Below are 70,322 nucleotides of genomic sequence, written 5' to 3' on the forward strand. Positions count from 1 at the left end.
AAAAAAAAAATCAGAGTAAGAATGCCTGGGGCCCAGGTCTGGGAAGGGGCCCAGAAGCTCTCACTGGAGGGGAGGGGTGGGAGAGCCTTCAGTGTGGAAGTCTGCCTAGGACACTGGTGGGCCGAGGACTTAGTTATAGGTATATGCCTTGAAACAAGACACAAACGACTGAGTCAGAGCCACTCCAGCTATGGCCCCCAGCTGTCATCAGACGCATGGGGTGTGGCGGGTAACCCCCCTTCTCCAGCAGGCGCCCTGCTCCACCCCTTCACGACAGCTGCGGGACACCGGGAGGGTGGCTGCTCTCCAAGGCCTTGCAGGGGTGGGGATCGCAGGGCGCCGACACGAGGGGCGTTGGGTCCCTCTGGGTACCCCACCACTAAACCTTCCTCCCGCCTCGATTGGGCCCGGGAACTGCTCCCCTGACACTGCACGCCCCCTCCTCTCCTGGCCAAGCAACCCGGGGGCAGAATGAAAGGTGGAGAGAAGAAGGTTCCGGAAGCGCCTCTGGGCGGCCCCTCATCCCACCCCACCCCAACCCCCCATCCCCTCCCACCCTCTCCCCGCCCCCCAGGGCCGCAGGGCCCGCGCCCTCCTCCCGCGGGAGATGGTCCGGGCCAAGTGGGCGCGTCCGGCCCGGGTCGCCGGGATCTGGTGTCCGCTGCAGCTGACAGTGCGGCGGACGCGGGCACCGGCACAGCCGCCGGCGGGGCCGGCTATTAATAACGCTCCGGGCGAGCCCGGGGTCGGGCAGTCATGGCCAGTCCGGAACCCCTGCGCGGCGGGGACGACGCCCGGGCTGTGAGGTAGGATCCTCCAGGGCCCGTGTCGCCACCCAGGAGGAGAGGGGGTGTTAGGTGGGCTCCCGTCCCCAACCCGCGGCCCCCTCCTCCTCGCCCGGGTGTGGCCCGGGCGGAGCCACACGGGGAAGGGCGACCGGAGGCCTTGGCTTGGGGACCTGACACCTCCTGGTCTGTGGGATTTTGTGATACTCTTTCCACGCGCTGCGAGAGAATTAATCCTTTCAGGCTAGCAACCTGTCAAAATTTACTTGGTTCAACTGGCCAAGGGATAGTATAAGTTTTATTTTATTTTCCTTTATTTCTCATTCACTTTCTCTTGGGGCAAGGGAGAAACCATTTGAGATTTCACTGTATTTCAGCCACTTGGTGCAGGGCTGGGCAACTGCCAGCTTGAAGAGTCTGTTCCTCTTGTTCTTCCCGGTTTGGCTTGGGTGGAGGCCTATAGAGGAACTATTCTAGCCCAGCATTGGACCGTTGTTGGACCCAGCAGTTTTCCACACTGTGAGCCTTACCACTGGTGATTGTGGGGTCGTTCTGCCCCGAGTCACATTGTGGCCCGGGGACTTCCCAGTGTATCAAATTGTGGGAATATGTCCCGATACCCTCTGTTGTCACGTGAGAAGATAAAGCTGCCTGGCATCTTAATGCATACATTTTGCCTGAATTGCCTACACACATACTAATAAGCTTGAAGTCAGGCACAAGCTCTTGTTCACATGATGCCACACACACATCCAGCCACAGTCTGATGGACAGCGGTAAGGAGTTGTCCAAGTCCTCTGGGGACAGGGACAGAGTGGTGGTGGCACTGAGGTCAGGGGCCCCAGCTGAACACTCTCTCTGCTTGGCCTCCTGTCATCTGCTTCTTTGCCAGCTCTGTAGAGGAGCAGCTAGCTGAGAACAACATCTGGGACCCAGCGTGGTGTGCCAGCCCAGCCCGGAAGTCAGGAAGCCTGGATTCTATACCCTAGACCTGCCACTTGACCTTGGGCAAATTTCCCCTTGGAGTTCAGTTGGTTTTTGCTTGCCTTCCCAGGGCCCCGCACTAGGGTACAGACAGACGACTGGCCTTGTCTTCAGGATGTCCACTCTCATCCAGTGCACATGCTCACTTCCGTAAGAAAAAGCCACTGCCCCTAAAGATGAGCTACGTTCAGAATGTCGTGAGAACACAGTGGGTACACAGGAGATTGAGTTGGACAATGATTAGACATTTGCTAACTAAACCAATTGTTTTTTTCTGGGCTGGGAAATGAACCTAGTACTTCCGACATGCTAGGCAAGTGTTCCCTATCTCAGCCTCACTTCCTGACCCCACACCCCAACCCTAGCCTTATACCCGCCTCAACACTACACCCCACCACAACCCAACCCTGGAAAAACGTTCTGAGCCAGGTGCTGTGGTGACACACACCTTTAATCTCAGTGACCCAGAGGCAGAGGCAAACTCTATGAGTTTGAAGCCATCCGGGTCTACAGAGAAACCCTGCCTCAAACAAACAAACAAACAAAAACAAGCAAAAAAGAAAGAAAAAAAAATAAAAGAAAGGAATTCTGATGAGATGTTCTAAACCCTCTTTTAGGCCTATGCTTAGCTGTAGGCAGAGGGCTAGACTCTGCTCTTTTCTGATACCTCAGGTTCGCTTCCCAGGCTTTGCACTCCAGCTTGTTAGTCTCTGTACGGGGCATAACAGACAACAGTTTACAAGTGAGCATCCATGCAAGTGCTTAGAATAGTGCCTTGAGCACGGTTAAGTCATTCCTAGGAGGAACACAATGCAAAGGCCATCAGCCGGGAAAGCGGGGACTTTGGCAGAGCAGGACAGGTGGGCCTGCCTGCCTGAGCAGGTGCTTCTTCTTGGTGCCAGGGATTTTGCCTTCTCCGGTAGCTCCAGTTAGTGTTTTTAGGCAGATTGGTATTCAGGAAGTTGTATTTTTCAGCTAGGTCCTTCAGATATTGTGGGCCCAGAGTAGGAGGTGTGAAAAGTTACCACATGTTCTGGGTTGTCAGGTGCTGGGGGTGTTACAGGGGGGATGTGAGCTGAGGCTAAAAATGGTGAGTTAGGGCCACCTCTTTCAGACTTTGAAAGCTGGGTGGTAACACATGTCTGTAGTCTCAGCACCTTAGAGGCTGAGGCAGGAGGATTGCTAATACTTCCAGGCCTGGGACTGGAGAGATGGCTCAGCTGTTAAGGGCACTTGTTGCTCTTGCAGAGGACCTGAATTGAGTTCTCAGCTCCCACATGGTGGCTCACAGCCATTCATAACTTTCATAACTCCAGTTCCAGGGGATTCAATGTTCAATGCCTTCTCTCTCTCTCTCTCTCTCTCTCTCTCTCTCTCTCTCTCTCTTTTTTTTTTTTTTTTTTTTGGTATTTTGGTTTCTTTGTAGCTTTGGAGACTGTCCTGGAACTAGCTCTTGTAGATCAGGGTGGTCTTGAACTCAGAGATCCACCTGCCTCTGCCTCCTGAGTGCTGGTATTAAAGGTGTGTGCCACTACTGCCCAGAGGCAGTGGGGTTTTGTTTTTATTTATTTGGTGTTAGATTAAAATTTTAAAATTTATTTTTGGGTCAGGCGGTGGTGGTGTGTGCCTTTAATCCCATCACTCGGGAGACAGAGGCAGGTGGATCTGTGAGTTCGAGGCCAGCTTGGTCTACAAAGCTATGCAGAGAAACCCTGCCTCAAAAAATTAAAAAAAAATTGGTATACATGTTTTTAGTTTATGTGAATATTATTTTGCCTGCATGTGTAGATGTGGAGATTCTGGAACCCCTGCCTCCCCAGTGTAGAGCAGACTCCCAATTCTCCCATTGATTTTAGCCAAGTGTCTGTTCTCCCTGCATTCAGAAGAGGACACCAGATCTCATTATAGACGGCTGTGAGCCACATGTGGGTTCTGGGAATTGAACTCAGGATCTCTGGCAGAGCAGCCTGTGCTCTTAACCTCTGAGCCGTCTCTCCAGCCCCCTATTTTTGGTATGTATGTGGGGAGGACAGAAGTTGCTGGTGGGCATGAACCACCATGAGGCTTCTGGGAACCAAACTTTGTGTCCTCTGCAAGAGCAGCCAGTGTTCTTCACCACTGAGCCATCCATCCAGCAGCCCCTCTAGTTATTTACTTATTTATTTGGTGTGTGTGTAGGAGTGTGAGTGTGTTGTGTGTGTGTGTGTGTGTGTGTGCATTCAAGCTCAAGTGCGCATGCATTCCTGGGTAGAAATTGGTTCTCTGCATTTGGGCGCCAAGGATCGAACTCAGTTTATCAGACAAGGTGGCAAGTACCTTTATCTGCTGAGCCACTCCCTGACCCGTGTGTGTGTGTGTGTGTGTGTGTGTGTGTGTGTGTGTGTGTGTCGGGGCAGATTTTCATGAAACCGTATCGGCCTCAAACTCACTAAGTAGCTGAGGTTGGCCTTGAATTCCTGACCCCCTCCCTCCACCTCCCAGATTCTGGGTTTGCAGGCATGCATTTTCAGGTTTGTCTTTCCTTGTTTTTCCAAGACCCTTGGGTGTGCTGTGTAGAACACTCACTGTGTCTGAGAGTAAATTTCCTGTTCTTGAAGTGACTAGGCAGAGACTAGCTAGTGTTGCCATCAGGGAATGTGAACAGTGGGCTGTGTGTGGACGAGGGGGCAGATTGGTTGGTGAAGGGAGTAGATAACAGACTGAGGACCTATGGCAACTAGCCCTGGGGTGGAGGCCCAGTTAACACAACGGACAGGACTGCCCTTCCATCACTGTCCATCATCTCTCTTGCAGGGAAACAGGTACAGAGGCTGGTTTGTCTCTTCAGGACTCAGAATCCCCGAAGGAGACCATGACTTTGAGCCCCGAGGCCACTTTATCTTTGGAGGGGACTGTGAACCTAGATGACATTCTCTACCTGGGGGACTCAGGGGACTTTGAAGGGAGTCTTTACATGGAAGAGTTTGAGGAGCCAGAGAAAACACTATATATCGAAGAATCGAGGCAGCCAGAGGAGGCTCTGTGCCTGGAAGAGCCTTTGAGTCCAGAGGAGACCTGGCTTGTGGAGGAACCTGTGAAGCCAGATGAGGTTCAGTTTTCAGAGGAGCCTGTGGAGCCTGCTGAGAGCCCAAGCCCAGAGCAGACTGCTTGTGAGGCGGCCCTGGAGGAAAGCCTCCCAGCTCCACAGAGTCCCAGCACAGAGGAGGAGCTCAGCGTGGAGGATCTGGAACTGCTGGAAGGCCGATTCCAGCAGTGCGTACAAGCTGTATCCCAGCTGGAAGAGGAGAGGGATCAGCTTATCCACGAGCTTGTGCTGCTCCGGGAACCAGCCCTGCAGGAGGTACAGCAAGTCCACCAAGACATCCTGGCTGCCTACAAGCTGCACGCACAGGCCGAGCTGGAGCGTGATGGGCTCAGGGAAGAGATCCGGATGGTGAAGCAGAAACTGTTCAAGGTGACCAAGGAATGCGTGGCCTACCAATACCAGCTGGAGTGCCGCCAGCAGGACGTGGCTCAGTTTGCAGATTGCAGGGAAGCGCTGAGCACTCGGGCAGCCCAGCTCTCGGGAGAACTGACCCAGCTCCGAGATGCCTACCAGAAACAGAAGGAGCAGTTGCAGCAACAGCTAGAAGCACCCCCAACCCAGAGCGACGGGCACTTTCTCCAGGAGAGTCGGCGGCTGTCGACACAGTTTGAAAACCTCATGGCTGAGAGCCGCCAGGGCCTGGAAGCTGAGTATGAACCTCAGCTGCTGCGACTCCTGGAGAGGAAAGAAGCAGGGACCAAAGCTCTGCAGGACACTCAAGCAGAGATCCAAAAGATGAAGGAGGCTCTGAGACCCCTGCAAGCAGAGGCCCGGCAGCTCCATCTTCAGAACAGGAACCTGGAGGACCAGATCACGCTCGTGAAGCACAAACGCGACGAAGAGGTTCAACAGTACAGGGTAGGCCTGTCGGCTGTGTGAGAGAAAGTTTGACTATGGAGTCCAGGCTGGCTCGGAGACCTTGAGAAACTTGAGACCCTTCCTGCCTCAGCCTCCTGAGTGCTGGGATTATAGGTGTGTGCCACCACACTCAGCAGAAGTGACATCTTTTAGGTGAAGGGAAGGCTTTTTTCTTTTTTTCCTTCCAAGACAAAGTGTCTCTGTGTAGCCCTCGCTGTCTTGGAACTCACCCTGTAGACCAGGCTGGCCTCAGACTTAGAGATCCACCTGCCTCAGTCTCCTGAGTGCTGGGACTAAAGGTGTGGTGGCTACCACACCCAGATAGGCCTAATGTCTTTGGGACTGGGGTTACCATTCACCCTGTGAAAGAAGAAACTGTTCTTGGGTCCAGTAACTTATTCTTTCCTCCTGTCCTGCATTAATTTCATTTAGTTAAGGTCAGTGTTGGGATTTGACCAGTATTTGTATTCTTGGTTTACACAGCTCTTTGTGTTTTGGAAATTGAACCCACAGTGGCATGCTTGTTAGGCAAGTACTCTACCACTAATATCCCCTCCATCCCCCTTTTTTAAAAAAGATCTTACTAATGTCAGGCAGTGGTGGCGCATGCCTTGAATCCCACCATTCTGAAGGCTGAGGCAGGCTGTTCTCTGTGAGTTCAAGGCCAGTCTGATCTACAGAGTTACAGGTCAGCCATGTGCTTGTAGTGCCCAAGGAAGCCAGGAGAGGGCGATAGAGCCCCTGAAACAAACTGTGATTACCGACCATTGTGAGCTACCATGAGGGTGCTGGGAACTGAACTCAGGCCCACTGCAAGAACAGCAAGCCCTCTTATGCCTTGAGCCATCTCTCCAGCCAACATCCCAGTCTGACAGCTATTTTTACTCTTGGTTTATATAGCTCTGGGGAGGGGGGCAGGGCTTCACACGTGCTAGACAAGCTCTCTAATGGAGCTTTATCCACAATCCTCTTTTTTAAAATACATTTTTAAAGATTTATTTATTTTATGTACATGATGCACTATCTGCATGTTTGATGCAGGCCAGAAGAGGGCATCAGATCCCATTACAGATGGCTGTGAGCCTCCATGTGGTTGCTGGGAATTGAACTCAGGACCTCTGGAAGAGCAGCCAGTGCTCTTAACCCGAGGCATCTCTCCAGCACCACCACCCCTCCAGCCACAGTCCTTTTTTTCCCCCCATACTGAAAATTTTATTGAGGGGGAGGTAAGAAAAGAGACACAGAGACACAAAGAGAAGACAGAAGGGAAGAGGGGGACAGGAAGGGTCCTGTCTGGCCCAGGGGGATAGTAGGAGAGGGACCACAGTCTTCTTTTTACTTAAGACAGGGCCTAATTTGATTAGGTTAGTCTTGAACTCACTCAGTAGCTCAGGCAGGCCTTGAATATGAGATCTTCCTGCTTCAGCCTCCCATGTAGCTAGGGCTGCAAGCCTGTGCTACCAGGGTAAACGGGCTATCATACCTGGCTTGGATTCTTAGGTTTTATAGACAATGAAACTGAGGTTCAGTAAGGTAGTTTGAACCTGTGCCTGCCCAGCCTTCAGTATTTAAGTGTCCATTTCATGGAAGCCTTTTGTAATTGTAACTGAACAGTGAATCCTGCTTGGCTGTCGTCGGGAGAGCTAGAGTGCAGTGAGTTTATTCCCTCCCTCTACTGGCCACATTCACCCTCAGGAATCACCTATCCATCCTCCACCTTAAAGCTGTCCAGGGTTTGGGATGGAATCTCTGCATTTTCCTTTTTTGTACATGTCACCATATCCCTTGTATCCGAGTTATTTCTGATTAAGTGTGAGCCAGTTCTAATCCCTTTTTAGAAGAGTAGGATATAAATACTGAGTGAATAAACAATTACGTCTGCTGCCGCTGCACAGACTGGGCTATCTTTACTTATCTCCTTTTATTCTCTGCCTGGAGCTTAGGGGACACATTAGGCAAATGCTGAGTTAAGTGTTGCTAGGAACGCTGAGAAAACTTCCATGTGGGGCCTTTCACAGCAGGGATTTGTTTTATTTTCAGACAGTCTCAAGTAGCCCAGACTAGCCTCAAAGTAAACATGGCCCAAAGCTCCTGATATTCCTGTCTCCCTCTGGTGGATGGTCCTTTAGCTTGTCATTCCCCTGCCTCAGCCTCCCAAATTCTGGGAGTATAGTGATGCAACATCATATCTAACTTGCTACTTTTGCTTTTTGAAACCTATATTTCCTTGGATAAGCTTAAAATTGTGTGTCTTTCCCTCAAATCTTGAAAATGGCTGTATTTATGATTTTTCAAAAGTTTTTATTTTTACTTATTTATTTTTTGGTATTTCAAGACAGGGTTTATGTGTATCCATGGCTGTCCTGGAACTCACTCTGTAGACCAGGCTGACCTCAAACTCACAGAGATCTGCCTGCCTCTGCCTCCCGAGTACTGGGACTAAAGGTGTGCGCCACCTCTGCCCAGCAAGATTTTATTTTTAATTATGTGTGTTGTTTGGGTATGTGCACATGAATGCTGGGGCCCACAGAGGCTAGAAGCATGGGATTCCTTGGCAGCTTGACTTACAGGTGGTTGAAAGCTGCCTGATGTGGGTTCTTGGAATTCAGATCCTCTGCAAGAGCCATCTCTCTGGCCCTATGTTTGCTGTTTTTGAGACATTGTCTCACTATTGAGTCCATGCTGTCCTCAAACTTTATTCTCCTGTCTCAGCCTCCAGTGCTGAGTTTTCAAGGCCTAGACCACCATGCCTAGCTCCAAATTCTTTTATCCAAAAGGGTTCCTAAACAGTGTTTGCCAGACTCTCCTATTTCATTCCGGTTACTTTTCAAGGGTGCTCTGGAATTTCTCAGGCTGGGCCTGCACTCTTAGTCAGTTTGCCGATATTACCACCTCCATCAACCATCCATTCACAGTTTTTGAGTGTCTAGTATGAATCAGGCTAAGGTGCTGGCAAGAAAGACAGGAAGTAATCAGGGATGAGGTGTTGCTGCTCTTCCAGTTTGCAGTCTGGGAGGGATGCCAGACAAATGAACATTTTCTTAAAATGTAAGCATCATGTTAAAGAGGCTTCCTGAGTCAGGGATGGAGCTCAGTGGTAGAGTGCTTACTTGGTATGCACAAACCCTGGGTCTGACCTCTGGTACTGCACAGAAAAATGAGGACTGACATGGTAGCATGCACCTTTAATACCAACATGCAGATGCACAGGCAGGTGGATCGCTGAATTTGAAGCCAGCCTGGTCTATATAGTGAGTTCTAGCCACACACAGACCCCCCCACATACAAAAAATGCTTGATTTGAGACGGCTAAATATGAAAGTCTTAGACTCAGTGTAATATGAACTTTGAAATGAACATACTTAGATGTGCTGAGCAGTGTAACTGTAGTAGGAATGGCCTGTATGTATGGAGTAGGTATGCCCACTCCTGCCTGGGCAAGCAAATGATTAACAATGGCTATAATGTACTTGAAAGTTCTTCATAGAATTCACTCCTTCTTACACATCTGGGAGCTCTGAAATGTTTGGACACTGAGTAGAGAGGGGAGACTGAGAAGCCATCTGTCCTGTGTTCTGCAGTTCCAGAGTGATGGCATGATGATGTAACCAAGTGACATACGCATGTCCACTCTCTCCATGCAGCCTTGCAGTTAGGCCTTGAATGAGTTCACTGAATGATTAAGTGCAAATATTCCAGGCAGAGGGAACAGATCATCCGAGAGCTTGGGAAGTGAGGTCAGCGTGGCTGAGTGGCAAGCAATGAGTAGACAGACAGGGCGGAGTGGTACATGCAAATCATGCAAATCGTTTTACATCGGTGATTTCCCTTTTTTGGTGTGCATGCCTGTGTGTAAGTATGCTTGCCTGTACATGCTTCGAGAGCAGGTGTCCTGCTCTGTCACTCTCCCACCTTAGTGTGCCTGTCCCTTACTGAACACAGAGCTGTGTGCTAGTAGCCATCCCCTGCCCCACCACACACACACCCCAGTGTTAGGCCCACAGATGTATGTGGTCACATTTGAGCTTGTTGTAAAAGCTCTGGGGATTTGAACTCATGCCCTCATGCTTCTACACCAAGTACTCAGATGCTGAGCCATCTTCTTCACCCAAGTTTTCACCGAACTCAGACTCCTCCCCTCTGTACTTCAAATACACTATTTAAAAAGACAATTATTTGACCAGGGGCTGGAGAGATGGTTTATAGGTTAAGAACACTGCTCTTCCAGAGGTCCTGAGTTCAATTCCAGAAACTACGAGGTAGCTCACAACCATCTATAATGAGATTTGGTGCCCTCTTATGGCAGGCAGGCATACATGCAGACAGAACACTATATACATAACAAACAAATAAATAAATCTTTAAAAAATTATTTGACCTCCCTGGGGAGCAAAAAGGGGATGGGATGGGGGTTGTGAGAGGGACAGGGGAGGAGGGGAGGGTGAGAGAGCTGGGATTGACATGTAAAACGATTTTGTTGCAAATTAAAAAAAAGTATTTGGCAGGCATACAATGGTGGTACACACCTTTAATACCAACACTTGGTAGGCAGAGGCAGGTGGATTTCTGAGTTTGAGAACAGACTGCTCTACAAAGCGAGTTCCAGGACAGCCATGACTACACAGACAAACCCATGTCTCAAACCAACAAACAAACAAACAAAACCCCCAAAACTTCTTTGCTGATTTCATATCTGATATAATATATTCTGATCCCATTCACCCACTCTCTTTTTCCTCCCTGACCTATGCCAACCACCCTTCCCTTCCTGTTTTTGTTTTTGTAAAAGTCTATTTGGCATGGCAGTCTAGTAGTCTGGCCTTCTGGGGTTTCACAGAGAAATCAGAAGAGTCTGTGTCTAAAGAAAGTAGCAAAGTAACAGTGACTCGGGGTGAGCTTGGAGCCATCTGCTAATCCTGGCTTCCGTTCCCTCACAGGTAAAACAGGATCATACCTGATCGTAATCCAAAGGCCAAGACACAGTAAAATGAGATTTCTGAGGCTGGAGAAATGCCCAGTGGCTGAGAGAGTTTGCTGCTCTTTCAGAGGACATTCCCGGTATCTGCACAGGGCAGTTTACACCGTCCTGTAACTCCAGCTGCAAGGGATCTACACCCTTTTCTGACAGCCCTAGGTACCGCACGCACATAATTCATGTATACACATTGAGGTACAGATGGGCATGCATTATTATTTTTTAAGATTTTTTAAATGTAAACAATGTTCTGCCTGATTAGGAGGCAGAGGCAGGTGGATTAAAGGCATGAGCCATCACTGCCCAATCATTAATTTTAAAATTTTATGTATGGGTGTTTTGCCTGTATGTGTGTCTGTATACCACATGCATGCAGTGCCCAAGAGGCCAGAAAGCAGCATCAGATCCTTTGGAACTGGAGTTACAGATGCTTGTGAGCATGTGGGTGCTGGGAATCGAACCTGGGTCCTCCGAATGAGTATCAAGTGCTCTTAAACATTGAGCCATCTCTCCAGATGATGGTGGCACATGCCTTTAATCACAGCACTCAGGTGGCAGAAACAGGCAGATTTCTGAGTTTGAAGCAGGGTTTGGTCTACAGAGTGAGTTCCAAGATGGCCAGGACTATACAGAGAAAGCAAACACTGAGCTATTTCTCCAGTCACTTACTACCCCTACTCATTCCTTTAATAACAGGGTCTGCTTAGCCTTGGCTCGCCAGGAATTACTATGGGAATCAGGTGGCTTCCATCCACCTGCCCCTACTTGTCCTGCCCTGCTTCACCCAGCCTTCTGAGATGCTCTTCATTGGCGGTGGTGGTGGAGTCACTGGTTAGCTAGCCTGACTGCTGAGCCTCCAGGCACCTGCCTAGTTTCCCCAGCATTGGGATTGTAAACTCGTCTCCAGTGATTCTGGGGATTAACTGACATCTCTTATTGTGTGGCCAGCACTTTACTGACTAAGCAATGATATATATGTATGTATGTATATACATACATACATACATACGTACGTATATGTTTTTCTGGACAGGGTTTCTCTGTATTGCTTTGGAGCCTGTCCTGGAAATTACTCTGTAGACCAGGCTGGCTTTGAACTCAGAGATCTATCTGCCTCTGCCTCCCTAGTGCTGGGACTAAAGGCGTGTGCCACCAATGCTTGGCCTCCATATATGTATTTTTTTTCTCTTGCCTTTTTTTTTTTTTTTTTTTTTTTTTTTGAGACAGGTTCTGTACATAGTTCTATCTGGCCTGGAACTCAGTATGAGGAACAAGCTGGTATTTACCTCACAGAGCTCTGCTGGGATTAAAGGTGTGTGTCACCACACCTAGCCATTTTTTAAAAATTGTTTTGAGACAGTCTCATGGCCTCCTGACTCACTGTGATCAAGAATGACCTTGAGTCTGCATAGAGTGCTGGGATCCTAGGCAAGCATCATCATGTTGTCTTATGTCCCATGCAGCATCACCCCAATCCCACCCACCCATCCCCACCCATGCTTTCCCTTACTAAAACTGTGACAGGTGTCAGGGAAGTCTCCCTTCAGAATCCACATTCTTAGGTGGTAAGACCACATCCATGTGGTCCCCCAGGCAGGGCTGGGCACTAAAAAAAGATCTGGTAATGTTGGGTAAAGATGAGCTTTAGCAAGTGTCCAGCGTCACAGACAGATGTGCCTCAGTGAGTATCAAAGCTGACTCCAATCAGAAAGCCTTCTAATAATAGCAGTGCCCAAAACATATGCTTAATATTTCTCAACTGCCCTTCCCAGTCCACCTCCCCATAGCAACACTGTGTTCCCAGTGTCCCAACCCTTTTGAGACAAGGTCGCCTGCAGCCCAGGCTGGCCTAGAGCTTGTGATCCTACCTCTGCCTCCACAATGCATATGCCACCACAATTTATGCTGTGCTGGGGGGGGTGTGTGTGTGTCAAAGCCAGGGCTTTGTGAACAAAAGGCACTCCATCAAACAACAACGTGCAAGTGTTGTCTATAGCGGATGTCAGGTGTTTATTGTCTGGCTCACAAATGTTTGGCCATTCCGTGCAGGAGCAGCTGGAGGAGATGGAGGAGAGACAGAGGCAGTTACGAAGTGGGGTACAAGTCCAGCAGCAGAAGAACAAAGAGATGGAGCGGCTGAGGACCAGCCTTGCTGAAGAGCTTTCAGCATATAAGTCAGTCTTTTCTGCTTCCCAAGACTCACCTGCAATTGACTGAGGATGGTGGGGGGCTCAGGGAATGTTTCATTTAACGAAAGGGGAAAAAAAAATCATTTGGGGAAATGACTTTCAAATTGTGTCCACCAGTGAACAGTTAGAAAACAGCTCTCTCTTTTCCAAGGGCTACACTACCCAAGAGTCTGGAACAGGCTGAGGCAGCTACTTCTCCAGCAGGTGGAGCCAAGGCCCAACCCCAAGGTGATTTTTGTGGGTAGATGACAATGGTGTTTGCTGGTCATCACTGCATTGCTAACAGTACTAATGCCTTATTCTGGAGAGCCTGTACCCTTGCTTGGGATTCTCTTACCTCTATCTGCATAGTTACAGGCATGTGCCTCTGTACCTGGTTACTTAAACCCTTCTATTATTATTATTTTTGTTTGTTTTTTGTTTTTTGAGACAGAGTTTCTCTGTACTTTGGAGGCTGTCCTGGAACTAGCTCTTGTAGACTAGGCTGGCCTCAAACTAACTGAGATCTGCCTGCCTCTGCCTCCCGAATGCTGGGACTAAAGGTGTGAACCACAACTGTTAGTTTTTAATATAACCTCAGGATGTAGCTGAAGCTGGCTTTGAATTCATAGCAGAACTCCTGGTCTTAGCCTCCTAAGTACTACCTATAAATTTATCAAATGACAAATAATTTAAGGATGGTACATGTCTCAAATATACTTAAGGTCAGGTAAAATTGATTTGGAATTTTTTAAGTTCTCTGTGTAACAACCCTAGCTGTCCTGGAATTCTTTGTAGAGCAGGCTGGAACTCACAGAGATCTGCCTGCCTCTGCCTCCCAAGTGCTGGCATTAAAGGCATGAGAAAGCTTTAAGTTTTTAAAGTTTTAAAGATTTATTTATTTATTATGTATACAGTGTTCTGGCTGCATGACAGAAGAGGGCACCAGATCTCATTACAGATGGTTGTGAGCCACCATGTGGTTGCTGGGAACTGAATTCAGGATCTCTGGAAGAGCAGCCAGTGCTCTTAACCTCTGAGCCATCTTTTTTTTTCAAGACAGGGTTTTTCTGTGGCTTTGGAGGCTGTCCTGGAACTACCTCTTGTAGACCAGGCTGGTCTCAAACTCAGAGATCCACCTGCCTCTGCCTCCTGAGTGCTGTACGCCACCAACGTCTGGCCCCAAGCTTTAATTTTTAGTGGGACTCAAAATTACGTTTAGGATTTTGCTGGGCCTCACCAAAATTTTTCTTTGATACATGGCCTCATCATATGTAGCTTTGGTTGGCCTTGAACTCACAGATATCCACATTCCTCTGCCTCACAAGTGCTTGGATTAAGGGTATGCACTACCATTACTGCCAATAACTTTTTTTTTCCAAGATAAGGGGTTCTCTCCCTGGCTGTTCTGGAACTCACTTTGTAGATCAGGCTGGCCTCGAACTCTCTGAGATCCACCTACCTCTGCATCCCAAGTGCTGGGGTTAAAAGGTATGGACCACCACCACCTGGCAAGAACTTTTATATTATAGACAGATCATCTAGTGGCCAGAGAAGGCTCAACAGTTAAGAGACTCACTAAGGACACAGGTTTGGCTCCCAGAACTCACATGACAACTCACAATAGTCTACAGCTCCAGTTCCAAAGGATCTGATGCCCTCTTCTGGCCTTTGTACCAGGCACAGGCATACACGCAGGCATAACATTCATTCACATGTAGAATAAAAAAATATTTAAAGCAAGCAAAATCCAGACTATCGATACACCCTTCCTCTATCCCTAGCACTCAGTTTCCTTGGTACAGCACAAGAGACAGCCCTACTGTCAGACTAAGATTGACAAAGGAGGCCAATGTGAGTAAACTGTGTATTTAAAAATCATTGAGGATATTCATAGAGCCCAAACTACTTAGTCAATATATAAAATAATCAACAATCCTGTCCATTCATTTCTGTGTCAGAATGAGTTTGTATGAGTACGGAGACCGTGGAGTGCAGAAGTTAAAGGCAATTATAACTGCCCCATGTGGGTGTTGGGAACCAAACTGGAATCATCTGGAAGACCCTTATATGCTCTTAACTGCTAACCCATCTCTCTCTCTTGCCCCCTATTTTTTACATAATGAACACAAAGGCTGTGTATTTATTCAGTAGTTGGGAAGTTGTAGGGCCTGCCTAGTATCTTTCAACCAAACCACTCAAGATTAGCTGCTCAGAAAGTTGAGGCAGGAATATCACACATTGAAGTCTGTGTAGTTAAAACTTAGAACCTGCCTCAAAAGGCCTGGGAGAATATATAGCTCAGTGGTAGGTTGTTCACTTGGTTTCTATGGGGCCCTAGTTTAATCCCAAGTATTAAAAACAAAACACACACTTTAATGGATGTAACTCAGCAGTGAATTGCTTGTCCAGCATGCATGTGACAGCAAGTTCTATAACCAGGAAGGAAAAAACAAAAACACAAGCCTGCCAAAGTTGTATACAATACAGAAGATGTCCATACTTTTTATGTCCTTTCCTAGTTAAATTTGGATAGAAACTGGCAATTACTTCAACTGTAAGTTTTTGGGTTTTCTTTTATGGTTATGCTGATCACCTGGAAGTTAAAGCCCTGCAGTTAAGGACAAAGGGAATATGGAGCCTCTGGCCTCCAAAGACACACACAGGTACTCACATGCACAAAATCTTAAAAACAAAACTGAGGGTGTAAAGATGGCTCAATGGTTACCAGCACTTGCTGCTCTTGCAGGACTACGGCTCAATTCCCAACACCCACATGACAGCTCAAAACAAGAGTGTAAGGGATCCAATGCCCCTTTCTGGCCTCCATGGGTTCTCCATGTCCTGTGCACATCTCTCTCCTCTCCCCCTACCCATACTCCAACAAATAAACAACCTAAAATCTAAGGAATAGCAGGCATTATAATACCTGTGTAAAATTAGGCTGGATAAAGACATTTTCATCCAGTTACGCTGTCACAACATGTCCTGCCTCAGCCTCCTGAGCACTGAAACAGTGTCTGCTTACTCACTCCACTGTCACACAGGTTACTATTTATATTGTTGTCGTATTTTAGCCAGGTATGGTGGCACATGATTTTAATCTCAACAGGCAGAAGGCAGGTGGCCGACCTGGTCTTAAATAGTCAACTTCAGGCCAAGCAAGGCTACATGGTGAAATCAACTGAAATAAACCACAATGTAGAAATCTTTCCCCAGTCTACCCTAAGGAAATCTTGGAAGCTCATTGTTTTCTAGTATATTATTTCAGATTGTAGAAAGTGGAAACTTAACTGTTATTTCTTTCAATCTTACAGGGACTGTTTAGAAATGCATTGCCGGATCTGTGACCCAGAAACAAAGCATTTATACTAAAGCATTGCTAGATGGACTTTTCCTCCAAACAGGAAAGGGTGCCAGCAGAGGCCAAGCAATTCACCCTGTGAAAATCACACATTGGTTGCCTTGCTTAGAGATTTTAGGGTTGGCTGTAAGCAGAATACCAGCCAACTTTTATCAGGATTTTTTTCTGTGAGCTGCTGATCTCAGTGCACTGTGGAATGGGGAAATGAGCCTCTCATCTTTCAGCAGAACACTGGGTAATGACTTATCATGTTGCAACATGTGAAGATTATTTATTGCTTTGTGCTGACCCAAACCAAGAATATTTAAGGGGAAAAGGCAGCCAATATTTGCTATATGGATCCATAATTTGAATTCCTTTGCACTGTTGGTGTTAGATTTAAAATGACTCCCTTCACAAATCCATTTCCTTAATGTCTACACTCACATAATTTACTCTTAAAACAGTGTTAAGATAGCCATTTTTTAAAAACCTATATAGCTTCGAACTCATACATCTCCAACTTTATTTTTTTGGAGACATGATCTCAAGTAGTTTAGGCTGGTTTCTAACTTATGCAGGTCAGGATGACCTTGAACTTGTGATCATGTCTCTAACTGGTACCTATTGGGCCTACAGGTGTATGTCACCATCACCAAGCGTGACCCAAATACTCCCCCCCCCCATACCCAGGGTATCAATCACTATATAATGATCTGGTTGTCTTAGAATGCATTACAGACAAGGACTTCAAACTCACTGAAACCCACTTGCCTCTGCCTCCCAAGTTCTGGGATTAACGAAGTCTGCCATTATACCCAGCTTGATAATTTTTATCACAAACTAAAACAAAGAGAACAGGAATCACTTTGGATTTGGATCTAACACTTTATTATCCAGACTTTCCAGAAAATCATAAATGGTTTTGGAGTTAAGAGTCATCTAGTCAGTTCAAGCAAAATCAATCATTATATCTGGTTATCACATGTGGTGACAAAAGCACTCAGAGTCTCTTAATTTCTACCCTTTAGCTCTCTGTAACACTGCTCAAGCCTCTTTCAAATTTAAACTGCCTTAAGTAATCTATCACACTGCCTTTGACATCTTGGAAACTTGTATAACTCTCTAGGAAAGACTTCAAAACTATGTAATTTTACTAAGACTAGTTTGTGTACTGTTTGGTAATGCCTTTATTTTCCCTGGCAGGAGTAAAATTCTCTCTTTTTTTTTATGGTTCTGGGTCTATTATGTTTACTTTAATCTTGATGGTCAAGACCATGGAAAACAACTGTCATCTGAACAAACTCTTTGGGAAACCAGAGACTGGTGTTCGATGGCTATTAAATAAAACTCAGCAGCACAGGGTTTCATAGAAAAGCAATTTATTCCATTATAAGCACTTACACAGTTAGTCATGGAGAGTAACAGGCCTGATGGTGAGACAGGTCAACCAAACTGGAGATGGCATCAAACTATAGTGGTCAAGGACTAACTTCTAAAAAAGCAACTCTTATGAAGGATTAATTTAATTTTAAAAACAAATACAAACTAGCAATACACTTTCTCAACTTGACAGTTCACCAACAGTGTGACTGTCAGTTAAAAACATACACCTTACAACTTGGTGGTCCCAAGTTTAAAAAACAAAACAAAAACAAAAAAACCGCACACAACAAAACCATTTCACAGAAAGGAAAAGAATAATATGGCAATAGCTCAAGAAATACACTAATGAGCAAAAATATAAGGGGAAGGAGGAACGTGTGGTCTGAACTAAAGAAACCAAGAGTCTGGTTTACATAGGAAAATGTGCATCCTGGAAAGCCAGGTGAGAGGACCTTAAAATCTATGACTTGAATCTCCCCTAATTCCTGAATAAAAATGACATCTTGCAATATTTATACTCATGGCTCAGACACCTACTTCACTTGGCTCTAATTCCTTATCCACATTCTGGCCTCTTACTTGAGAATCTGAAAAACTTGGGAATATAGCTTAAGAAGAAAAATAATCAACACATAATATGCCCCATTTCTGAAGCTACTTTAGACCTGGGTTTGTTACTAGAAAATTCCTGAAGAAAAATTTAAATATAAGTCTGTGGCTTTGTTGAATTAAGTCCCCCAGTTAAGATTTAGAAAACACCCATGGTTTGGGCTAATAATATTGTTGGTGGCACCTATTGTAGTCAGATAGCTGAACAAAGTCTGTGTCTCAAACCAGTGTTAAATCCATCTCAGGGTTCAGAGGAAAACAAGGGGAGTCTGAATCACAAGTGCAGACATGTCTAGGATCCTTGTCCTTCTGGATCCACACTTCCTTCAGGGTCTTCATCATTATAAATATTCTCTGCCTGCCAGAGAGAAGGGTATTTAGTATGAAGACAGTTATTTCTTAGAGTTTCCATAAAATAATATGCAAAGGTGCCTGATAACAATGTCCCAGAGTCGGGTGTTGGTGGAACATGCTTGGTAGAGGCAGGTGGATCTCTGTGAGTTTGAGGCCAGCCTGGTCTACAGAGCAAGTTCCAGGACAGGCTCCAAAGCAATATAGAGACATACCCTGCCTCAAAAAACAAAGGACCATATAGTTTTTTTTTTTTTTTTTTTTTCTTTTCCGGTTTTTCAAGACAGGCCTAGGGCCATACAATTCTAACCATTCAATGCTACTGTTGAATTAAAACAGCAATAGACAACGCACAAACAGCATGAATCATAAATGGGTACATGTGGATTCCACGGAAAACGAGCAGGCCACAGCTCCCCAGCATAGGGCATTTTTCACAAAGATGATGCTTATCATTCCTGAACCCTTTAATCAGATATCACTGGTAATAGTTAAAAAATATAAATCAGGAGTCTCCAATGAGATACACAGTGACACTTACGAGCACAGAATTTTTTTTAGCAATGATAAAAACTGGAGTATGAAAAAACTCACTGAATAGTTAAGTTGAAATAAAACCATCAAGCCTTATGTCCAAATTTCAAATATAATCTCTTGTCTCAGTTTTCCCAAGAATGAAGTTTATAGAGCTACCATGCACCCTGTTTATTATTGGGTACATATACGCTTATGTTCACTTTCTCTCTCTCTCTCTCTCTAAATGGAAGAGATAAATACAGGAGGGAGCAGAGCATTCACACTACTTCTCTCCTAGCAACCAGAACCTGGATGCTCAAACTACCAATTTCAGTTGTGCTAAGATCACAGGGCAAGCCAAGAGCTTAATCTCCCTTCCCCACTGGGGAGGCTGAGATTTTTCAAGTAGCTAATTTTTAGCACTTATGCTGACTAGCTCAGCTATGAGGCTATCTAGGGGCCTCACCAAAACCTTAGTAACAGACTCAGGTGCGGCCCAAAAGGGATCATCATCATAAACAAAGGCAACTGAGCTGGAAATTTCAATGGTTTCTTAGCAGTTCTATGCCACAAAAGAAAGGACAAAGTCCAAGTATGTACTACTTATTATATGGACACAACCCACAACTGAGGCAGTGACCCTGGAGGGGATCTTATTCATCCCTCTAACCTTATCTTTTGGCCAACCCTCTTCCCCCTGGACCCGGGGCAACCCTAAGACAAGGTTTCTCCGTGTAGCCCTGGCTGCCCCCTAACTTGGAAAACTAGGCTATGTATTAGAAATTCTACACAATGAGATCCTTTCTCAAACAAATACAGCAACACAACCCTTTACTGGAAACGAGAGAGACAGACAGCTGAGGAAAATAGGGCAGAGATGGCAGTCGTATCCACGTATATGTGTAATGACGGCCTCATATAGCTAATGTCCCCTAAATAAATGGCGGAACACTTACCATCTGCCACACTTGCATGATGTTGTCTTCTGATACAGAACAAATCACCCAAGGTTCATTGGGATTCCAGGAGAAATCAGATATCTTGGCAGTGTGACCACCATGAATAAACTGGAAGAGGGACCAAAACAAAGATATTTAAACAGACAACATTAAATCACAGCCCACTATTTAAAACACAGAAGACTCCAAAGTACCCGAAGGCTTGTAACATACCAACAACTCTGGTGGGCCATCTTCTGCATCTTCTGGGGACTGTTCTTCTCCAATTTTACTTAACAAAAAAGAATTTTAAGTCAGAAAACATTACCCTGTGTGGTAGTAGTTTGAATGTAATTGGCCCCCATAAGCTCAGAGGCACTATTAGGAATTTTAAGCTACCCAATTAAATGTTTTCTTTTATAACACTTGCTGTGGTCATGGCTCTTTCTTCACAGAAAAAGAAACCCTAAGACAGCTGAGTACCTACCTTTGAAAAATGTAAAGACAACAACTTTGCCATGCTTGGTGCCACTAGGGAGGCAGAGAGAAGTGAATTTCTCAGAGTTTGAGGTCAGTCTAATCTACAGAGCGAGTTCTAGAACAGTGAGGGCTACATGGGGAAAACTGTCTTCTCAAACCAAAAACAAAAAACCCCAAACAAACCAGTAACTTCACCGATAGGTTAACTAACACAAAACTCACCTTAAATCCCAGAGGTTAACTAACACAAAACTCACCTTAAATCCCAGACATTCAGCCTACGATCAGTACCACTAGAAGCCAAAATAGTCTCGTTGTGAGGTGACCACTGAACCTATATCCAAGAGTGAATGCAACGAGTCAGAAATATAAGGGGAAGAATATCTCAAATTGTAACCTACAAAAACATTGTAAATAAAAGGCAGAGAATACTGTTAAAACCAACAGATATTTCTTATATAAGAATAACTCACCAGGCAGTGATGGCACATGCCTTTAATCCTACCACTCAGGAGGTAGAGGTAGGCGATCTCTCTGAGTTCAAGGCAAGCCTGGTCTACAAAGTGAGTTCCAGGGCAGGCAGGACTGTTACACAAAGAAACCCTGTCTTGAAAAATCAACCAACCAAAACCCACAAAACCCCCACCTCATTACTAGAGATAGGATACTAGCTTTTGTTGCCATTTTACACCTCACCCACCTTCTCTCCCAAAAGGGCTGGAGAACACATGGCTCAAGCTCTGTGATCCTCCTGCTTCAGCAACACCTCCCACACTCAAACTATAGGCATTAAGTCACCACACCTAACTTCAGCTTACACCTCTGAAAACCGTATCACCGTCATTATTCGTGTCTACTTTGTCTTTTAGTCAAATGAAGTTTAAATCTGACACAGAAATGGAAATATTGACAGATGACAGAAATCTATGATTGCTATGAACAGAGCTCAAGTCCCAGCTACATCTACTTTTATCCCTAAAGATTCCTTCCTTACAATGATGTTAGGTAAAAGATAACCACACACACAAAACTATCACATATTCTGTGGCTATTAATAAAGTGCTGGTCTACTAGGTGATGGAGGCATATGCCTTTAATCCCAGCACCTGGAAAGCAGAGACAGCTCCCTCTGAGTTCCAGGACAGCTAGAAATGTTAAACAGAGAAAGCCTATCTTGAAGAAAAAATGTTAGTTTACAGCATTATTGACTAATGGGTTAGGGAAGAATTTAGATATTCTTCAAGCAAGACCACCACTACCACCAAGAGAAAGGAGCTAGGACAATGATAAAACAAGTTTATTTGTGAATCTCTTCCCTCGTCCCTTAGAATGCTGAGATTATTAATAGCTTTCATGAATGTACAGTAGTCTCTTACTAGATAGAGATAGATACCACAGGGTGAACTCAAAAGTCGTGATTGCCTTGCTTCAGGTACCCTTATGCTGGGATTAGAGGCAAGCATGGACATGTCTGGCATCACTATAAAATTAAGTTTGAGGGGGCTGGAGAGATGATTCAGGTTAAGAGCACTGTGCTTTTCTAGAGATCCTGAATTCAATTCCCAGCTCACAACCATCTGTAATGAGATCTGGTGCCCTCTTCTGGCACCTCTTAAAAAAAAATTAAGTTTGAGAGAAAAAAAAACTGCAAAGTAGTTCTCAAAATGTTAGAGCAGTATGTTTTAAAACAGCAACTATTTCAGTCAGAGGGATGTGCCTATTTAAAAAGGGGCATACAGGACTCATAGGTAGCAAAGATTGGAAAATCATCCAAGAACCAGGACTGCCAGGGCTACCAACAGTAAGCCTGTCTCAAAAGAGATGAGGTTGGAGATATGGATCAATTGTTAAGAATACTGGGTACTCTTCCAGAGAATCAGGGTTCTATTCCTAGTATCCACGCGGTGGCTCACATTACCTTCAACTTCAATCCCAGGCAACCCAATGCCTTCAGTTCTAGTCTCTGAGGCAGACAGGCAGATATGTAGGCAAAACACCTACACCCACCCACACAGTAATTCTTGAAAAAGAAGCCGGGTGGTGGTAGAGCACGTCTTTAAAACCAGGAGGCGGAAGCAGATGGACCTTAAGTTAAAGGTCAGCTTGGTCTACAAAGTTAGTTCCAAGACAGCTAAGGTTACACTGAGAAAACCAATGTTGAAAAACCAAAAGGGCTGGAGAGGTGGCTCAGGGGTTAAGAGTACTGCTTATTCTTCCAAGAGGATCTGAGTTCAAGTCTCAGCAACCACATGGTGGCTCACAACCAACTGTAACGAGATTCGGTGCCTTCTTATGGCCAGTAAGGATATATGCTGGCAGAACACAGTATATATTATAAATTAGAAAGAGAGAGAGAGAGGGAAAAACCAAAAGAAAAAGTTTAGGCCATGTAGTGAGTGGTGGCACTTGCCTTTAACCCCAGCACTCGGGAGGCAGAAAGAAGTAGGTAGATCAAGGTCAGTCAGGTCTACAAATTGAGTTCCAGGACAGCCCAGCCAGGACTACACAGAGAAACCCTTTCTCAAAACAGATTAACTTGTGGAGGCAAAACACATGGCTCTAGCAGTTCAGATTTCAACTAAACCCCAAAGACACATGGCAACTTCAACAAAGGAGGGAGTGAAAATGAGGGGAGGGAATGGAGTACAAAGAGTGACATCAATCACAAGTACCACCCCTCCCCACAACCCTGAAAAAGGCCTCATTTCTCACTGTGGTTGAGGTGGTTCAGCGGTGGCTAACCTGGATCTGCTGTTCCTGCTTGTATGTTCCTAGTACTGGGATTACAGGTATGTGCATGCCACTATGCCCGGCTTATAAGATGCCAGGGACAGAACTGAGGGCTTCCTGCATATTAAGCAAGTACTCTGCCAACTGTGCTTCATTTCCAGGTCCTTTCTGAAATGTGAGGCTCTCTCTACACAGTAATCTTTCTATTGCAGCTTCCCAAGTGCTGGGATTACAGGTGTAAATCAAACTCTCTGACAAGAGGGAAAGAAGGGCGGGAAGGGAAGAGGGCAGGCAGCCTAGGTTTCTCTTACTTGGAATATTTCATCCTTATGTGATTCGAAGGAATGCAACTTGAGCTTCAGGTTTCTCAGATCCCACAAAGCAACAGTCTATGTACAAAGGAAAAAGAAATCAAGATCACTTATTAAGGAAAGCCTAGGGCCAGTAAGATGGTTCAGTAGATAAGGGCACTTGCTACCAAACATGAGTTTGATCCCAGAATCCACATAGTGGAAGGAGTAAAACACACTCTAGCAAGTTGTCTTCTAACCCACCACACAAACGTCACGGTGTATGTACCCCCATCCCTGCCAAATAATTCCGAGTTTGTGTATATATACACACATGTACCATGACAACTGTGCAGAGATCAGAGGCCAACTTGTAGGAGAGGAGTTGGCAATATCCTTTAGTTGTTTAGGTCTTGGGGACCAAATTCAGATCTTCAGGCTTGGCAGCCTGATAAAACTCTTAAAAAAAAAAATTTAAGACAAGAATACCTTTAAAACATTAACTAAAAGATTTCTACACATTTAACAGATGCTGAAGATGGCTCAGTAGCTAAGAGTACTTAGTGCTCATTCAGAGCATCAGCTCAGCACCTGCTTGATGTCTCAAACATTTGTAGCTCCATTCCCCAGGGGATCTGATACCTTCTTCTGGTCTCAATAGGCACCAGACATGCACACCATGCTCAAGACATACATATAGGTGAAGTTCCTTTACCCATAAAACTAACAATTCAACAACAACAAGCCCACATAAAGCAAACTGACCTTGTCAGCTGATCCTGTGGCAAGAATGAACTCACTATAAGGATTGAAAGACAGGCAGTTCACTTCAGCAGTGTGAGCATCGACTGAGTGGCTTGGCTTGGAAGTATTGTTTGAACGAGTGTCCCAACTTCAATTAAAAAGAGAATAGGAAAGGAAGCTTGAAATGCTAATATAGAACTCTGAAAATGTATGTATTAAAAAAAATAAACAATTGGCTCCACTCACATCATAAGTTTCTGATCGTCGGCAACAGACCCAAACAGAGACTCGTGGAGCAGATGCCAGGAGACATCCTCCACCACTGCGGTGTGCCCTGTGAAGATGGTCTTTGCGTCCACCACTTTTCCTTCTTTTGGAACTGCACTGATGTCCCACAGGCAGATGGTCTTAAATGTAAAATTAACCATTATATGAAAGTCTCACATTCTCACCCCACCCCCCCAAAAGAAATTGGCAACTATCCTAGATTTTGATCAAAACTGCAAGGTACGCACATGATCATCTGAAGCACTAAGTAAGTGCCCACTGAGATTTGGATTCCAAGAAAGACCATAACCTTCCTTCTGATGTCCACGGAGACGTAAATCTGGGTTGCATTCTCCAGAAGGGTCTGCAAAGTAACAGACATATCTAGAATATCCAGTCTATTGTCTCCCTGGGCTTATTAGACAAAATGATGTCATAAATGCCTATTATACAAAACATAGACCCATTGTGACCAACTATATAAAATGCTGAAGTTACAAAGTCATGACTTTCCCTTTACATAAAAGCATTGTTTCACTTAAGAAGCATAAAATACCCAAACATATCAATACAAACTAAAAGATGTTAAATTATAAAAAATATCTGAGTAAATGGAATCTGTATCTGATTAAAAGGGGGAGGTACCTGGCTTAGAAGGATGCTTTGTGTAGTCAAAAACAAGCACATCACTGGATGGAGTCTTTGTTGCAATGATACAAGGGTTCTGGGGCATGTATCGAGCCCTGTTTACTTCTCCTTCATGGTTGATCTTGATTTCTATTTCAATTTTCCCACTGACAGAGCCAAAACCTCCAAATTCTGTATACATAAGCGAAAAGTACTTTATCAACCAAGTGGCATAACTAGAAGACAGGACCATTTAGAGAAAACCAGAGAGCTTTTATACATTTGTAATTACAGAAATATTAGTAATAAGTATTACACTGTCAATTGAAATTAAGATGGTATGAATCCCAAGCCTGGTGTGGTAGTGTATACCTTTTGATTCTTGGTACACCTAGGCAGATCAATTAGATCTTAGTTAGAGGCCAGCTAGGTATGCACAGTGAGCATTATGCTACTAGCTAAGGCTATTTAGTGAGATTGTGTGCGTGTGTACTATGTGACCTTGTGAGCCATCCTTTTTGTTTGTTTTCCAGCCAGGCTGTGACCATGCATCTCAAACAGGCCTTCAATTCACTACATACAGGTTTGCCATCCTTTCCTCTCTTTCTCCCACTCCTTCACAGCATCTCATTCTATAGCTTAGGCAATTCTGACCAAGGGCAAGATTACACGTATGATGATCATCATCCTTGATAAAAGGTGGTTCTTGGCAGTTTTCAAATCTCATTTGACCTAAAAATAACTTTGTAGGGCCAGGTGGTGGCTGTGCACTGCCTTTAATCCCAGTGCTTGGGAGGCAGAGCAAGAGTATCTATCTCAGTGAAGTTTGAGGCCAGCCTGGTCTACAGAGTAATTCCAGAAAGCTAGGAACAAAGAGCCCCAAAACCAAAAAAAGAAAGAATAGATAACTAGTTAGTGATGTTATACGCTAGAGTCAGTCTCTAGCATGAAGGAAGGCATTGGAAAAGGAGACTGCACTATTTTTTTCCACTGGACTAAAAAAATACCCTGGAGAGCAAATACAATTTGATGTTATTTCTGAAAGCTCACACTAATCAAGAGCATCAAATAAATGATGTAAAGATGCTTTATATTTAGCAATACAGTTTAATATCCATGAAAATGGTAGCTTGACATGAGAGAGGTGGCTCAAAGGTTAAGTAAGAGCACTTGCTGCTCTTGCAGAGGGGCTGGATTCAGTTTCTAACACCCACAAAACAGTTTACAACTGCCTAACTCCAGTTTCTGGGATCCAATGCCCTCTTTTGGCCTACACTAGCATTCATGTATGCAGGAATATACTTACCTTTAATCCTAGTACTTGGGAGGTAGAGGCAGCCAGATCTGAGTTCAAGACAATTAGAGCTACACAGAAAACCTGTCTTGAAACAGCCCTCTTCCCCCAATTTTTTTCTTTTTAAGACAGGTTCTCTACATAGCCCCAATGACTTGGAACTCAGAGGTCATCATACCTCTTCCTCCCAAGTGGCACGCACCTCTGTGCCCTGCTTATTTCAAGGGAGGAAGGAGATAAATCTTTTTTGAATTTGTTTTGCAAATTTCGTTCCTTGGGATTAAAGGTGTGAACACATATATGGCAGCTCACAACTCCAGTTCCAGGAGATCCAGTACCCTCACACAGACATATATGCAGGCAAAACACCAATACACACAAAATATAAAATTCTTAAAAAGGCTCTAAAAGAAGGAGGGGAAGGAGAAATATATACTAAACCTTGCATAATCCAACTCTACAACCTACAAAAGATGTAACATAGGGCCATGAAAAAAGGTTCTTAGGGTAGCTTAGCATGGAACATTTACTGCAACTGTAGAACATTGGAAGACCCTGCCTCAAAATAGAAAACAAAATTGCCTTTGACCTCCCTACACAAACAACACCCATATAGGCAAGCATAAATAGATGTTAGGAAAGATGTAACATGGTCAGTGAAATCAAGGAATTTTCAGTCTAAGCACATGGCGGTAAGCATATAGCCACACACAAATTTCTAGAAAGTTTAACTGCCAAAGTGGCAACATAGAGGAGAAAAAGCAACACTTAACAGAACCCACAGAAAAGAGCCACCAATCACATAATACATGATTTCATTTGGGGCATATACTTAAAAATAAAGTAATAGGAACTCAGTTTAGAGAATTCAAATTGAGATTTCTGCTTTGTCTGCCCATGTTTCAATAGGCCCTCTTGCTTCAAACTAAATATCCACCTGACTTCCAAGTACTGAGATTACTAGGCATATACTGCCATATGCAGCTCTCAAATTGAGCCCCCTACCCCCACCCCAGGGTTTCTCTGTGTTACAAAGCTTTGGCTGTCCTGGAACTCACTCTGTAGACCAGGCTGGCTTTGAACTCAAGAGATCTCTGCCTGCCTCTTTTTCCCAAGTTTGGGATTAAAGGCGTGTGCCGTGTGCTACTGCTGTTTGGCTCAAATTGAGTTAACAAAGATTAGGACGTGTTTTTTTTTTTCTTTTTTGTAGACAGAACCAAAGCCCACACACAATACCACTGAGACATTATCATTCCACCAGCTACACTTACTCAAAATTACAGATTGCTACTATAAAGTAGATTGTGGAAGGCTCACTCAAAACAGGAAAGAAAGGTATGAAATAGTAACAAAGAAGTGGAAGTAATTCTAGTGTTTCTTCTATTACACAAAGGCAAAAACACCAATAAAACCAACCCAAAGCACAATACAACAGAATAGAAATGAACAGATCTGTGGCTTCGTGAATCTCTATCTGTATGCAAATAACAGTGAAAACATTCCCATGGGCCAGAGAGATGGCTCATTGATGAAGAGCTGCTCTTCAAGAGGACCCAGGGTTTGATTTTCAGCACCCCCATGGTGGCACATACCCACCTGTAACTTTAGTTCCAGGGGCTGATACCCTCTCTTCTGACCTCCACAGGCATCAGGTACATATATGGCAGGTACACTGATGTTATTTGAACCCATATACATTAAAATAGTAACAATTAAAGACCCCCCCCCCCAAGGGTGGCTGGAGAGATGGCTCAGCAGTTAAAGGGCATCAGATCCCTTGGAACTTGAGTTACAGACAGTTGTGACCTGACCCGTGGGTGCTGGGAATCGAATCTGGGTCCTATGGAAGAGCAGTTAGTGCTCTTAACCACTAAGCTATCTCTCCAACCCCCAAAGAAACCCTATTTAAAAGGCTAAGTCAGAGGCAGGTGGTGCTATGAGTTCAAGGTCAGCCTATTCTACAAAGCAAGTCCCAGGGCAAAGCAAGTTACATAGAGAAAACCTGTCTTCAAAACACAAGGCTAAGTCAAGAGAATCACCAGGAATACAAAGCTAGCCTTGACTTCTTAAAGGAAATTTTAGGACAGCCTAGACTACAGAGACCCTGTCTAAAAAGACACCAAAGCCCCCCCCCCCCATTCAACAACTGAACCAAAACAACAAAACACTCGACAAACAAAACATTCCTAGCACCCCAGCAGGAACATGCGTATTCTTCCTAACCAATACTATCTCCACCCAAGGTTCCCTCACCCTGATTTCTAACATGAGTCACTTTTCTAGGCCATAAACATTGTGGAATTTCAAAGAATATATTTTAACAGCACAAGCCAAATAACCAAATTTTTATAGTTCATTTCATTTTTTGAGGGGGAGAGGATTCCAGACAGGGTGTCTTTGTGTCGCCCTGGTTGTCCTGGAACTAGCTCTATAGACCAAGCTCTATAGACCAGGCTGGCCTTGAACTCAAGCGGATCCACCTACATCTGCCTCCCGAGTGCTGAATTAAAAGGCATGCACCACCACACCTAGCCTGCATTGCCTGCATTTCATTTTTTAAAGATGTGATTTCCCTGATTAGTAACCTCTCAAAAAACAAACAAAAAACCGTTCTTTTTGTTGTTTGTGATGCTGGGTATGGTGCCCAGGGTCTTGCAGATGCTAGACAAGTTTTCTACCACTGAGATACAAGCCAATACCCAAGAAACAGACATTAGACATAACTGTACCCATCATTGATGAGGTCAACTAAAGTCACCACTCCAAGCCTATCCACTTATAGGTAAAGGGATAAAATGAGGAGGCAGCTCATTGTAGAGAGCATACAGTGTCCCCAACTCCCCAAAGCAAGAGAAACATTCAAGGACTAGGACTCAATTCTAATCACATATACAGCAGCAAAATAAACAGAAAGACCAAAGTTTATCAGTTAAAGTACTTGAAATCTCGAGACAGGAAGGCATTTCAAAGGACAAAAAAGTTGGAGGATATCAGAGGAAAAGTTAATAATTCATAACTCTACAGTTTTTTCTTAACAATAGCAGAGGTCAGGTTTGTTAACTCAATATGTCCCAGAACTTAGGAGGTGAAGGCAGGGATGATTAAAAGTTCAGCCAGCCTGGGTTATGGGGTTACATGAAAGCCTATTCAAAAACAAGCAAAACACAACACATAGACCATTAACATTAACTTGTCAAATAAAAGGAACATGAGCTTGGAGGATGTAGAGATGGCTTAGTGGGTAAAATAGTTGCTACACAGGAAGCATCAAGACCTGAGTTTGAATCATTAGCATCTACATAAAAAACCAGGTATGGCCTGGTGGTGGCACAGCACACACCTTTAATCCTAGCAGAGGCATCCTAGCAGATCTCTTGAGTTCCAGGCCAGCCTGGTCTACAGAATCAGTTACAGGACAGGCTGCAAAGCTACAATGAGAAACCTTGTCTCAAAAACCTGAAAGAAACACAAATACAAACACACCCACCAGGTATGACTTCTAGTCTATCTGTAACCCCAGGAGTAGGGTGTGATGACAAGCAGCCTAGCTGACTGGGCAATACTCCAATTCATCAACACTATTAGAGGAAGGCCCTAACTTCTGAGTGTGCTGGCATGGACATCTGCACCCACACACTCACTTGCATGCACCACACACACACAAAATGAGACTGGAAATTATTGAATCTACATCAGAAAAACAAATTATAAACCCACACCACACACTCTCAGGTACTAAGAAAAACACCTCCATGTATTAAGTACTGAACTCCTCTTGAACTAATATCCAGCCTCCTGCCTCTACCTTCTAAGTGTTTATCACCATATAAGGTTTAGAAACCAAGGCCTTGTGCATGCTAGACTACCAATTGAGCTATAGCCCTAACTGTTATTTGCTTGTTATTTCACTGTACATATACATGTAGGTGGGTGAATACATGCATAAAGGTGAGAGAACAACTTTTGGGAGTTTTTTCCTACCATGGGTTCCAATGAATTAACTGTTTGTTCAGCTGGTTTACTGGCCTGTTTGTTTTCCTTTTTGAAACAGGAGTCAGCTATATTGCCCAGATTGGTTTAGAATCTGTGACCTCTCTATCTTAGCCAGGAAGGCTATGATTACAAGTTTGTGCAACCCTGCCACTCACGTCATTTGTTGAATGAGTGACTATGTGGAGTCCTTTAAGAAAGCAAGGTATGAGCACTACTTTTCAGGGGATTAGCTTATGGGGAAAGGAGAGCTTTTATATTAAACAATAGTAATCAGAATTGTTCATTCCTACAACAAAACCCCATTTATTTTGTTGTATGAGTGACTGAATCTAGGGTTTCAGACATGATAAAGCAAGTATTTCACCACTGGAATTACAACTCCAGCCCCCCAAACACAATTCGAACGTAATTTATCTCATTTAGATTTGAGGCTATAGCTCAGTGGTAGAACATTTAGTCTTAAACACACAAAACAATGGATTCAATTAACCAGGAAATCATAAAAAAGACAATTTTATTTAACGGATAGGAACTGGACTCAGGTTCAAACCACACAGCTAGGCTGGACTTGGTGGCACACCCTTTAATAACAGCACTTGTGAGGCAGAGGCAGGCAGATCTCTGTGAGTTTGAGGCCAGCCTACAAAGCAAGTTCTAGGACAGTTATGGCTACACAGAGAAACCCTGTTTCAGAAACCAAAAACCAAAATCAACCATAGATCTAAGATAGTGCAAACAGGATCTCCACCCATCCTCACTCTGAAAGCCAACCAACCCACATGCAGGGATCCAGAGACTAACTTTCCAAAAAGAAACTACTCACTTGGGCAAATCACACAAAATTGTAGTTGACTATTACCCTGACAACCCATTTTGCACTCTATTCCAAAAGATTAAATGTGGAATGACCAGGAATTGTGGCCAGCAGCTGGATCCCACATAAACTTACACATAGTAGAAAGAAGGGTTCTTTCTACTAATCTCCAGAAATAATAAGCACTGAATATATGGAACACAAATGTTAATATAGGAAGCCCATTATCTATTTTTTGTTTTTTTATCTGAGATAGGGTTTTATTCAAGGAAACTCTCCTACTGACCCTACCTCTTTCTTTTTGATGTTTTGATATAAGGGCCATAAAGAAAATTTAATTGTTACCCTGAAAAAGTATTCATGAGCGGTTAAACTTCTAGGGTATCTCCTAAATCTTTTATGAACATAACATGCCATTTCTTTCTTTGAGACAGGGTTTCCCTGAGCTTTGGAGCCTGTCCTAGAACTAGCTCTGTAGACCAGGCTGGCCTCGAATTCACAGCTCAGAGATCTGCCTCCTTAGTGCTGGGATTTAAGGGGATACAACACCAACACCAACCATGCCATTTCTTATGTCATAAACCTTTAAGAATAATTTAGTGGTTGGCAAGTGGTGGTGCAGTCTTTAATCCCAGCACTTGGGAGGCAGAGGCAGGAGGATTTCCGAGTTGAGACAACCCTGGTCTACAGTGCAAGTTCTAGGACAGTTAGGACTATACAGAGAAACCCTGTCTCCAAAAGCTAAACAAACAAACATGGGTTATTAGTGTTTCTCATCCCCACCCCTGCCACTGATTATCCCTCTAAGAAGTCTTTATTAAGACTTTCTGCCCCTGTATCCCCAATGAAATTGCAGTAGCACAGATATACTGTGCAGACTATCACAAGCTCCAAACTGGCCCGTAACTTGTGATCCTCCTGCCACCTGTGCTTGTAAACATTTAAGACACGGGGCCACAGAGATGGCTCAGGATTAAGAGCACCTGGCTGCTGGTGCAGAGGACCCGGGTTCAATTCCTAGTGGCTCACAAATGCTTATAACTCCACTTGTAGAGGATCCAACACCCTTTCCTGGCCTATGTGGGCACCAGGCACACAAGTTGTGCACAGACAGACATATATGCAGGGAAAACACTCATACACACAAAATTAGAAACAAAAAACCCACCATATCAACCCATACCCATGAATTAATTTATCTCTTTGGGTCAATGTCTACCCTGTTGAGAATACACAACAAAATATGGCAAATCTTTACTATATTAACTGCAGAAATCCCACCATGACCAATATAGTAGAGGGTAGCTTATAGCCAATGTACAGAACCAAGTCTTGTGTTGATTACTCTTGACTGCAAACTGGTTTTCCCAATAACTTAAACTTAAGAGGCTACCCAAGCAAACTGTGTACCTCCTTATGACAATTTAGACATAAAAGATATATAACCCACACACCATTATTTCTTCTAAACTCTCCTGAAGAGTCAGTCCTACCTCCTTTTTCACTGTCATAGTGTGATGCATCAAACTGAGCATCATCGTTAGGAAGCTGGACACTGGCTATCACCAGGTGGTTTTGTTCATCTGATGTGTGTGTTCCCAGGACAAGCCGATGAATGCTGAAATCTTTTCCTTCAGGCCTGCAATAACAAATCATCATTATTCAAGTTGGTAATCCAAAACATAAAGTCAGCAATGTACACATGACAAACAAAAAACACCAAGGAATTCAACTGAGATCATTAGTGAGAACTAATTCCTACTTAAAAAAAAAAAGTAGGAAACAAAAACCAGCCCCCCTGTGCTTAAGTAGACATACATATGGAGGATAATGGAGGACAATTAAGTGTCACTCACTCTTAACATGCTATTCATGGCCAGTTGTGGTGACACAGGCCTTTAGCCCCAAACCCAGGAGGCAGGTGGTTCTACACGAGTTCCAGGACAGCCAGGGCTATTCACCTCCCTTAATACAAGCCTTGCTTTATTGGCCTGGAGCTTACCAATTAAGTATGTATGGCTGGCTGTTGAGCCTGAAGAATCATCCTATTTCCCATCTCCCCACCACTGAGACTTCAAGCATATACCACCCTGTTTTGTTTTTTGTTTTTTTGTCTTGTTTTGTGGTGTTGTGAATTGACTGCATGTTCCTGGTGCTTGCAAGGCATGCACTTTACTGAGTCATTACTGAAGCTCGTTTTCTTTTGAAAAAGTAGGACCAGAAGAAGCTTGCTGCTCTTACAGAGGACTTGAGTTCAGTTTCCAGCTCCCATGCCAAGTGACCCACACCACCTGAAATTCTAGCTCCAGGAGACCCTAAGCACTCACCCACCCACCCACCCAAGAATGCACAACCTCCTCCTCCCAAGAGAAATAAAACAAATGACAATATCTGTGGATCTGTTCCCTTTTTCCGTCACATGGATCCAGGTGAACAAACTTAAGTTGTCAAGCTTGGCAATACACACTGAGCCAACTTGCTAGCTTCTATTTCCCACTTTTAGTGGCCCTCTATTAAGACAGAGCACAAACACAGTACTTTTATTTAACATGGCCAGAATTTAAAAACTACTATGTGGAAATTCACTTTTCTCCCAGTTTATTGAAATAAAAAAGTGAATTAACTATAACATACTTTACAATGGGAGAGGGAAAAACAATTGCCTGATATATATATCATTATATTCTTGTTTATCAAGAACTTTGTTGAGATGAAGGAGACAAAACGAGGAGAAACTAGGGCATAAACTGCAATAGTAGAGTTTATGCCTGGTCATGTGCAAGAGTTCTTATATTCCCCCCCCCAAGAAAAGGAATATTGGCTAAGTAGTGGTGGCACCCATCTTTGATCCCAGCATTTGGGAGGCAGAGGCAGGTGGATCTCTGTTCTAAGACAGCCTGATCTACAGAGCTAGTTACTGAATACACTGCTTGAAACATTTTGGAAGTAGAGATAATCCCCTCCCCAACCTTGCTGGGGGTACAGAGGTCCTAGTACTTGGAGAAGCACTATGGAAACCAGGAATGTTAATCTCACAGAGGTGTGTCCTCAGCGAAAGAGATACAAATCCAATACCTGCATCCAGAAAGTAAGAGTAATGACCTGATGAACTTTTGCTAGCTGTAGGGACAGACCTCACCCTAATTATCCAAAATAATTATTCCAGCCTCTTCCCTCCCTAGAACCATCCTTGGAGTCATTAGTACTTTGTGGCCTGCTGACTTCTATGCCATTGGTCAGAGACCACACTATACTAGGCCTAGTTTAGCTATAGACTCCACCCTCATGTTCACAAATACTTTGTAAAAGAATTTCTATGAACTCACACTTTATGCTTTATTGTGCATATGTAATTGGACTAACTGTTGCCTGGAAACTTCCCCAATTGTATTGTTTTAAATATGGTGATAATGAACTGCCTGGTAACTGCCTCCTTTAAGTCTGATCCAGGTTTGCAAATCAATCTGCAGAGTTTTCATTCTTATTTCTTTGCTGGGTTCACTTCCCTGCCAGGACACCTAACTGCAGGGACCCCCTTGGTACCTAGCATTGGCTTTCTCTTTCCTTCCAGTATGTACATATGTATGTGTGCTTGTACACAGAGGCTAGAACTTGACAATGGATCTCTTAATTCTTTTCCTCCAGACAGAAAGTAAAACCTACCCTGAACCCAGAACTCACCGGTTCTGCTAGTATAGCTAAATTCAGTGGTCCTGTCTCTGCCTCCTGGAATTGCAGGTGTGCTGCCATGTGCACCTGGCATTATACACCAGTGCTGGGGTTTGAAATGTGGTCCTCACATTACCGCCTGCCCAAACTAATGCTTATACATGATGCAGGTAAGCACCTACCAAGCTACATATGCTCCTACCAGAAAATACCAAGATCGAGAGATGCCTCATCAGTTAAGAACACTGGCTGCTGTTCCAGAGAACTCTGGTTCAATTCCCAGTGCCCACATGGAGGCTCTTATCTGCCTGTATTCCAGACCCAGGGGGAATCAATGCTATCTTCTGGCTTCAGTAAACCCGCACATACTCTACACACAAGCACAGACAAAATATGCATACACATAAATCCAAAACAAATGAAAAGCCACAGAGACACAACTCCTTAAAGAGCCAAGAGCAGGTGATGGAGCAATGGCTCAGTGGTTAAGAGCATCTGCTGCTCTTGCAGAGGACTAGGTTCAGTTTCCAGCACCCACACAACGAAGCTCCAGAGGATCTGACACCCCCTTCTGGTACAGGTACAGACACACATACAGGAAATAAACAAAAAACCCTGTGCTGGTTAGTCTTTCTGAACTTGAAAAGCACCTGGGGGCGGGGGAGTCAATTGAAGAATGACCTCTGTCAGAAGGGAACTCTTTGGGTATTTTCTTGACTAATGATTTACGTATGACCCAGCTCACCATGGCTGGAGCCATCCCTGGGCAGGTGGGCCTGAGTTTGTTAAGAAAGCAAATGAACAAGCCAGGAAACAGGGTTCTTCCATGGCCTCTGCTTCAGTTCCAGCTTCCAGGGATCCACGATGGACTATAAACTATAAGCTGAAATACGCCCCCCCCCTTACACACAATTGCTTCAGATCATGTGTTTTATCACAGCAATAGAAAGCAAATTAAAACACCCATATATACAAAATACATTTTTCTAAAGAGAAATTAGTCATGCACACAAAACTAGGCAGTATATACCACAGGAAAAACAAAATAATTGGAATTTAACAGCTAGAGGATATAGTTCAGGGGTAGAGTGTTAAACTAGTATGTATGAGGTCCTAGGTTCAATTCAGAAAAACAGGGCTAGATTTAAATACCACAATGCTATAAAGACTTATTCCAATTTGAACTGAAAAAACATTTGTTATTTAAGGAAATTAGACAATGTGGCTGAGATCACACAACTACTAAGTAACAGAACTGAGATTAAAGTCCAACTCTAGTTTTGGAAATGGAAAAGCTGAACAAAAAACCTAGAAAGATGATTAAAACCACTGCCTTATTTCTAGAATGTCAGCTCAAGGCAGTCTGGTTTTATACAGTAAGAAACAAGGAACATTAAGTTTCAAGGAAGAGACATACATTCTTGTGTTCTCCCTGGAGGTTAATAGAGCACTGTAAAGCAGAGCATCTGGAGTGTAGTTCTAAGACAGCCCCACTGGAGGAAGTCAACAAGGAAAGAAAATTCTCACATCTATAGACTCAGAAGCAACCCTGCCCCCATGCATGTTTTATAACACCTCCAGCTGACTATGTTGTACACTTCAATCTGAAAACCCTTCTTCTGTCTAGATAGCAAAGATGCTACACCATGCCCGCTTTTTTTCTAAGACAGCTTATGCACTGGCCTTGAATTCCCAATCTTCCTGCTCTACTTCCTAAGTGCTGGGATTACAATCGTGTAACACCACACATCCTCTCAACACAAATGGTTTAGCAACCACTGAGAACATACAAAAACAACTCTACTAAGCTTGAACGACCAACTAGTTTTGAACCTGGTTACATTTTAAAATCCTAACTCCAAACTTCTAGATGTCTGCCAAGGATTTGCACAGCATCCTTGAAATAAAGGTCTCCATTTTCCTCTACTGTGCTGAGGAGGTAGCAGCCTCATTATTTTAGTAAAAACACACCAAAAAAGAGATGTAGCTCAGAGGTACTGCCTGCTTCCGTGGACAAGGTTCAACTCTTAGCACATCAATCAAAACAACTCTTTACTCCAAATTTCTACTTGTTGAATCTAACCACTCCCATGACCAGTTCTGCACATACCCGAGTTTTAAAAGAATTTAGTACTGCATCTTACCAAGTTCACATCAACAATAATCTACACTCACCACTACCTTTCTTTGCAATGCCACCCTCTTCCTTCCGCAAGCTAGCCCTGGTATTTCAAGTTGACAGATGTTTCTCTTGGTTAGAACATTTTGTGTATGCAATTTCTACGACCTAAGGATCAAAGTCCGGGCCAGTATGTGCCCTATTACTAAACATTACACAACCCCAGCCCTCTCCAGGTATTACTTATCTAAAGCCTCGGACCTTTACCAACCAATGTTTTTCTTCTAAATCTGTCAAGTTAACATTTACACAGTCAACTACAGTTGTAAAATGGCCATTCGACTCAATGCTGAGGGGAAAAAAAAAAGTCTTCTCTTGCAAGGTAAATCACAAAATTATTTTGTTTTCTTACTTATTGGTCGAGAAAAATAAACATTACTCATAAGGCTTTGACCATATTGCCATTTCTGAGTGACTGTAGGGGGAAAAAAAAACACGGAAAACCAATCCAAGACATGAACTACCAACGTAATATTCAAGAGATTGGTGTCACCTGGTTACATCTGGAAGCCACTGGGCAGTTAAACTGGGCCACTCCAGGGCATGGGTCATCACCAAATCATAAAGAAAAGGGGTGTTCTTCTTCCATATTTTGTACTCCTCATTGATCACACGTTCTTCCACTGCATCGTCAAAGGCAGCTAAAATGTTTTTAAAAAACAAGTTAAGTTAGCGAACAGAAAGGGAAAGCGAGCAAACCTCTTCTGGCCACCGGCGCAGCTCCGCGGTTCTGCCACTGAAATGGAGATTCGTCTTAATCTCCCAGGGCACAGGCACCAAAGCTACTCTTGGCCGCGGAGGGCCGGAAATCCTCGGGCCACCCCAGCCAGACACTCCGTTACTCGTCTGGAGCGATGCTGCCCAGCTTCTAAGCACACTGGCGCGCCAAGTCCACAAAACCTAAAAGGAGGCCGGCGCATCGGGCCTGGAGGTGGGGAGCGGCGCCCCGAGTCCCGGCAGGCAGAAGGACCGACAGGGAGCGTCGCACTCACCCGGGCCCAAGCGCTGGCGTCGGCCCGCATCCGCTCCCGAAGAGCCAGCGCGCCGTTAGCCCGCCCCGCGGGGAGCTCCCTTCTCAAGCCAGAGTTGCTGGGATTGGGCTCGCCAGAGTCGGGCCTGCTCTCCGTATTAGGCCGCGTAACCAGCCACGACACAGCCCCGCCGTCCCGCGCCTCCTTCCCGAGCCCACCTCGGCACACTTACCTTCCTTGTCAGCCATGGCGGCAGGCGAGCCGGGAGGGGTTGGGGGATCCCGGGGTCGTGCGTTGCAGGAGGGGCGGGGAGGCTACGGGCGCTCGCTCGGCGCGCGCGGCCTCTATTGTTTCCTGCGGCCCGTGCGTGGGGGGCCGGCTCGCGTGCCTTCGCGCCAACACCAGCCAATGGGAAATCGCGGGTCGGCGGGGTGGGCGGAGCATCCGCGGCCGCGGCCAATGAAGACGCGCACAGCCGCTTTTCGCGGGCCCAGAGGCGCGCGCTCCGCCCCTTCCCCCCACCGCAGTCCGGAGCTTGCTTCCACCGATTGCGCGCGCGCACCGCCTGCTGGGACGATTCCCGTCCAGGTCACGTGACGGGTTTAGACTTCTCACGCTCACGCGCAGCCATTTTCTTAGAGGGCCGTTATGCTAAGGACTCCCTTAGAGTAGCCAAAGAAATCCGAAGTGTTTCCGGGTCTGGTTAGCAACTCGGAGAAGAACATGCATCACCGTCTAGACTAAACAGGTGCCTAGCTCAAGGTGTCTTAACTTATTCCCTTAGGTTTTAGAAAGAACTAATAATATAGGTGCAGAAAATAGGGCACATATTCTTATCTTTAAGACATGTTAGGTAGGAGGCAAGGCTTAGGCTGGAAGTCGCCAGCGATAGTATCCTTCCGCGAGTTCCGAGAATGGAGTCCTGGTCCTTTTAGACCGTCCGCCAAGGGGTGGGGTGTAGGGCGGAAGTTATGGCGCAGGGCCGAAGTCTAGCTGCTGAAGGGCGGAAGTAGAGTCCTGAAGTCTGCAATCATGGCTCAAGAAGAGGAAGATGTTAGAGATTACAATTTGACGGAGGAACAGAAGGCGATCAAGGACAAGTATCCTCCAGTCAATCGAAAGTATGAATGTGAGTAGGTGGCTCACATCTCTTAAATACGGGGCAGCCTCAGCGGTTTACCTGCAGCTTCCTGTCTCGCCCACAGATGCTCCTTGTATAATGTCAGTGCCCCGCATTGTAGGTCCTTTTGTACCTAATGTAGGGGCAGGTGAAGAAAAAGATCACTTTACTAGGAATTGAAGAGACCTGAGCCCCTGCTTCCCCTTATATTCTCTTAAAGGTCTACGTGTACCTAAATCACGTTTATCTTCTCTGAGATTACAGCTTAGTGGTATAGCGTTTGCCCGACACTCATCTTTCTAAACTATTCTAGCGCCCCAGTTGTATTTTCAAGCGTTTTTTGGGTTGTCGTCCTCGAATTTTTCCCAGTAGTGGAACTAGTGTGACCACGTTAGAGGACTGGGAAAGCAATCAAGAGGTGTATATTTCTTTCTGTCTCCACAGCCCAAGATTGGATTTTATTATGTAGTTAATATATTGCATCACGTTAAAAATGTTTGAAAAAAAAACACTCTAAATTTTGGCAATACTTATTTATCATTGGCCTGAATCTCACTATGTGGACCAAATTTAGAATGATCCTTGTGTTCGCTTCTCTGGTGCTGGAGTCACAGACGAGTTAACACACCTGGCCCCATTTGTGGTTTTTGGTTTGTTTTTGTTTTTCCGAAACAGGGTTTCTCCATGTAACAGCTCTGGCTGTCCTGGAACTCGCTTTGTAGACCAGACTGGCCTCGAACTCACTGAGATCCGCCTGCCTCTGCCTCCCAAGTACTGTTATTAGAGGCATGCGCCACCACTTCCCAGCCTGGCGCAGATTATTATGGCTGCTAAACAGATACACCTGTGTGAGCAGCTCTAGTATTGAGATAGAACAGTCCTGTTGTCCTAGAATGTTCCCTCAGTTCCTTTCTAGCCTCTTATCCTTGAATCGCTTTTCTCTTGTATTTCCTATTTCCGGAGTGTAATTTTCTGTGTTAGAGGTTCATAGGCATAGACTCATGCTCTCCTTTTACATTTGATGGGAGCTTCTTCACCCCATCAAAGGTACCACAGCAGACACAAATTGAAGTAACAACCAATGGTGAAAGCTAAGATTCATTCCAGTTCAGCCAGAGATTGTAAATTTACAAGGAGAATGAGGAGGGCTCCTAAAGTCTGAGAAGTAACAAAGAACAAAAGATTATTCATTATAATTGCTGTAGAGGCAGCAGGGCCAAGGCCAGTTTTGTCTGTTCCCTGGCAGTTTTGGAAGTTCAAGTTCTAGCCTCCCACAGACTTGAGACAAGAGGCCTGGGCTGTGGGGATGATAACATTTCAAAGAACCAGGTCCTTGAGAAAGATTGGAGCTGGAAAGGATACATGTTCACAATTTTAAGGCTTCTTTGGTACTTAATGTAAAATAGGGAGATGAGGAGCTTTTTAAAAAGTGTTGGCTAGAACAAAGAGGGAATTCTCCAAACTTTATTAGGCTTTTCTCAGGCAAGCATTGTAACTAAGACTTCTGCTCTATTTTGAGATGTGGACTTATGCTACTAGAAGCCATACTAGAGTTTGGTCAAATGCAGGTGTACTGATGAAGCTGTTATGTACTATGAGTTGTGTAGTTCCCAACAATATTTTAAGATATTTAATTTGTTGGAGCAAAGATTGAATCCAGGACAATTCTCTACCCCTCTACTGACCTCTGTTCCTAACCCACATCCTTTTAAAATTAATTTCATTGGGGTCTGTGGTCTTTTGAAACATGACATTCTATGTACCTTCAAACTTGAACTCCATACATATACCAGACTGGCCTCAAGCTGATGACCTTCCTGTCTAAGCCTCCAGAAACCTCAGCTGTAGTACCAGCACACCTTGCAAATAATGTTGTAGTCTAATGTTAGTCAGATGTTCTCTATGGGTTTCAGGTCTCCCTCTTTATCCTTTCCTTCTCTTGGCTTTAGTTTATGTTCATGTTCAATATTAAATGTAGAACATTGCACATGTTTGGCAAGTACTCTACCACTGAGCCTCATCCTAGCTCTCAGGCTTCTTTTTATAAGTCAAGGGATTATATTAAATGACTTCCAAGAATTCCTGCTAGTGGGAAGAATTGCTTGTTATCACAGTATTTGGGAGACAGGCAAGAGACTCTGGCAGCCTGGTCTACATAGTGAATTTCAGGCCAGGCAGGATTACGTAGTTAGATCCCCTCTCAAAGCAAAACAAGTGGAAAGAATTGATGAAAACCATGGAATGGGCAAAGAACATACTGAATAGGAGGAGGATGACAGCCACACAGTAGAGATGTTGTGGTCCAGTCTTCACTGTGGGAACAGCAGGGAACACTCATTGTACATCTTGTGGAATTGGCCTTCCTAGTCAGGGTTAGACTAGCTAGTTGGGAAAAGTAACCGATGCCAAGAGACCAGTGTGTAAGATACCTAACACACAGGAGGTCTTGCTGTGTCACCCAGGGTAGCCTTGAACTGGGCTCAAGTGATCTTTCAGCTTAAAACTCAAGTAGCAGGGACTGCAGGGACCCAACTTAGACATTTTTAGGGTCCCAAGCATGGTGGTGCATGCTTGCAATCCCAGGACTCCGGGTGGAAGTGAGGCAGGAGGATCAGACCAGCCTGAACTGCATTGGGAGACACTGGGTCTAAAACTAAAGCAAAATGAAACCATATACCTAGAAGCATGCCCTGGTACTTTCCAGAATTTATGATTCATTTAAATATGAACCAAATGGGTAGGTTGTTATGTTTATAAAATAATACTAGGAAAGAGTTAACTTTATTGACTAACTACAAAGCAAAAGGTCTGACTGTCTCATGTTTTCCTTTTAAGAATTTTTCAAACATGTGTTTATTTTTTGTATGCATGAGTGTTTTGAGGGATTTATAGATGTGCCCCACACCCATACCTAGTATCAAGTAAGGCACTGGATCCCCTGGAACTGGAGTTACAGGTGATGGTGAGCCGCCATTTGGTGCTGCACATCCATCCTCTCTGCCAGACCAGCAGGTGCTCATCGTTGATGAGCCATCACTCCTGCACCATCCTTTTTGTTTGCTTTAACTTCATATATGTGATATATTAGTGTATACATGCATGTTCACTGTGTTAGTGCACATGTGCATAGAAGTCAGGACAGCCTTGGCCTTCCTTGAGACAGGGTTTCTGGCCACTGATAAGCTAAGCTAGCTGGCCCAGGAATATCTTCCTATTGCTGCGACCCTTCAGTACAGTTCCTCACGTCGTGGTGACTCCTCACCATCAAATTATTTCATTACTACTTCATACCTGTAATTTTGCTACTGTTATGAATCAATGTAAATATGTGTGTTTTCTGATGGTCTTAGGCAGCCCTATGAAAGGTTCCTGACCCACAGGTTGAGAACCACTGATGTAGAGAGTCTTGTTTCCTCTTCCTGTGTCTTGTAAGCATATTAGGATAATAGAAGCTTGTGCTGCTTGTGCTGACTTTGGTGGGTTCTAGACATCAGAGCTCTTGTCATAGCCCTGCACAGCATGTGCTTTTACCTACTGAGCCATCTCTCCAGAAAGGAGGGAGAAGGATCCATGTGCATATGTGCCATAGTGTAAGTATGGAGGTCAAAGGACAATTTTCAGGAGTCAGTTTTCTCCTTCCACTAGGTGATCCAGTATAGTAAGTGCATTTAGCCCCTGAGCCACCCCTCTTGCCTGTTTTTATTGCTTTTAAGGTGGGGTGTTACCGTATACCCAGATTGTCCAGGGCAGGGCTGGGACTTGCCATGCACCTGCCTTAGCCACTTAAGTCCTAGGGTTACAGGTGTGAGCCTAATACCTTGCTGGGATGGTGTTCAACTGCTCTTTCTGCCTGCTGCCTAGAGTTATTTTTGTATGGTTTGAGAGTCAAGTGCAGTGGCTTACACATTTTCCCTTTCTCCCTCAGATTTGGATCATACGGCTGATGTCCAGTGAGTACAGCAGGAGCAATTCCTGGAAACTCTGCCTTTAAATGGAAGGATGACTATTTTAATTTTTTAAATTTATTTTTATTTTATGTGCATTGGTGTTTTGCCATGGGTGTTATAATTTTAAAAAGGCGGGACCAGAGAAAAAGATGTCACGCAACAGAGCTCACATGGAGGGTTTTTTATTAAGGGAAATGGGGAAAGGGGGAGGGGAGGGAGGGAAACTGGCCTCTGGAGACAGGAGCAACAGACAAGAAGGGGGGGGCGGGGGCAGAGACAGTCAGAGAAGTGAGAGAAAGAGAAAGGAAGAGACAGACACAGAGAGAGATGGGAAGTGGATAGGGCCTCTTTAAAAGGGAAAGTAGTGGTGCTCTTAGTGGCTGCAGCTGAGGTGTTTCCTCTCAGAACCCCAAGGGCAGGCCAGTACAGATGCCTGAATACTAACATTGGGGCCTCTGGAACTAGAGTTAGAGACAGTTTTGAGCTCCTATGTAGGTGCTAGAATTCAATTGGGGTCCTCTGGAAGAGCAGTCAGTGCTCTTAACCACATGTCTTAATTTTTTTAAAATAAAAATCCTTAACTACATTTACTTTTTTAAGATTTATTTTATTGCTGGGCTATGGTGGCACACACCTTTAATCCCAGCACTTAGGAGACAGAGACAGGTGAATCTCTGTGAGCATGAGGCCAGCCTGGTCCACAGTGTGAGTTCCAGGACAGCCAGGGCTGCTACACTGAGGAACCCTGTCTCAGGGGGAAAAATATTTTTTATCTTATGTGTATGGATATTTGGCCTGCATGTATACATGCACCACATGTGTTCCTGGATCCTGAGGAGGTCAGAAGAGGCAGTCAGGTGGAGCTGGAGTTAGAAATGGTTGTGAGCTGCCATGTGGGTGCTGGAACTGAACCTGGGTCCTCTGCAAGAGCAATAAATGCTCTTAACCACTGAGCCAACCCTCCACCTCTATCTTTTCTTTTTTGAGATAGGGTCTCACTGTGTAGCTCTTGCTGGACTGGAATTTTTTTATATAGATATACAGATCAGGCTGGCCTCAAACTCATAAAGATCCCTCCTCTGCCTCCTGAATGTTGGGCTTAAAGGTATGCCCCTATGTAATTTTTATTTATTTTGTTTGGTGTGTGTGTGTGTGTGTGTGTGTGTGTGTGTGTGTGTGTGTGCCTGTATCTGTGTATGTGTCTGTGTGTGTGAGTGAGAGAGAGACAGAGGTGGGGGTAGAAGACGTAAGTGCTACATTGTATGTGTGGAGGTCAGAAGACAAATTGGGGGAGTCTATTCTTCCCTTCTACCAGTGTCAGGCTTGGTGGCAAGCACCCTTACCCAGTGAGCCAGCTTCCTGGCCCAAGTGGATTTCTTTCTCCTTTTACTTTGACTTGTTCTAAATGTAAAATGCTGGTGTAAAAGTATCCAATTTAGGTGCCTTTAAATTAGACAGTTTTATGTTTTTCTTTTGACTTTGCTGTGGAATTTTCTCTCTTATAGTAGATTATATTGTTGCACACACTGTGACCCCTTTTATTATTTGTCTTAATTTAACTTTTTATTTTATTTTTTAGGTTACATGCGTGGGGAGATACTCTGGAGGAAGCATTTGAACAGTGTGCCATGGCCATGTTTGGTTACATGACAGATACTGGAACTGTGGAACCCCTCCAAACAGTAGAAGTAGAAACCCAAGGTAATTGATTTATTCTCAAGGAAAAATTAGTATATGGGTATACAATGTTCTGCATGATCTGAACATATTGTCACAGTAAGAACATCATGATGAATTATGAATCTTTAAAATGAGCCAAAGAATGTCATTGTACTTTAACCAGACTCTTAGAGACCAGAGTCACTAAACATCATCTTTGACCCTGTGTAGGAGATGACTTGCAGTCTCTACTGTTCCACTTTTTGGATGAGTGGCTTTACAAGTTCAGTGCTGATGAATACTTCATACCCCGGGTAAGCACAGGGCTGAGCAAGTAGGCTCTTTGTTCATATTGTACAGTTGAACAACTAATTGAAGGTAAGTTATGTAATTCAAAAACCAATCCATACAGATATGTAAGGTAATGTTGACTTGTATAAGTTATAGGTCTTTCTTTAAAGTATTTTGTTTATTTTTAATTTATGCACACAATTGTTTTGCCTGCCTGCCTGTGTGCCACATGAATGCAGTACCAATGGAGGCCATAAGAGGGCACCATATCCTTTGGTACCATAGTTACAAACAGTTGTGAGCTACAATATGGGAGCCAGGAATCTCAGTTTTTTGCAAGAGCAGCTGCTACTCTTAATTGCTGAGCTGTCTCTCAAGCACCATGTAGGTCCTTACTGATTAACCTGTTTGCCTAGGTATATTCATTTTTTTTACTTAGATCTCTGATAATATAGTATTTGATATCAAAATTGTATAAGACTAAGGAGCTGGGTATGGTGGTGCATGCCTTTAATCCCAGCTCTTGGGAGGCAAAGGCAGGTGGATCTCTGTGAGTTTGAGTTCCAGGACAGCCAGGGCTACACAGAGAAGCCCTGTCTCGGAAAAAAAAAAAAAAAAAAAAAAAACAACTATTTCTCAGAAGAATATCTACTAAGGGTTGGAGAGAACATCTACTTAGCCAGCATGGTAGAATATATCATTCATCATAGCATTCAGGAGGCAGAGACATGAGGATCTCTTTGGGTTCCAGGCTAGCCTGGTCTACATAGCTAGTTCTTAGTCAGTCAGAGATACTTATTGAGCCTTGAGTCCAAGAAAGAGAGAGAGAGAGAATGCACTTTATGTGCAAGTTTAAGTTTGTTCTATGTTTATAACCAAATATTCTTGAAATTTAATGGCTTTGTGACTTTGACCTAAGTTCAGCAATTAATGATTTTAGATTTTTTGGTGTTTTAAGACAGGTTTTTTCTGTGTTTTATCCCTGACTGTTCCGGAATTCACTTTGTAGACCAAGCTGGCCTTGAACCCAAAGATCTGCCTTTCTCCCAAGTGCTGAGATTGAAGACTTGTGCCACCACACCTAGCTAATTTTAGAATTTTTGTTTACTTTTTTTTTTCCAGACAGGGTTTCTTTATTATAAACCAGGTTGGCTTCAAACTCATGGAGATCAGCCTGCCTCTGCCTCCCAAGTACTGGGATTAAAGACATGTGCCACCACATCCATGATTTTAGATTTCTTTTTTTTTTTTAATATTTATTTATTTATTATGAATACAGTGTTCTGCCTGCATGTGTCCCTGCATGACAGAAGAAGACACCAGATCTCATTACAGATGGTTGTGAACTCAGGACCTCTGGAAGAGCAGCCAGTGCTTTTAACCTCTGAGCCATCTCTCCAGCCCCAGATTTCTTAATAGGAAAAAAAGGGGGGATGGGGGGAGTCGAATGCAGATTGCTTGCTGCCGTCAGCCTCCCGGATACTTGTCCAGCATCTGACACATGGCCCTTGCTTGTAGAATCAGCCAGCTCTCCTTTATCAGCTCCATTACATGTATCTCACGGAGTCTCGCACGCTACACAGCTGGAGAGGGCAGTGTTGTTACAGATGTGCTGACAGTGATTAGAACAATATATCTGCTCCTTTATAGAGACAGATATTCTTTTAACTTTTTCCTTGTTGATGCTGGGACTTAAGGTTACACATGCAGAACACTGATCTACTAGGGCTCTTCCTCCAGCAGCCCCTTGACTCTTTTACCTCTGTAACTATGAGGGAGGGTTTCATGGAGTTAACTGGCCTCAAATTCACTGTGTAGTGAACCATGGCCTTGAACTCCTGAAACTCCTGAATGCTTTGAGCATGTGGCACCATACTTTGACTGCTGGGTTTAGAATGTCTATTTCCCAAGGAAACCTCCCTTGAATAAGTAATAATAATAAAAACTTATTTCCTTGTTTTATTTTGTTTGATATTTTAATTTTCTTTGCATAAGAGTAGTATGATATTGTTTTCTAAAAAACGTGATAAGCTAGAGGTGTTTAGTAAATAGCCTGGTGTTTTGTTTGTTTGTTTGTTTGTTTGTTTTGTTTTGCTTTTGTTCGTTTTTCAAGACAGACTTTCTCCTTAGCTTTGGAGCCTGTCCTGGGATTCTATCTGTAGACTAGGCTGGCCTTGAACTGACAGAGATCCACCTGCCTCTGCCTCCCCAGTGCTGGGATTAAAGGTGAGTGTCACCACCGCCCAGCTTTGGTTTGTTTTTGAGACAGTGCCTAACTCCTTATCCCAAGTGGCCCTGGTCTCAGGCCCCTTGACTGAGTTCAAGTACTGAGTTATAAAGCATTTGCTGATGTACTTGGCTGAACCCAAGTAATGATTGTAGCTGGGGTGGAAGAATCCCTGGGTTCAGTCTCCAGCTCTCCATAAAAACTAGCGTAGTGCACATGTTCATGATCCCACACCAAAGAGATGGAGGCAGAGGGGTCCGGAATGCATGATTATCTCTGGCTATATTTTGAGTTTCACATGAGTAATGGAAGACCTTATCTCAAAAAATATTTTAAAATAAAGTTAATTAACTAGTTAATATTAAGTTAAAATGTTTGTTTTTTCATCTTTAGGAAGTGAAAGTACTTAATATTGATCAAAAAAATTTCAAGTTACGGTCAATTGGGTAAGTTTTTAAACTGGTTAAGTAGTGGGTCATGAAAGATGTTGAAGTACATTCTCCCTTGACTCCAGTGGGTAAAACAAGGACAGATACAAATGGTGAGTCAGGACAACTGCATTTGTCTAGACCTTGTAGAGTGAGGTGAGGGGGACCCCAAGAGTCAGCTCACCTGAGCTGTAGAGACTCGGGAATTTGTGGGAATAAAGTTCTTCCTGATTGTTAAGCTCAATTCCCAATTTAAAAATTTATTTTACATGTATGGGTATTTGCCTGTATGTATGTCTGTTCACCACATGTATGTCTGGTGCCTGCAGAGGCCAGAAGAGGGTTCCAGATCTCCTGTAACTAGAGTTACAGACATTTGTGAGCTGCTATGTGAATGCTGGGAACTGAACCTGGGTCCACTGGAAGAGCAGCCAGTGCTCTTAACCACTGAGTCATCTCTCCAGCCCTCAATTATTTTTATGGTTTACAAAAAAAAGGTATATTTATAATTGCAGCTGGCTAGATGGTCCCAGCAACTGTTTTTTTTTTTTTTTTTTTTTTTTTTTTGCTTTTTCAAGACAAGGTTTCTCTGTATAACCCTGGCTGTCCTGGAACTCACTCCATAGACCAGGCTGCCCTTAAACTCAGACGTGCCTGCCTCTGCTTCCCAGTGCTGAGACTAAATGTGTACCACCACACTCAGAGTGATCCCTATTATGTTAGCAACATCTAAAACTCTAAAACATCATAATCTAGAGCCTGTGGATCATGTACTTTTTTTGTTTGTTTTGATTTTTGTTTTTCTAGCAGGGTTTCTCTGTGGCTTTGGAGCCTGTCCTAGAACTAACTCTGTAGATCAGGCTGGTCTCGAACTCACAGAGATCTGCCTCCTGAGTGCTGGGACTAAGGGTGTGTGCCACCAACATCCGACATGGATCATGTACATTGTTCCCCATTAGTCTTAGGCAGTGCAGTTTCCTTCCCAGTTCCTCCATCTCTTTCTGCTTTTCCAGTTTGGGACCACATTTATTAGGCTTACTTTAAAATGTAGAGAATAAAATAGAAAATTGTAGAAATAATAATCATGTTTTTACTTTCCTTTTCAAGGTGGGGAGAAGAATTTTCATTGTCCAAGCATCCTCAGGTATGTTCAGAAGTCTAGCTGTTGAAAGCATTTCATCCTTTCTTACACAAAATCTGCTTATGTGAAAATCAACTTCATTTTTAATTAATATGAAGTGATGACAAGTTTGCTCAAGCGTCTCTTACCCGGCTGGGTATGTTAAGATACTGATTTCACACATCTGTTTGGTCAGTTAGAAGTCAGCTTTAGGTCCGGGATGGAGTTTGTTACAGATTGTGAAGGGGTTTTAAAATCTGGTTTTCTCTTTGTTTGATTGGACTTTTTGCTTGTTTTTGAAACACTATCTCACTATGTAGTGTTGGCTAGTCTCTTTCTGCCTCTAGAGAACTGAAATTACAGGCATGGGCCACCAGAGGTTTGGTTTTCTCCACAATGAAGATGTTTTCTCTTTGTCTCTCTGGGAATTGAATGTAGGGCCTTGTGCATGCTGTACAAATGTTCCGCTACTGTGCTATACTCCAGCCCTCTTTTTATTTTAAACAAATTCGTTTGGAAAGCCAGGTGTAATGGCACACACCTTTAATCCTAGCACCCAGGAAGAAGAAGCAGGCAGAATTCTGAGTTTGAGGCTGCCTGGTCTACATAGCAAGTTCCAGGACAGCCAGGACCACATGGAGACCTTATTTCAAACAAACAAATAAACAAATAAGCAAAATCATTTGGAAATGACTGCAGGAAGGGGGGCAGATTGGTAACATGGTAGCAACTGGGGGTGCAGGGGACTGTGGTCATTAAAGAATAGTTTTCTTTTATCTGGCTTTAGGTAAGAGGTTTTGTAGCATGTTAATATGCAAAGTAGATGAGTAAGAAGAGAGGGATACACGGGAGAGGGAGAGGCTGTGGAACATTGGTACGTGGTGGTGTGGAATCCGCTCGTAGGTGTAGAGTTGGCCTGGAACACATGTGAGGACAGACAGAATGGATGACAGACTGACTGGGTATGTGAGTTTCTTCTTATTGATAGCTCTTACTTTCTCTAGAAGCATTGTTGACTGTGAAGGGGAGATGCCTGAGGAGAAAATGTGAATTGTCTCTGAGGGGAGAAAGGTGCCCATGTAGATTACTGGTCAGTCATCAAGTGTCTGAGATGTGGATGTCCACGTAAGGCAGTGCCGGCAGAAACACTGCCTCAGGCAGAGAGCAGAATTTGATGAGGCGATGATAGAGAGGAAGCTACAAGTGACGACCCTCAGCTCCTCCTGTGGTGTCATCACATGCCTGTTGTGCATTAGAGCTAGCGGGTGACATTCACCTGTGACCTGGTACATTAGTATTACAGATCCTTTCTAGAACTGGAAGGGACTTAAGAGGACATCAATCCTTCTGTTCTAAACTGGGACAGGGTGTGGGATACTCTCATGTATCAGAGCTCTGGGAGGGCTCTGACCTGCGTCTTTCTCTCTGTGCCTCTCTAGCCAGACCTGCAAAGAAGGGAATCCCAAAGGGAATAGGCTGAGTGCTGGGGCTGCAGGTGGGGCATGAAGGAGTAGATAAAGACCGGAGGGGCCCTGACCTACCACAGAGAAGCTTGTGTTGTATGGTCTGCCTCATTTTATAACTAAAAAAGCAGACCCGAGCTGGGCTGTGTTGGCATGCATTTTTAATCCCAGCACTCGTGAGGCAGAGGCAGGCGGACCTCTGAGTTCAAGACCAGCCTGATCTACAGAGTGAGTTCCAGGACAGGCTCCAAAGCTACACAGAGAAACCCTGTCTCAAAAAAGCAAAAAAACAAACAAAGGAAAAACCCAGACCGGTGCCCAGCCAGATCACACGGCCTCCCTGACCAGCTGGCCTGTGCCAGCATTATAATGCGCTGGCTCCTCCAAGTCTCGTGGCTTCTTCTGCTCTGCTCACTCTCTGCTTCTCATTTTCTCACAGCAGCATTTGCCTCTGTGCTAACCTGATAACCACTGTGGAAAGATGTCTTTGCCAGGCTGCAGTCGGAGCCAGCCAAGTGGCCCGAGGTTCATACCTGAGAAGGGGGAGTGTGGACTACAGAAAGGCTAGCTAAAGACGTTAAAGGAAAAGGCAACACAGAATAAAAGCAGGAAGGCAAATCAGTCAATACTGAGATGCCATGAGTGTATTTTTCACCACTCTTACATACCTTAACCAAGATAACATGGTATCTATCATGTATACAGAACAAACAGACTTTTCTTCCTCTTTTCTCCAAGGATTCAGTAACCACACCTTAGATTCAACTTCTTGTTACCGGCTTTGAGGGTCAGGTGTAACCACACCTTAGACCAGGTCTGTTGTTTTTTAGAATAAGACAGCTAAGGCCAAGATTGAACATCCTTCTGTAGCCATACTTTTGACTTTAGGTCTTATGACTTACAGTTTTGAACTCTCTACCCTTGAGCCAAGATGGAGTAGAGCCATCTTTATGGACACAGACAGTCCATATGGAAACCACCAGTTTCTTTCTCTTTCTTTCTTTCTTTCTTTTCTTTTCTTTCTTTTTTTTTTTTTTGGTTTTTCAAGACAGTGTTCAGTGTTTCTCTGTATTGTTTTGGAGTCTGTCCTAGATCTCCTTCTGTAGACCAGGCTGGCCTCAAACTCACAAAGATCCGCCTGCCTCTGCCTCGGATTGCTGGGACTAAAGATGTGTGCCACCAATGCCCAGCCCCACCAGTTTCTTATGTCAAAATTAGTTTGACTTTCTGCCACTTCTTGCAGTACTTAAAGATTCTAAATCCAGTTTCTTTCTTTGTTCCTTTAACTCCACCTTCAGGGAACAGAAGTCAAAGCAATAACATACTCGGCAATGCAAGTCTACAATGAAGAGAAGCCAGAAGTGTTTGTGATCATTGACATTTAAGATACAGAAAGGAAGGAAGAAAGAGGGGCCTGGAGAGGTGGCTCATCGTTTAAGAGCACTGGCTGCTCCACCAGAGGACCGAGTTCAGTTCCCAGCAACCACATGGCAGCTCACAACTATCTCTAACTCCTGTTCCAAGGGATCTGATGCCCTCATACAGACATTCATGCAAGCAAAACACCAGTGTACATAAAATAAAAATAAATTATTTTTAAAAAAAGAGACTCCTATGAAGAGCTGATTTGTTTTCCTTTTGACAAGATGCAGTGATTCACTTTCTATAGTGTTTTTGCTAAGTGGAAATACAGAACTGGGAATTGAGTGTGGCTTTCAGAAGTGGAAAACCAGTGTGTAGCCTTGGTCTGTGATTCCTGCATAATGAATTCTTCGATTTTTGAGGAACAGTCTTGAACTTGGTCATTTACAGCGGTAGCAGAAGGTACCTTACACATTTCAGTGGAATGCAAATGCTCCAGCATGGTCTCAGAAGAGGATACTCACTGGTGTAAGCAGCCACTGGGATTGAATCCAATTTCAAGCAAAATCATTTGAGATGAGTATGATAGACAATATACGCCTGTGATCACAAGACTCAGGATTCTGAGTTTGAGGCCAGTCTTGGCTATAGAATGAGCTTGAAGCTAGCCTGGGTAACCTAATATGGTCCTGTCTCAAAAAAGAAAAGTGTAGGGCAAGGAGTACATGTATGTTGAGATCTTAATATTTAGTTTTTTGTAACAGTCCTAGCTGTCCTGGAACTTCATTTGTAGACCAGGCTGGCCTCAAATTCACAGAGATCCACTCTGTCTCCTCAGTGCTGGGATTAAAGCCTGCCTGACCACCACCTCCCTGCCTCCAGCTTATTTTTAAAGAAAGGAACAGGATTACATTTAAGGATCTTGAACTCCCATAACTTTTAGCAGTACTTGCTGCCTGGTTTTATTATTTACGCATGTGGTACACGTATGTGCTGTGGAGGTGTGTGGAGGCCAGCATGGCATGTTCAGTCTTCCCCAGCCATTCTCTGCCATGTTGCCTTGAGCCTCGAGCTCTGTGAGCAGGAAGCCCAGCACTTTGGCTGCTGACTACCCTGTAAACCCTCAGCGCCATCTATACTCATCCACACACATGCTTGGCTTTTCCACCTAGGTTCTAGGAATTCAAGCTCAGGTCTGTACGCTCACTGAGCCATAGTTTGTGTGTGCACTTGCATATACATATATGCATGTGTGTGTAGAGGCCAGAGGCCAATGCCAGGTTTCTCCTCTATCATTTTCTGCCATAGTTCTCGAGACGGGGCTTCATTGAACGTGGCTCTCACTTCTAGGATCTGCACATTCCCATGTGCCCAATGAACACAGGCTGCATATGACACTAGCCATGTATGTTTTTACATGGGTTCTGAGGACCAAACTCAGGTCCTTATGTCTGCATAGCAAGCCATTTTTTACTGAACCCCCCCCCATCCTCTCTCTACTTAACCCCTCCAACAATTAGCTCATAAGAAAAACATTTTAGTAAGATTTATATGCAAGGTGGTTTGGCATATATATACACATACATACATACATACATACATGCATGTATATATATGTAATATATCTGCACACCACATACATGCAGTGCCTAGGAACACCAGATGAAGACTTGGGATCCACTGAATTGGAGTTAGCAATCCAGGTCCTCTGAAAGAGCAGCTAGTGCTCTTGTGTCAAGCTGTCTTTCCAGCCACACAAGAGTAAATGTAGGTATATATATTTGTTTTTTTCTTTTTTGGCTTTTCAAGACAGGGTTCCCCTGTATAGCCCTGGTTGTCCTGGAACTTGCTCTGTGGACCATGCTGGCCTTGAACTCACAGAGATCCGCCTGTCTCTGCCTCCTGAGTGTTAGGATTATGAGACAGGGTTTCTCTGTGTAGCCCTAGCTGTCTCAGAAGTCGATCTGTAGCTCAGGGGAAAAAATACTTTTTAACTTTTAATTTTATGTTTTACCTCTATGTACATCTATATACCATGTGAATGCCTTGTGCCCATACATGTCAGAAGTAGGTGTTAGATTCCCTGGGATTGGAGTTACAGATGGTTGTGAGCTGCCATGTGGGTGCTGAGACTTGATCATGTATACTCTGAAGAGCCAATGCTCTTACCTGCTGAGCCATCTCTCCAAGCCCCTGGCTGGACTTGAAATTTTTAACAGATTTGCTGGGTTCTGTAGTTGGGTAGCCAGACTCAAATTCAGTCTTGTCTGGTTCCCTGTGAAACTCAATATGGTAACATATGCTTTTAAAATATGTTAACATTTTGTAGGCAGGTTTATTGGTGGGTGAGGGTAAGGGTTCCTGCCACCAAGTCTGATGACCTGAATTCCATCCCACATGGTAGGAGAGAACCAGCTCCTACAAATTTTCTTCTGGCTTCCACACGTGTCCTAGTACAGGCATGCCTCCTCCCCCCAAACAAAATGAATCAATAAAAATGTAATAGAAAAGATCGTCTTAAAGTTTTATGATAGATTTATTTAAAATATTTTACTCTGAAAAAGTTTGCTAAATAGATTTGTTCAATAGTTAAAGAAAATGCCATCTGTGAAATAACAGAAAGGGTAACTGATCATCCATCATGCCAATGCAAGCAAGGTCTGTCTTCCCAGAGCAGCACCAAAGTTCAGAGTGACCTATTCAAAGAGCATGCAAATTACATTAGGTCACTTCTAAGCCAGCAGGAGAAATCCATTAACCGGGCTCTGCCCATGGAGAGATACAGGATGTCCATGTAAACTGCAGGCACGCCCAGTTCTGATGAGTCACACTACAGGCTACCTAATGTTGGGTTTGGTTTCCTTTTCTTCCTCTTCCTCACTATCTTCAACTTGTTTTATGACCAGATCTGCAGACCCATCCTCTACAATCTCCACGTAGGATCTATTCTCTTCCTCACTCAGATGCCACCGGGAATCCTTAGCTCCATCTGCTGGGGACATGCAGTGTTGTTCAGCTTCCAGATCAACAGGGAGGCTGTCGATGCCAGCTTCCGAAAGGCACTCGTTACACAGTCTGTAGCGCCTGGTTCCTTCCTGCACCACCTGGCCTGTGAGGTCAGTCACATGGCGTTTGCATTTCCTGCAGATTAGTTTGCATGCCTGGTGGATCTGTGTAGAGATTTAAAAAGTGATTAAAATACATTTTCAAAAGTGGGTCAGTTTGCTATTTTAGGGACCAGTTCATATACTTCAGGTGTTCAAAGCCATGCATTAAATCCAAGTTAACAACTAATTATCAGAAGAGATCCCAGGACAGTGACAAATGTACACCATGGACACATCACATGTCAGCTTTCTTTAAGTAATGGCTGTAATGTTTTTCTTTAATTATTTTATGTATTATATACACAGTAGTCTGTCCGCTTGTATCCCTGTGGGCCAGAAGAAGGCACAAAATCTCATTTCACATGGTTGTGAGCCATCATGTGGTTGTTGGGAATTGAACTCAAGATCTCTGGAAAATCAACTAGCGTTCTTAACCACTGAGCCATCTCTCCAGCCCTGGTTTTCTTATTACTACCGAATACTTAATCCCACAATCCATTAACCCAAGACAGGGTTTCTTTGTGTAATAGTTCTGGCTGTCTCAGACCTCAATCTGTAGGCTAGGCTGGCCTCAAACTCACAGAGATCCACTTTCCTCTGCCTCCAAAGCACTGGGATTAGAGGCATGTACCACCAATGCCCAGCTAAAGACCCATTGTTGTTGTGTGTATAAGGGGCGTGTGCAGTCAGAGAACAATTTGCCAAGTCAGTTCTCTCCTTCTTCCTCCGTGTGGGGTCTGGGGAGTGAACTCAGGTGACCAGGGACTTAGGGAGCGAGCCCGTCTCGACTGCAGAGCTGCCTCACTGGCCCTGCACTAAGGACTAACAAACAAACAAAAAACCCAACATTTACTTCACGTATATTTTTTAACTAAGGAAGAAAAATATACCCAAATGTAAGTTTATCAACATTTTCTACAGTGATCAATGTCCAACCATACTGGGCATTAGAAGGCTCGGTCCTGATCCTGGTTCTGTAGTGTCTTTGTCATTTATTAACCAAATCTCTCGGAACAAATTTAAACATGAAAAACTAGTTTTTAAGCTGCCAGTCAAAATACTGAGCAGAGAAGAGTGAGTAGCCTGCATGGGTGCTGGTTTAAATAACCAGTATCACAGGTCCTTCACACGTCAGTCAGCTGTTATCCCTGCCTGCTTCTTTACTACTGATGGGGGTGCTACTCCCATCAACAGTACTGAGAGTAAGTGAGCACAAAACGAGTTAATGGTCAGGAGATGCTTTGGTTAAAAAGTTTGGTAGTGCACGTCTTTGATTCCAGCACTCAGGGGACAGAGGCAGGCAGATCTCTGTAAGTTCAAGGACAGCTTGGTCTACAAAGTGAGTTCCAGGACAACTAGGGCTACACAAAGAAATTCTGTCTTGGAAAAAAAAAAGTTAAATGGGGGCTGGAGAGACTGCTCAGCAGTTAAAACCACTGGCTGCTCTTCCAGGGATCCTGGATTCAATTCTCAGCAACCACATGGTGACTCACAACTATTTAAAAATTCAGTTTTAGGAGACCCAGTACAATCTCTGGCTTCTGAGGGCATCAGGTTAAGCATGCAATGCACTTACATATATGCAGACAAAACACTCATATGCATAAAAATTAAAAAAAGAAATGCTTTTTAAAAGATTTATTTAAAATACATGAGTATTGGCTTAGTGGTTAGGAACACATACTGTTCTTCCAAAGGACCTAAGTTAAGTTCCCAGCACCCACATGTAGCAACTCACAACTGCCTGTAACTCCAGCTCTAGGAAATCTGACTCCCTCTTCTGGCCTTCATGGGCACTGCACTCATGTGTACAAACTAGGAGGGAAGAGGGAGAGAGGAAGAGGAGGGGGAGAGGGAGGGAGAGGAAGGAGCATGGTCCCAGCATCCCAACAAAGTGATCAATGTGTGATCATGGGTGATCAGTCCTCCAGTTAGTGTTTCCTAGTGTGACACGTGAGATATACAATATTGGCCTTGATGTGTCCTGGCCAAAAGTGTTTTATTTGAATCTGTTAAGGATATAGTTAAGGGCACTGGTGGCACATCCCTTTAATCCCAGCACTCGGGAGAGAGAGGAACTCTGTGAGTTCCAGGCCAGCCTGGTCTACAGTGGGTTCCAGGACAGGCCCCAAAGCCACAGAGAAACCCTGTCTCACAAAACAAACAAAGAAAGAAAAAGGAAATAGTTGAAACTTCAGTACATGGAAATGCAGGTGGGTAAAGGAACAAGCTAAAAAACACTATGTAAAAGCAAGCAAAATCAGAGGTAGGATATTTTGTAAAATAAATGGTTTAGTATCTTCAACAATCCAGTTTATAAGGCAGGAAGGTGTGTGTGTGTGGGGGGGGAATTATGCCAGATTAAAAATATACGTATGGGATTTATCAATAAGATGCACTTGACTCTGGTTCAGAAAATACAGCTATAAAAGGTATTTGGTGGGGACTATGGTGAAATCAAAACTGAACTGAGTGCTAAGATAAAATTTTACTGCAATGGAAACTGTGAGTTTGAGGATAGCCTGGTCTACAAAGTGACTTCCAGGACAGCCAGGACTGTCACACAGAGAAACCTGTCTTGAAATACCAAAAAAGATTTATTTGTTTACTTATGCTTTGCCTACATGCATGTATGTGCAGCATGTGTCCCTGGTACTCATGGAGTACAGAAAAGGAAAAGGTGTCAGATCCCCTGTAACTGGAGTTACAGATGAATTGTAAATTGCCATGTGGGTATTGGGAACCAAACTCAATCAAGACCTCTGGAAGCTGGAAGAGCAGCCAGTGCTCATAGCCTCTGAGCATCTCCATGGCCCCTCTCCCTCTTTTTTTCCCCCCCTTAAGAGTCTTTAACTTAAACTGGAGCTCACTGATTTCGCAAGATGAGCTGCTCAGGGAGCTCCAAGGAGCCTCTGGTCTCTGCCTCCCCAGTGCCGGAACCACACGTACATGCCACCACACCTGGGTTATTTTATATGTGGGTGCTGGGGATCCTCAGTCAAGTTAATTTTCTGTGGCAATCATGGTTTCACCTCCCCAACCCCAATTTAGATTATTTAAGTAGATAAATGAAAGGCTGGGGATGTAACTCAGTGGTAGAGAGCTTGCTTAGCATGTGTGATAGAGTGTTCAATCCTCAGTACCAGAAGGAGGGAGGGAGGGAGAAGGGAGGCAGGAATGCAGGGAGGGAAAGAGGGAAGAAAAGCAGATAAGTGCATATAGGTTACAAGAAGCAAAATGTTGAAAACTCATTACATACTGTTCGGAAGTGGCTACTCAGATGGTCTAGCCTGCTAAATCGTTTCCCACAAGCTTGGCACGGGTAGGGCCTTTCTCCTGTGTGGCAGCGCAGGTGGCGTTTAAGGTCTGCTTTCCGCTTTACCACATGTGTGCAGTATGGACACTTGAATCTCAATCTGGGCAGATCATCTGTGAACAGACAGTTGGATTAAATCACTGCAGAGGCCATAGTCACATTTCTATTAGTGTAAGGAATCCAGAGTAGTTGGTGAGCCCAACACTGTGAAGGTAAAGAAGGGTAAACAACTTGAATTAACCACGATGTCAAGTAATCCTGGGCAGAGAAGTGGAACTTGAGTACAAAGGCCAGGTAAATTGGACTACACCCTTAGCATTTTACTTAGATTTAAAAGGTAGTGCCAGACTCTAAAACTACATACACAAGCCAAAAATAAAGCAATTAATTTTTAAGTTAATTACTTATTGGTTTGTTTGTTTTGTTTTGTGTTTTGAGACAGTATTTCCTTGTATAACCCTGGCTGTCCTGGAACTCACTTGTAGACCAGGCTGGTCTCGAACTCTGACTGCCTCTACCACCCAAGTCCTGGGATTAAGGTGCTGACCACCACCATCTGGCTCAGAAATTCATTTTTAAAAGGGAATTTTTGTTTGTTTGTTAGAGACAGGTTCTCATCATGCAGTACTGACTGGCTTCAAACTCACAGAGATCCACCTGCCTCTCTACCTCCCAAGTACAGAGATTAAAAGTGTGTACCACCACACCCTGTTAAAGAGAGACCCTCTCCTCCCTCAGGGGAGTACCAAATCCAGGGCCTTTCCAGTGCTAGGCAAGTGCTCTACCATTGAGCTAAATCGCTAACCCCTATTTCTTTTTCTTTTTTTATTTTTTGGGACTTTTAAAGATTATATTTATTTTATTTGTGGTGTGTGTGTTACATGTTGGTATACAGGTTGCCACATTGAGAGTGTGGAAGTTATGAAAACTTACAGGTATCACCTGCTTTTCTCCTTCCTTCATGTAGACCCCAGGGGCTGAATTCAGGGCATTAGGCTTGCTGCTTGGTGGCAAGTGAGATACCTCACCAAGTGCTTGTTTTGTTTTTCAGGACAGGGTCTCACTCAATAGCTCTGAGTGGTCTACAACTCAGAGTGAGCATCCTGCCTCAGCCTCCCTAGTACTAGGATTATATGTGTGAGCTACCATGCCCAGCTGTAAAAGAACTTAATTTGAGCTGGCAGTGGTGGTGCACACCTTTAATCCCAGCACTTGGGAGGCAGAGGCCAGCCTGGTCTACAGAGTTAATTCCAGAACAGACTCCAAAGCTGCACATAGAAACCTTTTCCCCCCCAAAAAAGAAAAAACGAACAAAGAATTTATTATTTAATTTGTTCTATTTATACCTTTTATACCCTTGCCTTTTTTTTATATACTTATTAATGCTTTTTTGTTGTGAGGCTGGGGACAGAAACCAGGGCTTAGTCATGCTCCAAAACACCCTCAGGCATTCTTTTTCTTCTTTTCGTGTGTGTGTGTGTGTGTGTGTGTGTGTGTGTGTGTGTGTGTATGTGTGTGTATACTGAGTACTCTTTCTTTTGACTGTCATTAAATGTACTCAGTATTATATTTTGAATTAAACATTTTAAATTAATGTCCTGTGAAATAAATTTGAGTAAAAAGTATGACTTAGCCAGGCGGTGCAGTTACACCTTTAATCCCAGCACTAAGGAGACAGAGGCAGGCAGATCTCTGGAAGCTGGAGGCCAGCCTGGTCTACAGTGGGTTCCAGGACAGGGTCCGAAGCTACAGAGAAACCCTGTCTCAACAAACAAACAAAGTATGACTTAAAAAAAAATCAGGTGTTCTTAGCACCTGCTGCTTTTCCAGTGGACCTGAGTTTGGTTCCCAGCACCCATGCCAGGTGGCTCACAAGCTGCAATTCCATGTCCAGGGCATCTAATATGCCTCTGTGAGCATCACCCATACATACACACCAATACATACACACACGCTCAAACACACACACAAACACATAAATAAATGTAAAAATAAATTTCTAAAAAGATCACTTGGTTCAACTGCCATGGCACCTAAAAGTAAAGGCGTTTGGGTCTGGGCAGGGACTTAGGCTCTTTTGGGTACCTGGAAAGCTCCTGGATGTGACATCAGACCCTTGGCCGTACTGGTAGCCAGCAGGAGGAGCAGAATCTACTTCAGCATCAATCTGTACTTGCTCTTCAGGCTGGGAAACAATGTTGGAGGAATCGGATGTCTGAGTTTCTCCTTTTCCAGACTTAAGATGAACAACGTCAGAAGGCTGTGACAATCTCAAATGCTTGCTCTTTTTAACATCGTCCTTCCTCGGCTCATTGGCCAATGGTTGTTGGGTATTCATTTGGGAAGCTGCGTGGTAGTTGTACTTGTTCCACAACTTTCCACTTACTATACTCGGCGCTTGGTCTGGGCTCAGATGAGAATGGGGAGTCGAGCTTTCCTCTTGCCAGCCGCTACTATGAAAAGAGGGCCGTTCTACACCATTTGAGCTGGTGTCTTTATCTGAGAGGCTGAAGTAGCGATCTTTTTCTTTCTCACTAATGTCCAAGGAAGATTTAATGAAAGTCTTACATACACTAATGACATCAGTCATCTGAAGGAAGCTGGCGGCGGACATCACCTCTATAACATTCTGTCCAGTAAGAGAGAGTTTGCCAGAATAGACGAAGTCCAGGATAACTGTGAAGGTGTCAGGGGAGAAGGCCTGAAATGTGGCTGTAGCTGGCTGACTGGTCTCCTTTGAGCTCTGAGAAAGCAGCATTTTAAAGTAGCCACTGCTAGCAAACAAGACATTTCGATGCGCTTTGAAGACCTTCCCCTCAACCAGGATACTGCAGTCACAAAACACATCTTGCCTGCGCTGCTCGTTTAGCTGCTGCAGGAGGTAAGACTGATGAGAGGAGATCTCCATTCTGCAGGGGAGCCCAGTGGTCACCAGACAGGAGCTAAGAAACAAGCCTGGGGTGAGCTGGAGAAAACACGGATCAGAGGCTCGTTTCCCATCTCAACCTCCTTAGCAACACAGTCCCCAGACATCGGAAGATAACGGGGGTGGGGGTGGGGGTGGGGGGGTGTCTACAGGATCCGCTGCTGCTGGCCTCTAGTCTCTTGCTACTCAGAAGGCTGAGGCAGGAGGATCACAAGCTGGAGGCCTGCTTGAGTTACAGAGAGGGTTCAAGATCAGCCTGGAAAACTTGCAAGACTCTCAAAATAAAAAGTGAAAAAAAGGCTGCAAGTGTGTTCATATAGCAAAGAACCTGCCTAGCATATGGGGAAAAGGCCCATGATGATCTCTGGCATTGCAAACGAGACGAAACAAACAAACCAAAAAAAAAAAAAAAAAAAAAAAAAACCAAAACAAAGAACTGGCAGGAGAGGCTACCCTGGGCTACACAGCAAGACCATGTCTCCAAAAGACAAATACAAGAAAATAGCAGAGCCATAACTAGAATTTTCTACTTTACAAGTTGAGAAATACCCAATTAACAACTGTTTCCTCCAGAAAAAAGGCTATGTACTTTACTATCAGTGATGAAATAATAGAATTATGGAAAAATCAGTGAGAGGACACAGGACCAGAAGGTTCTTAGTTGAAAGAAGACAGAAGGCAGAGAGTCCAGGCTAGCCCCCGAAGAGGATCTGTCAGTGCTTATTCATGTCACATATGCCGTTTCTATTAACAGGGCCTTTGTTTCCATGAAAAGGGGAGACCTTACATGTCTGTATCAGTCCATCCCTGAGGGACACAGGACAGAAGCAGAAGAATGGAAGCAGAGGCCGCCGCGAAGGAACACTTTCCACTAGTGTTTGCTCAGTTACCTTCCTTATACAGTCCAGGACCACCTGCCCACACACGGCACTGCCCACAGCAGGCTTGTGCCTCCCACATCAATCATGAATCAAGAAAACCTCCACAGACATGCTGTCAGGCCAACTTCGTGGTAGCAATTCCTCAGCTGAGGATCCTTTTCCCAGGTAACTCTAGTTTGTGTCAAGTTGACAGACTAGACCATGTCTATGAGACTTGTTTTTGTGAGACAGGGTTTCCCTCTATAACAGCTCTGGCTGTCCTGGAACTCGATCCACAGTCCAGCTTGGTCTTGAACTCACAAAGATCCGCCTGCCTCTGCCTCACAAGTGCTGGGATTAAAGGCATGTGCTGCCACTACCTGGCTAGTTTCTGAATTTTTAATCATATTGTTAAAATTTAATTTTTTTTATGTGTGCTATGGCTGGAATATGGTTTGAGTCTGCCCCTCCTCACTACATGAAAGACAGCTAAAGACATAACTCAAGGCTGCACAAACACATTAATTCCCATTCTCCTTCCTCTTTTTTTCTCCTGTGTAGGCATTTTGCCTGCATTTCTGTCTGCATACCATGTGTGCCTGTTGAGGCCACAGAAGGTGCTGGATCCCCTGGGACTGGATTTATACATAGTTGTTAAGATACCCTGGGGGTGCTGGAACTGAACCTGGGTCCTCAAGAATTGAAGTAAGTGCCATTAATCTCTGAGCCATCTCTCCAGCCTCTAGGTCTATGTTTAAAAAGCTAATATCAGGCCAGGTTGTGGGGGCACATGCCTTTAATTCCTGAACTCTAGAGGCAGAGACAGGTGGGTCTCTGTGAGTTCAAGGCCAGCCTGGTCTACTGAGCAGAGTTCCAGGATAACCTCCAAAGCTACACCGAGAAACCCTGCCTTGAAAAACAAAAACCAAACAAACAAAAAGTTAATATTGGGCCAGAGTGAGGGCTTAAAGTTAGTTAAGAGCGCTTGATGCTCTTGCAGAGGACATCAGTACCCCACACCCACACAGGGTATCATAGCCGTCTGCAACTCCAGTTCCAGAGGAAATTCTGCCCTCTTCTGGTCTCCATGGGTACTGCAACCACATGGTGCATGGCACATACAGGCATGCAAGCAAACACTTGCATTCACAAAAAAATTAAAATAAAAAATTTTAAGTTAATTTTTCCATTAGGGAAATTTTGGTTTGTTTGTAAAGTTTCAGTAAAAATCGCTTTCCAGGCAGTTTGTGAAAGCTGAAAGTGGGTATCTGTGTTGGTAAGGGTTGCCACTGGTCACTATGTACAAGTTATGTAAACAGGCTCTAACTAAGAGTTATTGGGGAGCAGGAAGATCTCTAACATTAAAAGTAAAGTGGGCTGGGTGGTGGTGATGAACAACTTTAGTCCCAGCATTCTGGAGGCAGAGGCAGGAGGATCTTTGTGAGTTTGAGGCCAGCCTGATCTACAGACTGAGTTCCAGGGCAGCCAGGGCTACACAGAGAAACCTCGTTTTGAAAAGAACAAAAGAAATGCCTGATGCTAACTGGGATAATGGGGGTGCACACGCTTTCTTATGTTGCTGTAGTAAATTATCTGGCTGGAATATACAGAATAGCTTCTGCAGGTTTGGTTTTGTTTTGTGTTGTCTAGGATTCTTAGTATATCATTTCATTTGAGAGCCCAGAAATAAGCCCTCCACAACAGAGTTTGGGGGTTCATTGGACAACTGTTTGAGCTTGAGTAGATTATGACACCGGTGCCAATGAAATGGGAGATGAGGGTCACTGCCTGGCTCATTAGCTGTGTCTGCATTTTAAAGTCCAGGCTGCTCCCTGCAGTCATTATGATGAAGGAGAAGAGGATTCTGGGAAGCTAGCTACTGCTACTGCCAGGAAGCACCCAAGAGAGGAAAGGATAGGCTGCAGGCCTTAGACTCTCAGCTCAACTGACCATTAGGGAAACAGAGAACTAATGATTATCTCCTCATACGGCCAGAGGTGGAGACAGCAAAAAACCAGACACCCAAGCACATGCACTGCAAAGTAACCATGAAAGTTATTTTACACCTTGACCAAATTTCTTCTGCAACAAGCGTCAGTTAGCTACGAAGGAGAAGGACCTGACACTTGGAATGACAGTCAAACCTTGTAACTCTAAAGTCCCTTGAGTTCTCCACATACCCAGAAAGTAGGCTCTTTCCTCATTGAGAGTGTTACCTTCCTCCACTTTCCATTCCCCGCCGCCCCCCAGAGCCTAGGATGGTTGGCCTCAAACTCAGGACCCTTCAGCCTCAGCCTCTCAAGTGCTAGACTATAAGGAGGTGTCATGACTTCTAGTTCCTCTCTTTTTTCTTTTTCTGAGATATAGGGGTGTGCTGATTTGAATAAGAATTGCCCCCACAGGCCCATATATTTTAATGTGTAGTCATCCGGGAGTGGCACTATTTAAAAAGAATCAGAAGGATTAGAAGTGTGGCCTCCCTCATTGGAGGAGGTGAGTCACAAGGAGTGGGTGCTAAGGTTTCAAAAGCCCACATTAGGCCCAGTCTGTCTGTCTGTCTGTCTTTTTCTCTCTGCATGTGAAATCAGGATATAGCTCTCAATTACTGCTCCAACACTGAATACTGTCATGCTCCCTATCACAATCCCCTCCCCCAATAGGAGCTAAATCTCAGATGTTATGTCATTTCCTAAGGTCATACAGCCATTGCTGACTGTCCACATCTGGAAAGCACTGACCTCCTCTAATATCTATTCTATACAGCTGCATCCATGTACACTTTATGTTGTGTATAAAACCTACTTGGGAATCTGCCTAAAACCAAAATGATGATAAGGGACTAAACCCTCAAAACTGAAAGACTCCAATTAAATGTTTTCTCTTATAGGAGTGGCCTTAGTCAGAGTGTCTCCTCACAGCAAGAGAACAGTGACTAAGGCAGAAATTGGTACCAGAAGTGGGGTATTGCTGTGACAGCCCTGACTATGCTACTTGCCCAAAGAATGTATACTTTGGGACTTTAGATCAGCAAAGCAATTGACTGCTTTAAGCAGAGCTTAAAGGTCCACACTAGTAGAAACATGGAAGACAGTAGTTCGAGAGCAATATAAATTAGAACGGCTAGCTCAAGAAGTTGGGGGGGGTGGACTGGAGAGATGGCTCAGAGGTTAAGAGCACTGACTGCTCTTCCAGAGGACCTGAGTTCATTTTCCAGAAACCATATGGTGGCTCACAACCATCTGTCATGAGATCTGGTGCCCACTTCTGGTGTGTAGGCAAATATGCAGTCAGAACACTGTATATGCAATAAAAATAAGTAAATAAATTTAAAAAAAAAGTTGAGGGGATTAGAATATTAGTAAGTGGCCTAGAGACTATTCTTGTGATATTTTGGGAAAGAATTTGACTACTTTTTGTCCTTGTCCTAAAAATCTGCCTGAGGCTAAATTAGAGAGTTCTGGATTATGGTAGAGATTTCAAGACAGCCTGGTACTGACTTCATCATGTGGTTATTAGTATCACTCTTATAAGGATCTACAATGAAAAGGAGAAATCTGGAAAAAGAGAAATACAAAATGTACAGTCTGAGAAGAAAAAGAGCTCCAGGAAGTGTAATGAAGCTAAGTCCAGTGCTCAAGTAGATTAAAAAGTTTACAGAAAATCCTGATGCTTCCAGGTAGTATTGGCACATGCATTCTGGGAGGCAGAGACAGGTGGATCTCTGTGAGTCCAAGGCCAGCCTGGTCTACAGAGTGAGCTCCAGGACAGCCAGAGCTACACAGAGAAACCCTGTCTCAAAAAACCAAAAGAAGAGGCTGGAGAGATGTCTCAGAGGTTAAGAGCATTGGCTGCTTTTCCAGGGGCTCTGAGTTCAATTCCCAGCAACCACATGGTGGCTCACAAACATCTGTAGTGGGATCTGAAGCCCTCTTTTGGCTTCCAGGAATACATGCAGACAGAACACAGTATACACACAGTATACATAATAAATAAATCTTTAAAAAAAAGAAAAGAAAAGCCTGATGCTAAATGGATTAACAAGATTGGCGACTTCAGGGCAAGACCCCACCCAGCTAAGGTTCCAACTTGTAAAATGAATTAAAAACTGGGCAAGCAGTTTATGGATAGGAGAAATATAAAATGTGCTTGGTCTGTCCTGACTAGAGGGCCCTGGGGATAGACTTCTCCCCTGGTAATGTGACAAAGGAAGGCATCAGCTTTCTCCCTTCTTAGGATATAAAAAAAACTGAAAAAAATGGAGCTATCAGGGTTTTGAGACCCATTAAGGGAAAACTATTTGCTCCTAGTCAAAAGGATGAGATATGAGTGGACTTGGTGGAAATATGGCATTCTGATATGCTCTAAAGACTTGAATATTATTTACTATTGTCTTCCCCTGAGAGCTAATCCAGCTGGACTATGCATTCCCTGGGTAGGAGATCATTCCTCAGGAAATGGGATTCACCAGAAGACACGCTAAGCAGATGGGAGGATTGATTATCCCTTAATGAGATCACGGGCTTATCCCTCCCAGAAGCAGCGTTTCCACCACACAACTCTGCCAAGCCTGCCTGAATAACTCCTATCTGTCTGTCTGTCTACTAACCATCTATTATCTATCATCTAATCTATCTGTCATCTACCTACCATCTACTCTATCTACCTATATATCTACTATCATCTAATCTACCTGTCTACCTACTATCTACCATCTAATCTACCTATCTACCTACCTATCTTTTCCTTTTGAATACTGACCAGAAACCTAAGACCTAAGCATCTTTCATCACCACTCTGGGATTTCTTGTTCTTTCTCTGAAAGTCTCTTTCCTTTCACCATGCAGCTGCTTGATGATCTCTATTGCTGAGCATGTCAGTTTCTGGGGCCTCAACTCAAAAAGGCTGGCTCTCTCTCTCTCTCTCTCTCTCTCTCCTCTCCATTTTCCTCCTCTGGCTCTGGCAACTGCCAAGATTTACAGAGCTTGCTTGCCCAGTTGTTTTTCTTTCCAGTTCTAATAAAATGGTCCTCAAGCTGGGTGTTGGTGGTGCACGCCTTTAATCCCAGCACTTGGGAGGCAGAGACAGGTGAATCCCTGATGAATTCAAAGCCAGCCTGATCTACAGAGCTTGTTGTTCCAGGACCTAGGGCTGTTACATAGAGACACTCTGTCTTGAAAAACAAACAAAAAGGCCCTCAAGCTTCCTTCTGAGTATTTTAAAACCATTCAATTAAGAAGACTAAGGATGCTAAAGGGAATCCCAGTTTCCCCAGCACTGCCTTGGTGAGATGAGAAGCAAGGACTGAAGACACCCCAGAAACCCGAGGGCCAGATAGCCTGGCATACAGAGGCAGAGGCAAGAAACCCTGTGTCAAACAAGGTGGCAGCTGAAGACCAACACCCAAGGTGTCCCTTGACCTCCAAATGCCTACACTCATATACAAACAGCCCAAATGTACACAAGAAGAAAATTAACAGTAAGTGAGCAGAGACAGCTGACCAAGATCAGAATGCTGAATAATTTACACAGGGAGTTTGAGCACAATAAATGCATTCTATAATATACAGAATGCATAGTTGCAAAATCCGGCCTTCAGCTTTTTATATATGTTTTTAGTTTTATTTTGGTTTTTCATTTTTTGTTTTTCAAGACAGGGTTTCTCTGTATAGCTCTAGCTGTCCTGGAACTCACTCTGTAGACCAGGCTGGCCTCAAACTCAGAGATCTACTTGCCTCTGTCTCCCTAGTGCTGGGACTAAAGGCATATGCTCCGCCACCACCCAAACATATGTAATTTTAAATGAGATATAGTATCAATTAATACTCTGGGGGCTGGAGAGATGGCTCAGAGGTTAAGAGCACTGGTTGCTTTTTCAGAGGACCCTAGTTCAATTCCCAGCACCCTCAAGGTAGCTCACAACCATCTGTAATTTTAATTCCAAGGGATCCAAGATCCTCTTCTAGCCTCTACATACATACAGTATACAGACCTAGATGCAAGGAAAACATCTATACACATAAAATGATAGAAATTATATTTTGCTAATTACAGAATTAATATTTATACTAAATGAGGTAAAAGAAACTTTTCACATGTGTCCAGGGTAGAATTCAGTGGCAAAACACTCAGGCCAACCTCTAGCACCAAAGAAATGGTTTCCTCATACCTGGAAACGTACAGATGCTAGCCTTAGAACCTGAAGACTGGTGAAAGGCAACAAGGAAAAGCTCCAAGTCAATGAGTTCCTGAAAGGAGTTGTGTCTGTGGAGAGAAAGGATAGGTACATGGGTGATCTTTTGTAATAAGAGAAGTATCTGGTAGGGTACTTAATTATTTATTTATATATTAGGCATCGGTGTTCAGTATGTAAAAATAGATAATTTGGCATAGATCATTAATTTTAAAAAATAGCTTTGGCAAGTGGGGGTGGTGGCCCATGATTCCTTTAATCCCAGCATTCAGAGACAGAGACAGAGGGATCTCCATGAGTTTGAAGCCAGTCTAGTCTACAAAATGAATTCCAGGACAGCCAGGACTGCTACACAGAGAAATCCTATCTCAGAAAAAAAAATTGATGTTTTGAGTCCCTTTCTAAATAAATTCACATTTGTAGGACATGGTAGAACATGCCTGAATCCCAGCACTTGGTATTTGGTAACAGAAGGATCAGGGGTTCAAGGCTAACGTTGGTTATTTAGTAAGTCTGAGGATAGTCTGCCCCAGATCCTGCCTCAAAAAAATAATAAACTGGCTATAAAAGAAGTTTAGAGGCTGGAGAGATAGCTCAGTAATAAAGAGCACTGGCTGTGCTTCCAGAGGTCCTGAGTTCAATTCCCAGCAACTACATGGTGGCTCACACCATTTGTAATGAGATCTGGTGCTGTCTTCTGGCCTACAGGCATCCATGCAGGCAGAACACTGTATACATAAAAAGTTTTTGTTTTGTTTTGTTTTTTGGGACAAGGTTTCTCTGTAGCATTGGAGCCTGTCATGGAAATCGATCAGTAGACTAAGCTGACCTTGAATTGACAGGGATCTGCCTGTCTCTGCCTCCAGAGTGATGGGATTAAAAGCATGTATCATCATGCCGGTTGAGCTTCAAATTTTTGATCCCCCACCTCAGCTTCCACAGTATTAAAATTATAAGCATATGTTCAAAACGAAGAATCTGGGGGAGGAAAAATTTTGTCATAGGGAAAGCTCATCCATTACTCTGTCCTAAGGAGCTAGGAGGATCTGGGTGGAGTGGTTACTCTGACAGCTTTCCTGTTCACCAGGGAGATTTAGGGGCACAATCATAGTCTATGCTGTAGCCAGCAAAAGTGAATTCCAAGCTCTCAGGGAGAATGAATTTCTAACCCATGTCTGTGTCCCACACAGGTTTTACATGAAGATGAAATATAAATTTTTGGAACAGTCACCAAATTCTACCCTAGTGCATATTCAGATACCTTTAGTTTTCCTTCTGGAAAACTAAAAAGTACATTTCCCAGTTACTCACAACCCCCCCCCCCAACCCCATGTAAAATACCAATTCTTTTATGAGAGTTTCAAGGTAGAAATGAGGAAGGAACCATCTTTCCAAGGCTGGACTGTTAATGCTGGCAGACACCACATTTATGGAAGCTTGGTGGCTGACAGGAAGGCACAGATTTATACATGTATGCAAATATCACAAATCTTATTAATGTAGACATTATGTTAACAATTGTAATTCTTGGGTTTCTGTTGTTGTTGCTTTTGAGATAGGGTTTCTCTGTGTAGAGTTGGCTGTCCTGGAACTCACTCTTTGGACCAGGCTGACGTCCAACTCAGAGATCTGCTTGTCTCTGCTGGGATTAAAGGTGTGCATGGTCTCGATGGATAATCTTACTATGTAGCTTAGGCTAGCTTCCAATTGCGATCCAGTCATAATGATTTTTTCTTCTTTTTTGTTTTGTTTTGTTTTTTAAAGACAAGATTTCTCTGTGTAGCTTTGGAGCCTGTCCTGGAAGTAGGTCTTGTAGACCACGCTGGTCTCTAACTCAGAGAGATTCGCCTGCCTGTGTCTCCCAAATGCTGCGTTCAAAGGCGTGAGCCACCACTGCCCAGCTGCTATAATAATATATATAAATTCACAGCAAGTGTTTCTTTTAATCTTTAAATTACTATCGTTTATTATTGTGTGCTTGTGCTATCCCAGATGCACATCCCACCGTGGACACGGGAAGGTAAGGAGAAAACTGGGGGTAATGGCTCTCCCGGATCCTGTGAGTGCCAGGGATCAAATTTAGGCCATCAGGTGTGGCAAATGTCTTCCCTCAGAATTGTCTCACTGGCCTCCGATAATTATTCTATTTTTCCATAATTTTCTCAAGTACAGAATCTGTTAAATCAGGGCTGGAGCAACAATTAATGTGATGTAAGTGTTTGCTGCTCTTCAGGAGAAGCCAAGATCAGC

The 70,322-nt window shown here is 44.0% G+C and overlaps 4 protein-coding genes across 8 annotated transcripts in view; 2 read left to right on the forward strand and 2 right to left on the reverse strand.

Annotated features, from left to right (window-relative positions):
* Positions 1-562: 562 nt before the first annotated feature.
* Sync (syncoilin, intermediate filament protein) lies at positions 563-16,257 on the forward strand. Of its 3 annotated transcripts, XM_051188887.1 has the most exons (5): positions 563-806; positions 4,563-5,712; positions 12,737-12,861; positions 13,028-13,104; positions 16,173-16,216. In XM_051188887.1, exons 1-5 carry the CDS (start codon positions 757-759, stop codon positions 16,181-16,183), a joined length of 1,413 nt encoding a protein of 470 aa, XP_051044844.1. In that variant the 5' UTR covers positions 563-756; the 3' UTR covers positions 16,184-16,216. The 3 variants fall into 3 exon arrangements, with proteins under 3 accessions (XP_051044844.1, XP_051044845.1, XP_051044843.1); XM_051188888.1 differs by lacking the exon at positions 13,028-13,104 and having other exon boundaries at positions 16,173-16,257; XM_051188886.1 differs by lacking the exon at positions 16,173-16,216 and having other exon boundaries at positions 13,028-13,121.
* A 1,306-nt stretch (positions 16,258-17,563) lies between these two features.
* Rbbp4 (RB binding protein 4, chromatin remodeling factor) lies at positions 17,564-38,447 on the reverse strand. Its single transcript, XM_051188895.1, has 12 exons — positions 38,289-38,447; positions 37,579-37,726; positions 32,731-32,876; positions 25,155-25,328; positions 24,758-24,873; positions 24,489-24,649; positions 24,264-24,390; positions 23,520-23,597; positions 20,736-20,812; positions 20,233-20,290; positions 20,017-20,127; positions 17,564-18,551 (listed from the first exon to the last, which is right to left on the reverse strand). The coding sequence occupies exons 1-12, from the start codon at positions 38,302-38,304 to the stop codon at positions 18,486-18,488; spliced, it is 1,278 nt and encodes a 425-aa protein (XP_051044852.1). The 5' UTR covers positions 38,305-38,447; the 3' UTR covers positions 17,564-18,485.
* Positions 38,448-38,953: 506 nt separating this feature from the next.
* Zbtb8os (zinc finger and BTB domain containing 8 opposite strand) lies at positions 38,954-51,920 on the forward strand. Of its 2 annotated transcripts, XM_051188908.1 has the most exons (7): positions 38,957-39,185; positions 43,102-43,126; positions 44,703-44,824; positions 45,014-45,096; positions 47,694-47,746; positions 48,836-48,872; positions 51,610-51,920. In XM_051188908.1, the coding sequence occupies exons 1-7, from the start codon at positions 39,089-39,091 to the stop codon at positions 51,694-51,696; spliced, it is 504 nt and encodes a 167-aa protein (XP_051044865.1). In that variant the 5' UTR covers positions 38,957-39,088; the 3' UTR covers positions 51,697-51,920. The 2 variants fall into 2 exon arrangements, with proteins under 2 accessions (XP_051044866.1, XP_051044865.1); XM_051188909.1 differs by lacking the exon at positions 47,694-47,746 and having other exon boundaries at positions 38,954-39,185.
* A 2,265-nt stretch (positions 51,921-54,185) lies between these two features.
* The window catches only part of Zbtb8a (zinc finger and BTB domain containing 8A), a 22,808-nt gene continuing 6,671 nt past the window's right edge, over positions 54,186-70,322 (reverse strand). Inside the window, exons 1-4 of one of the 2 annotated variants that reach the window (XM_051188890.1) lie at positions 68,049-68,122; positions 60,182-61,038; positions 58,040-58,209; positions 54,186-54,843 (exon numbers count right to left, since the gene is read on the reverse strand). In XM_051188890.1, coding sequence (XP_051044847.1) covers positions 54,511-54,843; positions 58,040-58,209; positions 60,182-61,004 — 1,326 coding nt within the window. In that variant the 5' untranslated portion in view covers positions 61,005-61,038; positions 68,049-68,122 and the 3' untranslated portion in view covers positions 54,186-54,510. Of the gene's footprint in view, positions 54,844-58,039; positions 58,210-60,181; positions 61,039-68,048; positions 68,123-70,322 lie in introns of those variants that run through there. The other variant, XM_051188891.1, reaches the window with a different exon arrangement.

The sequence above is a fragment of the Phodopus roborovskii genome, unplaced genomic scaffold (assembly GCF_943737965.1).
Source record: "Phodopus roborovskii unplaced genomic scaffold, PHOROB, whole genome shotgun sequence".
In the NCBI taxonomy this organism is placed as follows: domain Eukaryota; kingdom Metazoa; phylum Chordata; class Mammalia; order Rodentia; family Cricetidae; genus Phodopus; species Phodopus roborovskii.

What these genes read in the sequence shown, in the direction of transcription:
- Sync (XM_051188886.1), top strand. Translation starts at nt 757, where the DNA reads ATGGCCAGTCCGGAACCCCTGCGCGGCGGGGACGACGCCCGGGCTGTG. An exon ending in GACGACGCCCGGGCTGTGAG is followed by an intron (nt 807 to 4,562) that starts GTAGGATCCTCC and finishes TCTCTCTTGCAG; the next exon opens with GGAAACAGGTACAGAGGCTG. An exon ending in GAAGAGCTTTCAGCATATAA is followed by an intron (nt 12,862 to 13,027) that starts GTCAGTCTTTTC and finishes CTCTTTTCCAAG; the next exon opens with GGCTACACTACCCAAGAGTC.
- Rbbp4 (XM_051188895.1), bottom strand. An exon ending in TGGCTTCCAGATGTAACCAG is followed by an intron (nt 32,877 to 37,578) that starts GTGACACCAATC and finishes TTGTTATTGCAG; the next exon opens with GCCTGAAGGAAAAGATTTCA. An exon ending in ATAAGGATGAAATATTCCAA is followed by an intron (nt 20,813 to 23,519) that starts GTAAGAGAAACC and finishes TCTTGGATATAG; the next exon opens with GTTCAGTGGTCACCTCACAA.
- Zbtb8os (XM_051188908.1), top strand. Translation starts at nt 39,089, where the DNA reads ATGGCTCAAGAAGAGGAAGATGTTAGAGATTACAATTTGACGGAGGAA. An exon ending in ATGAATACTTCATACCCCGG is followed by an intron (nt 45,097 to 47,693) that starts GTAAGCACAGGG and finishes TTTCATCTTTAG; the next exon opens with GAAGTGAAAGTACTTAATAT. An exon ending in TTCAAGTTACGGTCAATTGG is followed by an intron (nt 47,747 to 48,835) that starts GTAAGTTTTTAA and finishes TTCCTTTTCAAG; the next exon opens with GTGGGGAGAAGAATTTTCAT.